The following is a 72089-nucleotide window of genomic DNA, read 5'->3' on the forward strand; positions in this document are numbered from 1 at the left end:
CCCGTCGACTACAGAGAAACGGATTTCCCCGGTAGGTATATAAATCCTATTTTCTCTGGTATCTCCGGGGGACACAGGAGACCAGTGGGGACTTAAAGCAGTCCCAACAACAGTAGGGAGGGCGAAATAGATTATGTTTGGCCTTTAGTCTTGCACTGCTGCGTGCAACACTTTGTGGCCAAAGGCTGCCTCCGAAGAAGCAAAAGAATCAATTTTATAGAATTTAGTGAAAGCGTGAACTGATGACCATGTGGCCGCCCTGCAGATCTGCTCAGCTGAGGCAGAGTCCATGCCCATGATGCCCCCCACTGCTCTTGTGGAGTGTGCTCAAACCCCGAATGGGGGTGCCTTTCCTTTAGCAATGTAGGCCCTGCAAATGCATTCTCTTATCCATCTGGCAATGGTGGTCTTGGACGCCGGTTGTCCCACTCGTGGTTCGGCTGGAATGACTAGCAGACGATATGATTTGTGCTTAGATCGTGATAGGTAGATTTTTAGTGCTCCGGACATAAGGATTATACTACTATGTCCTGGTTGAGATGGAACGATGAAACCACCTTTGGTAGGAATTTTGGGTTGGTACGAAGTACCGCCTAGTCTTTGTGAAAATTTATGAGGTGAGGATCACAGGAAAGAGCCCATTGTTCCGATACTCTGCGTGCTGATGAAACTGCTAGAAGGAGAACTAACTTCGAGGTCATCCATGATGGCTCCACTGAGTTTAGTGGATCAAGGAGTGCATCTAAAACCACATTGAGATCCCATGTGGGCGTTGGTGGTTGTCGTGGAGGGACTATATGTGCCACCCCTTGGAGGAACGTTCTCACCGAAACCTCCAGCGCCAGTTTGCATTGAAAAAGTAGGGATAATGCGGATACCTGAACCTTCAATGAACTTAATTTCAGGCCTAGTTCCATCCCTCTTTGTAGAAAGGAGAGAATATCCGGAAGGTAGCCTCTTTTAAATTGGACATCATTGTCTTGACACCATGTCCAATATGTCTTCCATGTTCTATGATAATCTTTGGAAGATACTGGTTTTCTGGCTTGTAATAACGTGGCTATCACCTCGTCTGAAAAACCTTTCTGTCTCCAGCTGGATTCCTCAACCGCCAGGCCCTCAAATTGTACAGGCTGGGATTGCAATGATTGATTGGACCCTGACGTAGTAGGTCTGGTCTGTGAGGTAGAGGGATTGCTTGTAGATCGTGAAACTGCGTTCTTCGTGGCCAAAAAGATGTTATGACGATCACGGACAGTTGAGACTGTCTGATCTTGAGTACTCTTGGAAGCATGGGAAGGGGAGGGAAGATGTATGCCAGTTTGAAATTCCAGGGCTGCGTCATTGCATTGATTCCCTCTGCCAGCGGGTATCGACAGCGTGCAAAGAACCTTGCGGTTGCATCTGGACGCCATGAGACCGATCTGTGGCCCTCCGCATACCTGTACTAGCTCCTGAAACACCTTGTGATGTAGTTCCCATTCTCCTGGGTCTAGACGATGACGGCTGAGGAAGTCTGCCTGTACATTGGACACTCCCAGAATGTGTATTGCTGACAGCTGTATCGAATTCTGTTCTGCCCACTGAATGATTAGTTGCACTTTTGTGACAGCGCCCCGGCTTCGTGTGCCGCCTTGCCGGTTGATGTATGCCACTGCTGTGGCATTTTCGCATTGGACTTTGACTGCCTGATTCCACAATGGAGTCGCCCAGTGGTACAACGTTTGATGAATTGCCCTCAGCTCTAGGACGTTTATCGCCAGCTGTGACTCTTGGGGAGTCCAAATGCCCTGTGCATTCTTGCCATTCCAGGTCGCTCCCCATCCGGATAGACTTGCGTCTGTGCTCATGACTGTCCAGTCTGTGATCGCCCAGGATTGACCCACCGATAACGTTGTCAGAACTAGCAACCACCAGAGACACACTCTGGTTTGTGTGGACAGCGGAAGTAGTGAGCCTCTCTTCCAGCTTTGAAGAATTTTTGATTGCAATGGTCTCTTCCACCCAGGAATCTGAAGAGTGGCGTAGCCACTCCTCCCGGAATAACAGAAGCCGTCCCCCTATATGCTCCTGTGACCCCAGAGGGGGTGCCCCGTCATGCTGAAGATGGTTTGTCATGGGTGACCTTGCCCTGGGGCTTGTTGGCTCGCCATGCTGAGCGAGGTTTGTCTGACCGCTTGGAGCGAAAGGTAATAACAAAATGGTGCGTTTGACATTTTCGTAGGCCTGTTGGTTTGGCCACTAAAAAAAATCTTCCCCTTCCAGGAGCAGTTGTTGCCCGTGACTTGGATTGGGGTAGAAAGGTGCTCTTACCGCCAGTTGCTTGTGAGATAATCTTCTCCAATTCCTCCCCAAATAGACGCAGTCCCTTGAAGGGTAGGATAGTCAAGGATTTCTTAGAACTGGTGTCAGCTGACCAGTTCTTTAGACATAAGGTACGGCGTGCTGCCACAGCCAACGCTGAAGTGCTAGTAGTTGAGCTGTATCAAGGACTGCTTCTCATAAGAAGGCATTGGTTTCTGTGATGCAACGTGCAGTGTCAATAAGTTCTGCTCGGGGTGTGATGAGCCTTCATCGGCATCAGATAATGGTTCTGTGGCAGTGTTGGCAACATGTGCCTGTTGCCCCTCTTCCCCTTCTGAGCATGAGCGGCGGAGAGAATTGTTTTTCCCCAGGGGAAATTTAGTATTGCATTTTGTACATGCAAAATATTTCACCTGCACCTATGTTGCAGGGGCTAGCAACTGTCCTTCCTTCTGCCATGTGTATTTTGGGTACCCAGAAGCTGATGCCCGGGTAAATTAACTTCCTGCTGAAGGAAGGAATCGGCTGCACCTCCTCTGGTCTCCTGCTGTGCTGAATGCGCCTCAGGAGCAGTGCTGGCGGTGCCTCTGATGCGTCTGCCTTAGAGAGAGAACCACACTGATTTTTGGTGCCAATGTGGGAAGCCGCTTGTAACTCTGAGTGGATCTCGATTGGTGACGTCACCACTGTGCGCTCTCTGCTGTGTGCGCTTTACAAATTGCCGACCACTGCCTTGTTGAGGAGCTATGGACATACTATGACGTCACTTCCCTGGGCCCAGTGTGCGCAAAGCTGAGTGCCAGAACAACAGGTCGGAAGGCACCGTCCTCTGGCAGCCCCCCCGGTCTGAGCCAGCCATGGGAACAAACTCTCTGCGACTGCAGTCTTCAGCAGTTCCGTACTGCTGTGCCGTGAGACAGGAGAGCCACGCTCCCACTGCATGAGGCGAGCCAGTGCGAAAGGCAGTGTGGGGAAGCCTGGTTGGTAAGTGGCAGAACAGCCATGAAAAGAAAGCTATACTCACATTATAGCCGACATCCCGGCCAGAATACCTCAGCAATTGTAGCTGGGTGGACATCTGGGTGGTCTTTCCCCCCAAGGGCAGTGTGGACCCCAGGTGTTCTTAAGTCCAGCATAGGGGGGGGGGGGGTAACATGTAGGATACAGGTACACCTGTTCCTTGTCTAGCCCCTGGTGTCAATGCTAATCACTGACCGAAGATTCCTTGAGATGGGTCTCCTAGAGACCTAAGTTCCAACCTCCTGTGGACAGGACACTTGAAAAACTGAATAGAACAGGGAAGTACTAGGGGTAAAGCTGGAACATCCAGGCACGCCCCCTTTTTGATTATTCATCAAGTGTCCTGCCTCGAGGAGGATGGAGCTTAACCCCACTGATCTCCTGTGTCCCCCGGAGACGCCAGAGAAAGTAAGAAAATGGCTAGCCTCACGTCACATTTAAAAATAAATCTTAAAAAAAAAAAAAAAAAGTACAGAATTCTGTTGGAGGAGGGCTATTAACTGATGCGTTCTGTACTGAATCCCTTTAATATTTATTTTTCGCTGATGTAGACCGTTGCCCATGATAAAAAGGTCCCTAAAAGTCTAGAATCTTATAAAACAAAGTTGCAAACGTCCTTCGAAGAGCTCTATAATTATTTTTACATGGTTATTTTTAGGGTTTACTTTTTCCTATAGGGGACCTGTCATCCTAAGAGAAATATCCAAATCCTATTTTATGAAGTTAGTCAAACAAAATAACATTTTACACAAAAATTATTTAAGGAAATGGTTTCCTTTATACTTTTGGAATCCACAATTAGAACACACATGACAGCAATGCTCCAGAATAGGGGGCTGGTGAGTAAGGAGGGAGGGGCAATGAGGAGTGTAGTGACATCTAGGAAAGTGAAAAGCATTTCCAGTTCTCTTTTGACAGCTGAGATTTTAAACACCTTTATAACCAGTATGGCTGTGTTCATAAAAAAAGAAGAAAAAAAAATTTAGGTTTCATGTTCTATTTGCAAAGGGCTTTTATTATACAGATTTTTGTGTTTGGGTGACAGGTCTCCTTTTACCTCGACTTTGGCTGCTACAAATCATTACCCTAAGGTCAGAAGCGCACACAAGTTTGATCTGTTCCCATCCAGTTTCAACAGAATAATAAAAATGACTAAAAATCCAAATTGTCACAACTTTTTGTATTGAAACAATGCAAAATAAAAATTTTTTGCAGCTTGATTGTTCTATTATACAGAATATAATTGTGTTACCGATGCCCCAATTAGATGAGGGCTTGGTTGGAAGGGTAAAAAAAATCATTTAAACCCATTAACTTTGATACTCCTGTGCCAATAGGCTGTAAATTTAACAGACACATATCCCCACTTTTTTTTTTAATGTATATGCTAAATTTTTCCACAGATTACACTCTGTAGTATAGATAAATAGATTAGTTGCTATTGACAAGAACCACCCACCATAACACAAAAATACAACAAATATCCAGTGGAAACAAGAATTTCCTAATTACCTAAATCAATATGCATCCAACTCAATCAGAAATGGACAGGAAAATGCAGAATCTGACAATTTGAATACAAACAACTCAAATGGCAACAGTACTTTGCATGTGTCCCCCAGTTAAAAAAATTACTAGAGTGAGTACTTTAATATCCTTATAAATAATACGCATGTTGTAGATGCATTATGTACAAGCCAAGCGTCCGTTTCACAGCAAAATGTACTGTGTTGGTAAACTTGGAAACAGGTCACATGACTGGGTCACCTGGTAAACTGTCAATATATCATATTTCAAAATTCAATATAAACCAATCTGTTTGCTCTTTTGAGAAATGGATTTCAGTGCAGAATTTTGCTGAAGCAGCACTATTAACTCACGCGTTTGGAAAAAATATATTTTCCCATGACAGTATCCCTATAACTTAACCACTCACCGAGATCTGCAAGTTTGGCAAGGTCACTTAATGAGTAGAATTTTGCCAGGTTTCAGCACAGTACAGTGGCAGCCAAATTGGGCAAACAACCAACCAGTCTTCTTGGTCTGTGCCTGATACAAAGTCTAAGAATTTGCTGATGCTTTTATCAGTCATGTATGGTCTCCTGTACCATTACACAGCCAGTGCATAGCTACAAAGTGCCACAAGTCTCGGATCTACATGTTGCCTTTTTAGATGAAGTCGACAACAGGTATCTACTGGTAAGATGATCATTCTCTATGGATTACTATATCTGGAGTAATCATTGTACCTATTGGTAATTCTCACCTTAGTATTTTATGTAAAGATAAATAAATGAGCAATTTTATTTTATTTTTTTTCTTTTATCAATGCTACTAGCTTATCATTCATTCTTTAAGGTAATAATAAAGAAAATTTAAACATCAGAGTGTTCATTTCAGTTTATTACATTTTTCCAGCATGGAGGGAGAACGTTAACCATTTCATTTCCAAGCTGTCCTATAGCAAGAGACAATAATTTAACTATCCCTTTTCAAATACATAATGAGTTTCTCCCATGAGATAATCCTGAGAGGAGCCGTTTTCCCTCCTTCCAGCCGTTTGACAAAAAAAAATGCACAATAATAATAATGCCCAAAACTAGGCAAAAATCAGAAGTTATTACTTTTAACAAAAGATAAAATATAACGTATCACAATTTGTGATCAGCATCTGAGCCAACATCCCACTCAAGCATGTCCTGGGTGGGGTGCAGAATACCATCCCTTATATGAAACAAGTATTGAACCAAAACATGTAGGTAGGTAGGTACCAATCTTGCATGTAGACCCAGAATGAGAAAAGCAAACAGATATGATGTTGGCTCGAGGCAGACTACAATCCAGGCTGAGAATGGAACAATAGGAAATACAGACTGGGCAGTGGTGACATAAAATGCAAGGGAAGCAGTGGAGGATTGTAAACAAGAGATTCTGCCATGTCCTGTCCTCCATAGGCTTGTCAGCTTTTAATGTAGGGCTTTCTTCTTCACTGGAGCTTACAAAAGTCTGCATCATTACCATTAAAAATACGTTTTGCCATCAAAATCGCAGGCCATCAAATCTTGCTAGTGTTTCCCGGTTTCTCTGGTTAGACCATCTTCCTTTTGTCCTGGACTTGCGTAAGGTTGCACTCATAGGAAAGGGGTTGGGGTGGGGGAAACAAAGTTTTGGGTGTTTCATCATAATATCAAGTCTTTTTTTTTTTATGAGGTAAAGAGAGAGGAGCGTGTACAGATCTGAACAGTCTCTGCACAGTAACAAATACACTTTTGAACTGATTTTGTCTTGGGTGAGTGTTTCGGAAATGTGCAAAAAAAAAATCTTTGGAGGGACGTGGGCAACTGAAATCTTCAGTTTATTTGAAAAATTGAACTAAGGCTAAAGACAAAAAAAAAAAAAGAAATTTCCTATTGCAACTATTTTCCTTGAATATCACGTCACAGACATAGAATAAAAAAAGGGGGACACAGCAATGAGATCCGTTAATTGAAGCTTCTTCTGTTGCAAATGGGGGGGGGGGGATCTGTACATATATAAATCCTCAGAGCGATTTTCTTGTCTCCAGAGTTTTGTCCTCCATGTTTGATGGAATAAAAAGTTTTGCCTTTTTATTGCATAAAACCAAACCAGGGGGAGGGGGGGAGCTGTCCCAGGAACCCTTGCACATCCAGACAAATCATCTTCCTTTATCACTGTGACCTTCCAAGCAGCAGCAGAGTTGAGAATTGTCTCTAGGAGAAGATACAGGAGGTCACACGCTCATTGTCATGCTGGGAGAGTACTGTAAGAGAAGTGTGAAACATACTATCAATCACATAACAGCGGAGTGTACCCCAATGATCCTGTAGGTGTCACTCAAGGAAAAGGTGGGAAGACCACCTAGTCTGACTGTTTACATACCCTTTACTATCTCCACTGGACATAAACTAAGGGGAAATAGGTGCTTTTTAAGTGGTTGGCACCAACATTATCAGCATGTATGTTTTGTATGCAATGCCTATACAAGGCACAAAAATATCAGAGGAGTAAAGTAGCTTATATCAGACAGTGTGACGGCACATGCTATCCAACACAAGCAGTGAGCTACCTGCAACTGATACCAATGGAGACTTACATTGTCATTTTGGAAAGAATGAAGGAAGTTCCCTCCTAACTCGCCATCATCCCTTGGTGTCCCTGGAGGGTTACTAATGCCACTTATGTTGTTTGGGGAGTTCTGTGTGGACAACAGACAATATGCTTTTAGAATTAAGTTCATATAGTTAAGCTTTTTGCACATAAAGAATGCTCAATATTCCATAAAAAAAGGAAATTTCTGGCATCAGTGTGGGAAGAAAGTGTAAGGTTGCATTAGTTTATTGCCCATTGAAGCCATATTAGAATGCAGTTGCTTAAAGACAAGTGCTTGTGTCTTCATTATTTTAGGAATGCGATCGTCTATGCAAAACTTTTTTATTTCTCTGCTTCAAAGTGAATCAGAGGCAGCAATTAGCACAGTATTTTATTTGGGCTCTGCGGTGTGACCCAAACAGCTGGGATAAGAACCAATTACCACAGCATGCAATGGACTACAAGAGAAGTGTTGCACACTGCTAGAAGGGCTATGTATTTTTGGGTATCTAAATCAGTTTCCTGAAATCAATATTTTCTTTGCAAGCCAAGCGACATGAATAACAGGAGTACAAGAATATATTAAATGTGGGTATTCTGTGAGAACATGGAAATAAAGATGTTGCTGATGGAGTGAACAAGGAAATGCTATCATCCAAAATGATCAAATCTTGATCAAAGCAAGTAATCACTTACCTTAGGAAGTCCATCCATGTCTCCTGACCCTTAAGAGAAAAAGAATCGGGCTCAATGCATTGATACTGAATTTAACTTATAAAAAGTCCTAGTGTTAAAAGGGTAGTTTAAAGGAACCGTTTAAGGTCCTATCAAATATATATTTGCACTCCCTCATTCAAACTGCTGCCTGGTTTATACAGTAAACACGAAGTTAGCAACCAGATAGCTGCTGAAATTCCAAAGTGGAATGCTGCTGAACAATTGAGAAACCACAAAAAAAAAAAAAAAATTATACATTTTCTCAGAATATCAACATCTAAATCACAGTGAATGTTCATTTCAAAGAGAGCTACCACTTAGGTATTTTAAACCTTTACCCTGTCAACTACAGAATTAACTAGACATTATTGCAGCAAAGCCTTATTTACCAGTACTTACCTAATGATCCATTCATGTGATGAGGCTCCATCCCACCCATGCCTCCCATAGGGCCATCTGAGCCAGGTCCCATTGGAAACTAAACAGAAAATATATCTGTCATAAAGGGATGTTTCTAAGCACCATCATTTCTGTCTATTAATAGAGTTTGTAAGAAATGGACAAACATTATACCTATTTTACTTTTAAAAATACATTTCTGGTCTATTTTTTTTTTATGCCAGTTAATCACGGTGTAAGTTTCTAAGCTTGCCTTATAAAAGAGTATGCCCAGTAATAGAAATGTATCAGAAGGCACCTCCATGTCAAGTGGTTAAAGAAATACATTTCTAAATGTCGGACAAGCTATCTTGAATAGACATGCTTATGGTTTACACAGATTCACAGAGACATCAAGCAGATGCGCTTTCATGCACATTCCTTGTATAGATTTGTGTATATAAATTACACATTATTAATTTTACTACTGAACTGCTATTTTGCTTGTCTCAGTTGAGGCATTCTCCAGAAAACATGGATACTTTGGCAGCTCCAACTTTTGTACAAATCAATAATGCATAGAAGTTCTATGCACACGCAAGAACATATCCTTATACATCAAGGCCAATTAAATGTCGGATCTAAAATTGGCCACAGCCAGATCGAGGCAAGGTCACCAAACCAGCAGATCTGTGCCTAATGTTTCCTCCCATGTGCATCCAGTTGGAGCATAATACATGCAGAAACTGCATGAACGTGCCGATGCAGTCCTTGCCAAACTGGATTTTTAAACAGTGGTGGAACTACCGGGGGAGCAGGGGGTGCGAGCGGGCCAGGGCCCGCACCCCCTCAGGGCCCCCCCGGCAGCCCGTGCGCCACTGAAAATGCAGACCGTAAAGAGGGGGAAGGGCCCGGCTGCGCGTCACGCACCAGGGCCCGCCCCCCTCTAGTTACGCTACTGTTTTTAAACCTGTCCCATTGCTGGCCAAACAACTGTCGGGGATGGGTCCATACATGGCCAGATAAGGTGCTGACTGCATAAAGTGGGCAAATCAGCAGTTTATATTTATATAGCTTAGCTATACTAGGAGTATACTAGGAGTATATTTCTATAAATATGTTTTTTAGATCAGGCTGTAGTGAAATTCAGTCTTACGTTTGAACGATTTCCTGATGGTGGAACAGAGTTTATCATTGTATAGATATTGTCACTTGAATTTGTGGACTCTAGAAAACAAAAACAAAAAATGATTTCCATACCATAAGAATTTCAGTTAAGTATATTTACAAGAATTTTGTATGTCATAGAAAGCTCCCCATTAATTGCACCCTGGCCTATAGACAGACACTATCCACTTAAAGCAAATTGTTAGTTATGCTTGTCAGACTCAGCAGTTTAGCTTTGAACATATTTGAGAACCATAATGTTAGACATAGAGGAAATCAAAATGTTCAAAGCACTGCCAGCTAATGACGGACATGTTTTATGTTGCTGGCTTAGTCAGTGAACTCCTGTAGGTCCAGTACCTCGCTATAGCACTGCTTAGTGGTGATAGTAACGTAACCAGAAGAACAAAATGGAAAACTGCTATCTGTAGGTTGGTCAATTATTTTGGTTACAAGGAAAACTGTACAAGTACTAATGTAATTAGTTAGGTCCTGCTTACAAATGCACTAATTATATTACATGACCCACTCTGAGGACCTGTTTATTTAAAGATCGTAACATCATATATAGAAGTCAGGGGAGGCAAGGGGAAGTTTAAAAACCCCAACATCTGGTCCATGTGCCTGCAGCAGGAACATTCTGTACTAATATTAGTTTTGCTTCTCAAAAACATATCTTATAAAACATACCTGCAGGGCTGGGCATTATAGGTGTTCCTGGAGGACCACCACTTCCAGGGGGACCCTATAAAAAAAATAAGATTCATAAAGCATCTGTTGTCTCCTTGCTACAGCATACATACAAGTCTATTATGTTCATTTGGCATACTTTATTCCAAGGCATGCAAGATAGATATAACAGACGCATCAAAACAATTCTGTCCATGCATTCAATAGACATGACACTAGGGCACTGCTGCCAAACTTTTGGCATGTAGTCAACTTACCACATATGTGCCAGGTGAGGAAGAAGAGTAGGGAATCTGTGGACATCAGGAAAAAAAAATCAGTATTTGATTGCCTATATCGGTCATCACTACATAACTATAATGTCAGACCTTCACAGCTAAAATAGATACAACAGATCCCAAATTCTGTCAGGAAGTCTGGAAATGGTGTGACCAAATTTCACACCAATATTTAGATGGCTGCTTGCTCTGTGTGTAACTAATGTGTTTTTGTCCAAAATAAATTGCTAAAAATGGAAGGCCCCTATTCTATATGTAGTGGCTTAGGTCAGAAAACCTTAGGACTCGCCAACCCGGGATCTTGTTAGGAATTGGGGCCCAATTACAGCACTTTTTTTTCACCATGCAAATCATTTAATTAAAAAGCTATATGCAACAGAATGCAACACTTTTTTGCAATTTATTTTTCTCAAATTTTAATATGCAAACTAGGGTTGGGATTCAGTCTGGTACTTAAACCTTTAAAGGAGGAGTCGGCAAAAAACAAATATTACAACTTTTGTGCATCCCTAATAACAGTGATCACCATGACTTCCTGCAGCTACATATGTCCAATTTACAGTCAATGGCTACCTCTAGAAATATGGGGCTCAGTGTGAATGCCCCTTCCACAGGCCAGGACTTTGAAGGAATTGTTCAGTGTAAAAATAAAAACTGGGTAAATAGATAGGTTGTGCAAAATTAAAAATGTTGCTAATATAGTTAGTTAGACATGAATGTAATGTATAAAATCTGGAGTGACTGGATGACTAACATAATAGCCAGAACACTACTTCCTGCTTTGCAGCTCTCTTGGTTCCCACTGGTTGGTTACCAGGCAGTAACCAATCAGTGACTTGAGGGGGGGGGGCACATGGGTCATAACTGTTTGCTTTTGAATCTGAGCTGCATGCTAAGAATCAATTGCAAACTCACTGAACAGATATGTCCCATGTGGCCCCCCTTCAAGTCACTGACAAGCTCAGAGTCAATGAGCTGAAAAGCAGGAAGTTGTGTTCTGGTTATGTTAGAAATTTAAGTCACTCCAGCCTTTTTTACATTACATTTTTGGCTAACTAACTATATTGGGCTGTGCAAAATAAAAAAAATTTCTATCAATTTACCCAGTTTTTATTTTTACACTGAACTGTTCCTTTAAATCTATTAGTAGGATGCCATGTGTGAGGAGAATCTGATTTTTTGTGAAACCTTTCTCATAAAAATGCAGAGGCTAGTCACAACATTGCAAGTAAACAGATGCAGTGCTAGGAAGAGATCCCTTAGCATACCCAGAAATCCTTAGCAACCAGTTATGTTTGCTTTCACTGCTCTGCAACAGACCAATAAAAGCTAAGGCGATAGCTTGCTATGCATTACTTGACTGGGGCAACTTGACACCACATATCTGCTTAACCCATTAATTTTAGAGCGACACTTACAGAATTGGCGCCGTTTGGGTTTGGCCATGGCCTGCCTGCTCCTGGACCCCTAAAAATGACAAGAATAAAAGAAAATTCATTAAAAGATGGTGCATAAAACCAGAGGAGTTGCTAGTTCAGCAAAAATAAATAAATTGCCCCTTACATGTTCATTCCAGGACCTAAGGAGTTGGGTGGTGGTCTCATTCCACTGCCATAATTCTGCAATGATAACCAAGGATCAGACTACGGTAACGAAGGGGAAACCCAGAAAGAAAGAAGAAAACAAGCGTGTTAGCAGATGAGAACAAGGCATATGCAAATTAAACAGAAATAAACCGAACATTTCAATAATAAAGTAATGGAGAGAAAAAAAAAGGTATATTTTTTCCCATTTAGATGTTTTAATAAGAAAATATATGTTTTAAGGGACAAGAACATGCCCTCAGTTACTGGATTCTTTATCATCTCTCTTGAAATACATGTCTACTAGTCAACTGCTCCCCTGCCTGAAAAAATTCTAAATAGAACTAAATAAAGGAAAAAAAATAAATACTGTCTCTACATTCACCTGGGCTCTTTGAGGGGAAGTAAACCCCCCCCCCCTCTTTCAACAACGTTGCACCGACTAGTGAATTTAATTAAAAATAGATATTTCCTAATTAAAAAAGGCAAAAAGTAGTGTGTGCTATTTTTTGTGCTATAGAGAAATGAATGCTACTCCGTGTTTGGTCCTTGCAAGGTAGATAACGAGACCTTATAAGAAAATCCTTTATCCAAAGATAACTGTCCCAAGGCTTTTGTTTTCATAAAAAATATTGTTTTATTAAATTAGCATTAAAATTCAGTTACAAACAACCCCACCAGGCCCACCTTACGCGTTTCACACCCTCCGGCGCTTAGTCATAGGTGTATCCTGATACACCTATGACTAAGCGCCGGATGGTGCGAAACGCGTAAGGTGGGCCTGGTGGGGTTGTTTGTAACTGAATTTTAATGCTAATTTAATAAAACAATATTTTTTATGAAAACAAAAGCCTTGGGACAGTTATCTTTGGATAAAGGATTTTCTTATATGTGATCGCCTGAGAACTGGGGTGAGTCCCTTAGGCTTAATTAAATGTAAATCAGATGTGGACTCCCAATTGATGTATAATAGATAACGAGACCTTGCCACACAATCCCCCTGCATAACAGACTATGGTTTAGCTGTGCACTGGTAACAAAAATGATCTACCTTGCAAGGATCAGAGACTGAGTAGCTTCAATTTCCCTTCCCCCACTGTATAGCTCAACAAAACCAATAGATTTTTATTTTATTTTTTTGCCACAAAATAACACAAGCCCTATTCACTGAACTAATGATAAAAAAAGGGGATATACTGCCCCTTCAAGTTTCACAAGGTTATATTCATACTGGCAACAAAAATCACATGGCACAATACGTTCACGTATGATCGATGAACACTGTCCTTACCTGAGGCCCGGGACCCATAGGGCCCATTGATCTGGGAGGGTTCATTCTTTGCATAGGGCCTCCCATGCCAGGGTGTCCTTAGGAAAATAAACAACAAGTTGTTAAAATGATAGTGGGCAAGGGAACAATTGAGTGAACAACTGTAGTGAAATAGGTTACCTTGCCGTGTTGGATCCATGGAGTTTGGTAGTAAAGGCTGAGATCCGGGCACACTTCCAGGAGGCTGGAATGATATGTGAAAAGAGTTGGCAAATTAGACTGTATATACTTATTTTAAACTACATTCCTAATTCAATTGTAGGCTGGCGCAGAAACTGGACTTCACTCCAAAAAATTATGCAAATAAAAAAAAAATGATTTATTACGCAGAAAGGAACATCTCAGAGGGTGGCCTTACGTGTTTCGTGCCTCGTGGGCTAGGGAAATTCTGTACAACCAGTGATATTTAAATAGTACACACCAATCAGAGAAAGTGTTTTGGACAGGCAATTATGAGAGTTAATACATAAATGATTAGTTTGTCCAAGAAAAACAAACATAGTACATATAGAATCAACATGTTAAAAATATAAATGGTTTACAGAAAAAAAACATATTACACCATGGGAAATACTTTTTGCGCGAAAACTAGTCTTAAAGAAGGGACAGTGACAATAGCATTAGATTATGGGGTTAAGCAGAAAATACATTTCGGAAATGGCAACAAGATGAGCAGATACATATCTCCCAACATTTGAATATTGCAAACATACAACCATTTGTGACCACACCCCCTAAATACCACATTCATTTTACTAAATTTGGCAGGTTGTGGTAGGCTAGGCCAACATATCAATATTTTGGGGCATGCCCCTTAATTGAATTTGCTGTGAGACCCCATAGCATCTAGTTCCGCCACTGTATGCAGATATTAAATTAGGCCTATTTTTCTTTGATTCCTAATCTTTTTCATAGCAGTTGATGGCAACCTACCTGATTACCCATTCGTATGTGCGGTCTTGGCCCACCGGCATATCGAGGTGACATAAAAGGCTGTAACAAAATATAAAAATCAGAAATTCAATATTATATACCATTCCACTGAGGTTCAACCATTTTAATATGGTATGTAATCTGTTGTCCTGAAACCTATCCAAAAAACTCTGAATTGCAGGAAGACTTCCATGTCCAAGTCCAAGTTTAAACAAATAATACCAATTTCCTTAAAGTATTTCTTCTCTGTAATGATAAAATCATTAACTTGTACTTCATTCTGACTAAGCTGCATGAATCCATACTGGTGACAAATATCTGGTTTAATGTTGAAATGTTCTTTAGCAGACATACTGTATGGTGATCCAAATTATAGAAAGACTCCTTATATGGAAAACCCCAAGGCCCAAGCATTTCAGATAAAATTTCCAAAACGTATTAAAAAAATACAGACATGAATATGCCAGATGAGAATACTTCTTTACAGAGGATAAATAAATGGTAAATGCATCATATATTTTAAGTATACACTTAGCTGCCATGTAAGTACCTGACTGTGAGGTCCCATCATATTGGGGTTGTGAGGAGGAGGCTGTGAATGAGGTGATGGTTGTGACCCAGGAGGACCCTGCTGAAAAGAAGACACAAAATAAAAGGCTTGTAATTGCCTTAATTAACAGATGATAATTAGCCATTCGTTAAGTACTCGTTTGCAATTTATTTTCTAAATATTTAAGACATTCAAAGCAGTATTCTCACTTATAAAGAGCAGAGACTTCAGTCATACATAATGCTCCAGGAAATGGCTGAAGGAAAAGGGGTTTCTGGGAATGGTGTCTACATTACAGGGGTCATTCACAGAATTGCCTCTTTGGCATAAACACGGGAACCCCTGCAGCAATATTTACCTGTCGTACTTGCAAATGCCCTTAGCCTTACCTGGAAGAATCCTGGTGGAATTGGCCCTCCAGGCATCCCGTCATTTGGAGGAATGTTCCCAAGAACCGGGCTTGGAGCAGCTGCTGCACTCTGGGGATGAAAGGTGATGTGGTCATTAATTCAGCAAATTAAAAAAAACAAAAACCCTTATTTAACAGAGAACAGTAGAAACAGCAAAGCCTTTCAAAACACAAGTTTGATGCCTTGTTCTATGCCAGTGGTCCCCAACCAGTGGCTTATGAGCAACATGTTGATCACCAACAACCCACAAAAAATTATGAATATCTACGTGGACTGAAAACTACATACAACAGCAAAACCAGTTAAAAGTGAGCACTGTCTGGCCATCATAAGTTTGTGTGTGTATGTGTGGGGGGAGGGTGATGACAAAGGGTGACCCTTTGGTGAATGCATGCTAATTACTTAGTGGAAAGTTCTCCTGCTCTAAAAACAAGAAAGTACATAACAAAAAGGAACGCTTCCAACCACTTCTTGCTACAGCTCATAAAGATCCAGACTAATCAGGTTTGCATTATGTAAACAAGCTGAGAACATCCAGCACTGAAAGCATTTCTTGGTCTGGAAACACAGGCTAACCAGCAGGGGGAGAACACATATCTACTCACACCATACAATTTTGCCTGACATTGGTAAACTGGTGACTCTAAAGCAGTCTAGTCAAAATCATGTACAAGATATAAAACCAGAGTAATGTTAGTCCATTTAAAATGCATTTGTATATAAAAGTGACAAGGTCACTTTGGAAAGGTTAGTATACATGTTTTGCAGCTGGGTGGGTGGCTGGTTTTGATCTTATCCAAGGAGAGCAATCACAAAGAAGCATGACAATATCAGCAAGCCCCATCATATTCTACAGAGCAGTATGAAGGCACTGAAAGTAAAACACACCTGGCCCATACCAGCTTACAATCTAAAGGTATGGATAAGGGCAAAAAGTAGTCCAATACTCCCTCAGAACAGATATTGTAAAAGTGAATATTATGACACAAAGGAATTGAATGAAAAGTATAGTGTGATTGAAATTATTATAGACACCTGATTGGCAGATAGGTGTCACTAGATCTGGGCAAGTCTACACGTAATGGTTATGTTGGATTTGTTGCAAGGTTCGGTCAGAGCAACCTAAACTGAAAGTGATAACAGCCTTGTATAAAAGATTTGTATAAAGGGCAGTAAGAAGAGGCTTCCATGCAGACCACATCAGGATTAAGAGATAGGTCAAGACTATAAGGGACTCTGCAGGCAGGTGGGTTTAATTGGACTCCAACTAAGCCTTTTATCTCATTTAAGTAATCTCATCTTCATCCATCAGTGAGAGCTATGTTACCCGCTGTTCTATGGGCAGGGAGAGTTCCTTTAGTCACCAGTAAAAGGAATGGAGAATACACACTTTATCAGTATGGTTTTTCAGACTGTCACACTAGTAGCAAAATCCCATCAAACTCTAATCCCGAGTGACTAATTCAAAATAGAGAAACACATCATTGTAGGCTGATGCCTTTAGTTCTGAAAAGTGGAAACTGCCTCCTACAGCTCCTGAACTAGAAACACAGGAACTTAAGCTGGCCACAGACGCAAAGATCTGATCATACAAATCAACGTACGCTTGGACTTTCCCATCTCCCGACCTGCCACTAACCATAAAGATCAAAGTCTTACCATTCAGAAGTAGTAAGAACAGATCAGCCGATGTTCTGCCCCTGACAGCAATCGTACGATAGTTATGTCCGACAAAGCTAGTGACAGTCTCCCTCTGAAAATCGATCGGCAATACACGCAGAGATATTACCCGAGATATTACTCAGTTCTTTACAAGTCTGTTTGTGGGATCTGTGAATGCCTGCCATCTTGTGCTTTGGTTGAATACCAGCACCTCGAGCTGAAGGTCTGGGGCTTGTGTACCTAAACCCCATTTACTACTGTTGAGACGAAAAACTTATTTGTCTTACATTGGGATTTTTCCTTTGTAAAAGTATTTTTTAACAGAAAGTTAGGTTGAGAACACAAATAAATATCAGCACTTAACGTCATATTACCTTAGCCTATGTAAAAAGTTAATTAAAGTCATCTGCATTGTTAACCACATAGAGGTGACATGGTACAAACAGGGCATAGAATATTAGACAGATCCTACCCTTTTCATAAAAAAGATCCAAACAATAGAACAGCAACCCACATACTTAAAGGTGGCCATACACACACCAATATTATTGTACAAAATCAATTTTCATATGATATCTGGTGCGTGTATGGCAGGAGACGAGCTGACGGATATCTGCAGAAGGCTTGGATATCGGTTGGTTCATCAATTAGGCCGGTTGAAGACACTAACATCAGCCACTGCTAGTGCTGGATCTTCAGATACAGGTTTTTAGATTTCTATTGTTTCTACCTGTATATTCGACAATTCAGCTCTACACGTGAATATTAAAACTAACTCTTTCCTGGAAAAAGATTTTCCAGGAAAGATCGTAATTGTTAAAATTGTTTAAAGTGAATCTCCATCGGAGTACTAAAATATTTACATTTATACATACACACAGACAAAACAGGGGTCTACACAGCCCTGCTTAAATAATAGGTGCCCAGTGTCATAAAATAAATTTTGTCAGGGCCTCTCTGAACTGGAAATCACGATAAGACACAGAATCTGTGCCCTTTTTATGACCCGGGTGGCTATTATTCCTCTACAGTATGAACGATTGATTGGAAACATTGCATATTTACAAAGACGTACAATATAGTCTTTAACGTAACCAAAATACCACTCTCAAAACAAAAGACCTTTTAGGCCAAAGTCACGAGGTGCAGCCACAGCTACTCTCAACCTCTGTCTTTACTACAGGCAGTGAAAGGACGACGTGCTCCGCTGTCATGTCTCTGCACTGATAGGGACAGTGTAGGCCTACATGCAGACACACATAGCAGAGATCGGCAACAAAGCACCACATTAGTGACTGTTCTAAGAGTAAAGAAGTCTCCGCACAAAAATATCAGAAACGTAAATGTATGCACTGTTTTTGTTTTTCATATTTAAAGTATAACCAAACCAGTGACCAAAGCCAGTAAGCCTCAAATATTATTTTACTGGTAGTTTAATAAACATTAGTAAAGTCAAAATTTTTCACATTTGTTCCTGTATTAATATAATTTATATATTAAGCTGCCTTTCTCTGCATAAATTCACTTTATTTCTAAGGGGAAAGAGCTTGAAAAAGACTCAAATTAATTTTTGCCAACAAAATGTCAATTTAACAAACACCTTTCAGCCCTATATGCACATGCAACTGCAATCCTCTGTTTTGGGTTAGACAACATGTGGAATTAGCAACGATCTTCTCCCAGTGCAGAAAATGAGAATCAACACATGTACAAAACACACAATATTCCCCCCAATCCAAAAAAGTAGACAACTGGGTTTGTAAGAGATACATCACTGGAAGCTTTGTTCAGATTTTCTTAGTGACACCCAAAATCCTGGTCTGTAAGGGCTATTCCACACGGGGAGATAGCCACGCGTTTGCGGTCGCGGCGACAAAGCGTCGCGCCAGTCGCCGCGACCGGCGCAGGCGACAGTTTTGTATGGGCGCCTATGTAAAAACGCCTGTGCTAACCACACGAGGCGATGCGCTTTTCAACAGTCGCCTGAAAATGCCTGGCGAGGCATTTTCAGGCGACTGTTGAAAAGCAGTCGCCGCATGTTTCGCCGCGACCGCAAACGCGTGGCTATCTCCCCGTGTGGACTAGCCCTTAGGCTTCACAAGCCCTCTTATAGGAATTAATCAATGAAGTTATTTGCTTTCTTTCAGAACAGTGAATGAGTAACTACTCCATCTGTGAAAAACACTGAAGAACTTTAAGTAGCTAGAAAATACAGTTTTCTGAGTTACTTACAGAACAATGGTCTCCTAGGGTAAAAATAAGATAGGAAATAAATTAGTTTATGCAGATGCATGAGTCAGCCAAGCTTGGGCACCATGACACTACTATTAGGAGTGTCTCTTAGGCCCATTTTGTCATCGAGGAGATTTATAGCTTTCCTACAAACCAGCTGAGCACCCCTGTGCAAGGGATTGACCTATTCTGCTAAATCAGTCACATTTCATGGTGCTAAATATTATGTATCAACAATCTGTTTCTTCTGATTTCCCACATCCAAGACCCATGTCCAGAAATACCGTTTAGACTGCTCCGACAATTTGCAAATGGCTTTCAATGTTTTTTCCTCTGTCTGACAGTATAGGGGACTGCACAACTTTTGGACAAGGCAATGAAATTCTGGGAGAATATAGTCTGGTCAGAGGAGACCAAAATTTAAATCTTTGAAAGTCACTGCACACACCATGTTTAGAGGGGAAATGGCACTGCACATCACCCCAAATAACCATACCAACAGTGAAGTTTGGAGGTGGGAACACCATGGTGTGGAGCTGTTTTTCAGCATATTGTACTGGCAGACTTCATATAATTGAAGGAAGGATAAATGCACCAATGTACTGGGACATTCTTAAGAATCTGCTGCCATCTACCAGGATGCTGAAGATGAAACAAGGGTGGACATTTCAGCAAGACAATAATCCCAAACAAACAGCAAAGGAAACTCTCAATAGGTTTCACATACAAAAAATAAAGTATTCAGAACAAGATGAGCGAACAAAATCAGATACGTGTAGACCTGCTGTTTCAACACACACCATCCATCATGTGATAAGCATTCAATTTGAAGATATAAGAAACAGACCAGGAACAGGCAGTACTTTAGTCTGCAAACACCCTTTATTGGTGTATTTTCACTCACGACATGTTTCGGGAGCCAGTCCCTTTTTCAAGTGTTCCTGGTCTGTTTCTTATATCTTCAAACAAAAAATAAAGCTGCTAGGATGGCCCAGTTATTCACCCAACTTGAATCCAATTGAAAATCAATGGAAAGAACTAAAGATCGGAGGTCATAGAAGAGGCCCCTAAAACCTTCAAGATTTGAATATTATGTGGAAGAATGGGCCAAAATCACACCTGAGCAATGCATACGACTAGTTTCTCCATACAGGAGGTGTCTTGAAGCCGTCATTACCAACAAAGGCTTTTCTATTAAACAGTAAATACATTTCAGCAAACGTGTTCAATACTTATTCCCTGTTTCATTCCACTTTATAACACTTAACTTAATGTATGGACTTGTTTGTTTAAAATGTGTGGATTACTTGAGTTCTTACCAACATCTGTTGTATATTTCCTCAACAGCCCATTAGAAATATATTTACGGAGAAAAATGTTGACGTGCGCAATACTTAAATTCCCGGATACATATTTAGACTTGCTTCGCTAATTGGAAGTTATTCATTTTAGATTTGTGTATCAATTAAATCTGCTTTGTTTAAATAATGGATTTAAACTCCTTAGGAACAGTTACCTTCCTAATACTGCATCGTTTCCAAACTGCATTGGGCGATTTAATTCAAAGTGTACAGAATGAATAAAAGTAACCTCAAATGAAAAATAGCCAAAACATTTGCTTGGATATGGAGAAAAGCCCTACTTGAGCAGAAACATGGAATGCCAAAAATCTAGGATTTTAGAATTGTACTTCTATGATATACCCATTATCAAGAAAAATCTAAATTTAAATTAAGTATATTATGCAAAACAGCAAGCAACCGTGGTCATTTCACTGAATATTTCTGGATTCTGAAAACAAAAGTTTTCCTTTTGGAAGGTTCTCCTTTGTCCCCTTATTTCATGGGCTGCTCAAATGGCACAATGCCAGTCACAATGGTAAACCCAAAAGAAGGATTTGTTGAAGCAGACACAGTGACGTAACTAGAGGGGGCGGGCCCTGGCGCGGGACGCACTGCCGGGCCCCCTGTCCCCCTCCGTACACCCGGAAATGGCCGGGAATCACGGCGCATTAGCTGCCGGGGGGGGGCCCTGAGGGGGTGCGGGCCCTGGCCCAATCGCACCCCCTGCTCCCCCGGTAGTTACGCACTGAGCAGACCAATATATGTGACATTGGGACATGAACTGGGTGTAACTAAATATTTTACTTCTGATTACAGCCATCTTGTTTCATTTTCCAAGAGCTCCCTTGCATTGCCCTGGGACAGAACATGCACAGTATGTAAAGCTGTAACATATGCTGTACTGTGCATGTTCTGCCCTAGGCTGGTGGAAAGATCCCTGGGAAAAATCAAACAAGGATTAGTGAATCAAAGAGCATGTATACCCTTAAAGGGGGCCCACCACCCAAAAAAAAATATTCAAAATCCTATTTTATCACATTAGTCAAGCCAAATGAACTTTAATGACACTATATAAATTATTTGAATCTTGTTTCCTTCAGTCTGTGAATTCATAATTATAGCAAACAGGCAGGAGCCATTTTGTCGACACTGTTATTAAGGCAAGCCTTGCATCATCTCAGAATCTTGTTTGTGCACCAGAATGGGGGACCCGATGTCCATCCCCATGCCCTGGTTACGCAATTAAATAGTGAAGAGAATGGGGGAATGTGGGGAGAGCAGCGACATCTAGGAACTGCTGAATGGAAAGTGAAAGTAATTGTCCGCCCCTCCTCTATGCCTAAAGGCATAGAGGAGGGGCAGACAATGTTTGATTGACAGTTGAGATTTTTAAATGAGCTTACAACAACTATGAATGCTTTAATAAAAAAATAGAAATTGGATTTCATGTTTAATTTGAAAAGGACTTATTATACAGATTTTTTGTGTCTGAGTGACAGGTTCACTTTAAAAAATAGAAGCCTGTGGCCAGCTAGCCATTGTAACAATTGTTGCATAGACAAGGCCACACAGGGGCACAGACCAAGAATAAGTTCCAACGCTGGTGTTCGCTTTCTTCTTTGCCTGCACCTGAAACGGCTACACCAGACAGGTATTCAAGCATTTCTGCTGTGTGTGCCTGCACCTGGCCCGGTGCAATAATTCCAGCCGCAGGCAAAGAAGAAAGTGAATGTCCGTGTTGGGGTTGATTCTAAGCCTGAGGAAAAGCTTGTGGCATTAACTTTTAACAAAATGCAGATCAAAGAGCCCCTTAAAAGTATATGAGGGTATTTTTCATAGCAATCCTAAATATGAGATTGATCTCATCTACATCAGCAAGTGATGTGTACTAGAGGCAAACAAACAAGGTAGGTGTGAAGTGACGACAAGAATCCGTTAACGGCCCTTCCCATCTGCCTTTGTTATGACATCCTCTATTGTGCTGGCCTGCAGGGAGAGTCCCAGAGTGAGAGGCATCTGTTCCAATCAACAGTCTCTACCCCGAGAGTCATCAGTCAGGGATGGCTGGGCACTGAACTCTGGAAGAATTTCACAAGAGAAATCTTACAATTCTTCTTGGGCCTATCCTCACTATACCTGGCCCTCTAGGATTCCAAAGAGCTGTGCAAGTTCAGTTCATGCATGAACATTTCAATTCAGCAGCAAAAATCTCTCCGAAGATGTACACAAGCTATAGGGGATTGGCTCATATTATCATCATCATACTATATCATACTAATCTCAACATAGTAAAGCAATAGTTAAAGACGAAATAACCTTAATTATAAAAGAGCCGCCAGTACCATTCATAGTTTCTTCAGCTGATGAGTACAGACCGAAAATCAGCCAATCCACTGGCCTGTGCTAGCTCCTGTGTCTGCACTGAAAGGCATTGCACTGGGCTGAGCGAAGACACAGGGAGCAAATTTTAGATCCACAGGCCGGGAATCAGCGCCCGTGTGGCTGTGCCCTTACAATTGTCTGTGCTTGTTTACATGGGTAAACAGCCGTACACAAGCCTCACATTACCATGAACTATGCAAAGATCCGTTTCAGTGGTGTGAAGGTTACTGCAATTGGCCCTGGAACAACAGAAATAGGTTCTCTGGACAGTCTGACGAGTCTTGGTTTGGCAGATGCTAAGAGTGACTTTTGAACCACAAGCTCAAAAAGAGTAGTCAGCAACTATAAGGTTAACAGACTAGTATTTTGGATGTGTGAACTCAATTTCTATGCACATCTGTATTAAGGGATAACTAAACAGAAAATTCATGTAAAATGCAAAAGTGCTCAGAGAAGCCGAGTATATTTACATGAAAGGGATTAGACCCTTTAAGCATTAATGAACAGTCTAAAAACACTGCTAATTCCTCCTGCCCAATGGAGGAACTCTATACATTTAAACAGCAAATTATATGGTGCTCCTTACATGGAATGTCCTAGATGTCAAAATAACTCCATGCCACTTTGTGACAGAAGTTGCCTAAATATCACTTCCAAGCAGGGTTGCCATCTTTTATGGAAAAATATACCAGCCTTCCTATATATTCATCCTTTTTCCCTATTAATAACATTGCGATCAACCATAATTTTTACCGGCCAGGTGGCAACCCTACTACCAAGTGTGAGTTCTTAATGATGGTACAGGTAGGTTTTCCACAGTGCTTTAAAATGAATGGCAGGGTGATCAGCCAACCGGGGATTGCAACATCATAACCTCACCCCGACATCACACACACACACACACACACACACACACATCCCCAAACCGGCACACACTCTGCCCTCTGAGGTCATCTGCCTGGCCCTAATTTCACAGGGACCTCCCCTGATGTCATACTTTATACTGACAAGTTTCTGTTTTTTATAGGAATGTGCCAGTATCGCTTTAATTTAATTTGAATGGTTAGTAGTAGGTCAGTACATTGCAAAGAATGATCATTCGTCGTAAATGAGAATCAAATATGTACATCTATGGCCAGCTTAAGCTATCCTAGCAGGAGAGAGAAGAATGCTTGGTTGAGACAATACCAATAACAAATGCAAACCTTTAATGTACCAAAATAAAATAACCCTATTTAAACTCCTGCAAAAAACTTTAAATGGAAGTATAACAAAAAAGAAAGCATTATAACAGACAGGTAATACAGAACATTTTTCTAATATGTAAATGTATTTAACATTTCTGTTTGGCGAAATCTTACAATCTAGAAGATTTTTCAATGAAATATTTTATCTCCAGTGATTTTAAATATTGTTTTGCCAAGATTAAAAAAAATAAATAAAACACACAGAGTCTTATATTGCCATGCAAATAACAGTCAAAACTACTCAAATATGTATGTACGTATACACACACACAAAGGCACAATTCCACCACCACCCACCCAGAAAACAAACTGCCGCACCTTTCAATACCAAAAGTTTTTGGCTGGTTTGCCAAGCGAGTTAATCTTGCCCTGTGTAAACATAACTATTCCATGAATTATTTTAATAGCTACCTATTGTTCCTTAAATAATCATTTATTTAAATATGTAAAGCTGGCAGAAATAGCAGAAGCAGACAAGGATCTCTTAGGGTAATTAGAAAGCAGTTAGGCATCTATGAGCAACAGTGTCCTAAGACTTTGAGCAAATCATATATATTGCTGAGTTCTATTGCTGGAGAAATTTGCTCATGTGTACCCACTCTGAATAGCACGGGGACCCAATTTGGGTCCTAGTTCAGAGCTTAAACATGGCCATAGACGTGCAGATTAGATTAGGCTATATCGAAAAACGAAAGTCCGTTCCAATGTTTCAACCTGCAACTAACTATTCAGACCAATATAAAGTATTAAATAGAACAAATCACACAATGTGCTCAGGTCATTTATTGACAGGCAGCAATTGTACGAAAGTTACGCCTGACAAACAGTAGTGACAATCTTCCATTGATATTGTCAGATAAGCAATACATACAGAGATCATTAGCCAATATAAAGCATTTACCGTATATACTCGAGTATAAGCCGTCCCGAGTATAAGCCGAGGTACCTAATTTTACCTCCAAAAACTGGGAAAGCTTATTGACTCGAGTATAAGCCGAGGATGAGAAATGCAGCAGCTTCTGGTAAGTTTCAATCAAAAAATTGAGGGTTTCTGCTCCCATTGGAGGTGCCGGCGTCTCATTTTTGAATGCCAGCGACCATTCTTGGACGTCGGCGAATATTCTTGGAGACTATTCTTGGACGCCGGCGACTATTCTTAGACATCGGCGACTATTCTTAGACGCCGTCGACCGTTTTTGCGCTTGACCCGAGTATTAGCCGAGGTACAGTTTTTCAGCATATTTTGGGGGCTGAAAAACTCGGCTTATACTCGAGTATATACGGTAACCTGTCCAAACGACAAATTGTACAAATATTCATTTCGTACATAGTATCTTTGCTTCTACGGCTAGCTTGTGAGTCCCTGACCTAAAAAGTTGACAAACCAACTGTAACTCTGCTAGTTTACAAAAAAAAAAAAAAAACAGCGGATTGCCATAAAACTTTATCATATCAAATGAATATCTCCAAGAGAGAGAGTACAGAATAAGTTTATAATATTGTAAAATTAAGAACAGCATTTTAGAAAAGAAAACATCATATTAATAAACACGTTTGTATTCTAAGTAATCATGTAACTGATACATTCCATGCATTCAACATCTCACACCAAATGAAACAATAGCTTGCAATAAAATAATAAAAGTGATTCCATTCCTAGTCAACTGTATGCATGTCTCAGTTAGGTCTAATCACCAGAAGACTTCTGCAAATATCCAGGCCCTGGGCACTAACCATCCGAGACCGAGAGTAAACCATATATGGCCAAACATATAAGGAAATACAGCTAGATCCTACACAAGGTTTGGAACAGAGATCAGTCCCGCAGGAATAGTTGGGTTGGTTATGTGTAAATACCAGCAGTTTCTCTACAATACAGAAGATATTCTGGGGGAATGAATGAAATGTTTCTGCAGCCTTTGTAACATTCATTGTGCCATCCTCAAACCCTGCCCCCCCCTTGCCCATAATCTTTCCTCTAGGCTTTAATCAGTTATGCAAATAGTGCCCTTCCCCCGCTGCATCTGCTCAGGGTCCTTCTCAGAACACAGTGGCTGCTTACCCTCTAAAACCACAGGGTGTTAACCCCTGCACTGCTACACTGGCCTAAAAATAAGCCAATCAAATCCCAGAGATCAGGACATTACAACAGACTGTACTGAGCTTTGTTGCCAAACAAAGAAACTATAGCTATTGCTGCAATATATGTATAATGGAGATGCATCTACCCCTAAATTCCAAAACTACAAAAACAGAAAGCACAAGTTTACACATCTTCTGGGCATGGGCAGCTGTATATGTATAACCAGCATACTGTCACCAATGTTCACGATTCCAGCAGCCAATCCTTTTATTATTTAAAGTTCCTAGGAACAGATTATTTTAGAAGTAGTCTGTTGAAATAAGCCTGCACAGGATGTCAGTAGCATGGGCCTAGGGCCTATCTGCTGCACTTACAATTGCTCACCTATTGCATCTACTACAAACATTGTAGCTTCTCAATAGGAAAATTACTGCCTCACACTTATGACCAAGGGCAGACAGAGCTGCCTGTATATTTTTCTCAGGCTGAGAGAAGCAGATGCACTATGTGGCTCATCTTCACTGACTTTAATAAAATCCACCTGCTTGCAGTTACACGTAGGGGAGGTTGACCTGAAAATGCTTGCTTTCTCATATTTGGGCCAACCTCCACTCCTCCAAGTGTGAAGCGATTCACTTGTATGGAGATGTGTCCAGATTCACTTGTATGGAGATGGGACATGGAGCGGATCGGCTTTGGTCAGCCTGAAAAAAATACACAGGCTGAGAGCATCATAGCCAACACTCCATTTACCTTCGGCCTAAAAGGGGAAGTATACCCCTTGTTCAGCCTGAATGCAATGACGAGGACTTGTGCTCAACATACTTTTGCCTATTGTTTTAATCATTACAAGTCTACGTGTTTTATTTCTAGAGCTAAAGAGGGTAAACACAGAAACTGAAGTTACTCTTTGTTTGGTCCTTGCGAGTAGATTACTGTATACAATCCACTCTTTTCACTCTTTGTTGCAGTAGTTTTGTTAGTAGAAGCCCAATTTGCAGGGGTATTCTCTGTGCTCTGGTGATCAAAACATCTCACAACTGCCCTTTTTAGCTCAAGAAACCAAAAAAAAATTTTTTCATGATGGAAACTATAGGGAAAAATATTTTCAGCAGGACCCTATATATTGAACTCATGCACAACAAGGTGTTATTAAACATCTTTCAAATTAATGAATAACACAAAACAGCAAACATTTGCACACTACAAGCTTTTGATTTCTGCATTGTGGATAAAATGTCTGCAAACGCTAACAATGACTTGCGTTTTAATATTCATGTTCAGTTAAGAAGCTTCAGTAGCATCTGGTTGACTTGATGATGCTTGCCAAAGTTACATTTTCCTCCAGCGTGTTTACACACATTCACTGACAGGAGGAAAGAGAAAGTGATATTATACGCAGTTACTTCCGCTAGAAGATAAGCATGGGGTTTATGTAGTGCACTTTGAAATATAAGCCCAAAGCATTACTCTGGTTTGTATATGGAAATGAAGTGTACGATTAGAAGCAGAGGTGTTTACGATGTCAATTTAGGTCAAAAATCTCATGAAGTCAAACTGAGCAGGCCCAAACACAATTAGGATCTGTATGTTTTTCTTATTAAAACAATCTTCACATAAAAGGAGATATTTTAGATAATAAAGAACATAATGAAACTACACTGAACCATAAATGGTCATTTTTGTGTTTTTTGTTCAGCAGCTCTCATTTGGAAAATCAGCTGCTATCTGGCTGCTAGGGTCCACTTTTACCTAGCAACCAAGCCGTGCTATGAATGACATACAAAAATATGAATAGGAGAGGGCCTGAATAGAAATATAAGAAAAAGCAATACCAATAAAAATGTAGCATCAAAAAGCAATAGGTCTTTGGCTGCCATGTTCAATACCCCCCACCCCAAGCTGAAAGGAAGGAAAATAATTTTAAAGCTAATTTTTTACAGGGACATGAAATTGGTAGCAGATTGCTACAAAGAGAAATAATGTTCCCTACACAAGGGACAATAATACCACTTGCTTTTATTCAGCATACATACAATTTTCCTTGTTTTGTTGTGCGAGTTTTACTTGTTTAAACATTAGGGAGATCTTTTGTTTGCACTCATCAATAAATGAAACAGGGGCAAATGGAGTTGTGTTTGGGGTGGGAGAGCAGTCCAGGTGGAGCTGCCTTTATCTGGACTGTAAAGAATTCAATGCATAATCCTGCCCTTGGGTGCTCACTTTGCTGCTTACAATATGGACTTCATGAAGACCCACCTTTGACAATTGCTACATATTTGAAAATGACTTTGGGGTGAAAAGCAAAATAAGAAACCTCATAAAAAATAAAAAAAGTAGTTGCAATGCTACTTGACTATATAATATATCTTTATGTGTTTAATATGCATTTAATTTTCCAAGCACAGTCAAGCTAATAGGCAGTTCAGATTAATACATTATGAACTATTTAAAACGATCTTGCAATGAACTAATTTTCCATCCAAGTGAAGATATAATTCTACAAGACATGTAGTGTAGTCTAGTCTATGTTGACAGAAATTAAGATGACCCTTTATTATTGCCATGGACTAGTGAGGGCAAAACCTAGTGGAGCATAGAACAGGAGGGGGTTAAGAACACAGATAAAATAAGTGTATTATTCTACATCTAGAAGTGGCAATCCTGGTTTATTTGCGTTATAGAAAATAAACCATATGTTATAACTTTTCAACTGATGTAGGTAACAAAATAAATGATGTAATTAGTAAAAGTGAGGATGACTGGTATACCAGTGTTGTATTGTTGGTACATGCATTCCTGTACTCACTCATCCTGTTGAAAGAATTCTCTTAAAACAAAATGCACAATGGGGATATATGCACACAAATGCCACTAAAACAAGGATTTCCTGAAAGCGAGGAACAAGCAATTTTAACAGTTATATTTAGGTATTGGCAAAAGCCTCTCCCTCTGCTTTCAAATAGACACAGGAAAAACAAAATGTGTATGTCAGTTTATAAATAAATTGGGTGAATCAAAAACCAAAATATCACATGGACAGTCATATTCCGAGATATAAAACAAAACTAAAAAATATTATCACAACAAAACAACTGTTAATTAGCACCTACACCCCACCCCCATGAAAGGGGCAAATAACAGGGCAAGGGGTGTTCCAGTCTGGTTTACTGATTTATTGCAGCTTGTTACCTACTATGCTAAAGAGGCTTTTTGTTCTTGAAGCAGAGAATTGCAAATGTGGCCTGTGAGCTTTGTGTTCTTTTGTTGCTGTGAACAAGGATAAGAAAGGAAATGAGGGTTATAAGCTGGGCAAGCTGGCCTGAATGGTGGGGGGGAGCTGGTTCCCGTACTGGTCTCATTTGAATGATTTGGCCAGCCATGCACTACAAGCTCTCTTGTATAGTAAAAACTAAATGCTTTTAAAAGCACTTTCATCTTATGTGAAATCTTTTTGTAATGTTCACACATTCTTTTTTACAGTTTTCATTCTGTAAATTGGGCTCTCTAAATGAAAGCCCTCACCCCTCTTAGCTGTGCCACTGCCTTCTTTCTACAACCTCAATATTATAATATTAGTCCATAGTGTTTTGTATACCAACCCAATGCAACTATTGGACGTTTCAAATATATCTATTTGCACTGCTAACAGCGACATTTGTGACTGCTGTCCTAATGTGTTGTGATGTGTACAAAATACTGGCCCAGCTTAAACTATGCTACACATTTATTTTAATGTCACAGGCTCTGCAAATTGTATAGTGCAATGGTACAGCTAAATGACTGAAGGCACAAAGGGTAATTCAAAACTGGTGAAAAGCTTGGTATAGGTACGGCAACACTTAACATCCATTGCTTTCAAACAGTAGCCTTGTAAATTCACTGTTCACATGAGTCACTAGAACAGAAGCAAACTTCAAACTCCTCCTGTTGCAAATCAAGAGTAAAGCTGGCCACAGATGCAAATATCTGATCATTCAAATCCTCAAACGATCATACTTCCCCATCTCCCGACCTGCCACTAACCATTCAGATCAAATGAAGTAGTAAAAGAACAGATCAGCTGATGTTCTGCCCCAGACAGCAATCGTACAAAAGTTATGTCCAACAAAGCTGGTGACAGTCTCCCACTGAAAACCGTACAATCGGCAATACATGCAGAGATATTATCGATAAAATCAATATATCACAAAGGCACCTGAAGTTTCCTACAGAGGAAACTTCGTGATATGTTGGTTTTACGGACAGTGACTTCATTAATTTCCAATGGACACGCATGTTTGGAAGATTTGTCGCTCACAGCCATGCATAAATAAATCTACCCATCAGCCACTGCAACAGATCTGGTGAATAACAGACTTCTACTACACTGTCTCATTAATTGACAAATACTATATAAATATCAATTATGTCTAAACCTGCTGAAACATAATTACCGGTAGAATTCATGTAATGCTTAACAATATAATCTTATACTTAAAGAAATTGCAGAGATCGGCAGAGCACAATCTTTAGAACAACTGCTTCAGCCTGGAGAAACACAGATGGCTTAATACTGGCTTAGACGTAAAAGACACATCTCTCTGCATATATGTATATTACACTGCAAGCCTAAGGCAATGTCCAGCCCATTAACTATTAATGAACCAGATGGCAGCACTGCCACCCACTCCCGAGTATGGATTACCATTTAAACCAAAGCTTTAGTTTATAGAGCAAACTCCTCTTACATATGCCAAGTGTGAAAAACTGAATGCTAATTGGGTTCTGAAGTACGTGTGGTGTTTAACCCCCCCAAGGGAAACAAAGCCAACACTTCTGTTGATTCCAACCTGGGCACTATCTGAATTTATACGTTCTATCCATGTGTGTATCCACCGGGTACTCCAGTTTTCCATTTTCTAGGAAATTCTGTATAACCCCTTCCCATATATAACAGTGTAGTCAATTTGTTGTAGCAAGCACAAATACTTAAAGGGATTCTGTCATGATTTTTATGATGTAGTTTTTAATTCTAAATTACACTGTTTACAGTACACCACTGCATATGATTCACTCTACCATATAAAATTTCATTCCTGAACCAGCAGTAAATAGTGACTGAAGTTTATTAGAGCACAAGTCACATGACTGGGGGCAGCTGGGAAACGGACAATATGCCTAGGCCCATGTCAGATTTCAAAATTAAATATAGAAAATCTGTTTGCTCTTTTGAGAAACGGTTTTCAGAGCAGAATTATGCTGGATCAGCACTATTAACCGATGCATTTTGAGAAAAACATTTTTTTCCCATGACAGTATCCCTTTAATAGGGCTAATCTAGGATCAGATCATTACAACTTCCATGATCAAAGGTATACTTGTTGACTGGGGCCTTAATATAACCATGCTCCAAGAATCACAAGTTCAGAGTAATAAACTCTCGTTGGCTCAGACATGGCCTGTCTTGATCAATCATGTCAAATAAATGTAGTCATTTGGTTTTAAAACAAGCAAATGGGTAGGCCAAGTAAGTCAATTTATGACGTGCTTTATAGTACAAGCATGCAATGTCAAAAACAGTGGTAGACATTTCTAAGAAAAATAACACATGATTTCTTTGGCCAAAAGTACAAGCATTATGAACGCTTGTTTTTTTCTGAGATGTAATGGATTAGGACAACTAGGCCAAACAGTAAATTAAGACTATACATATACATTAACAATTAATCTGCTTGCCCTTTTTGTTTATGAGGAAATGAATATATGGTCCAGAATTTGATGCAATTTTTTTATTCAGAATTTACCTAATCCTAATACAATATAATGGATTTGTTACAACTATAAGGCTTTGTGCCTTAAAAATTACAAATACCATTTGTGTGCTGTGCAATAAACAATGCAAATCAGTTATGGTAGTGGAAATTTCCACTAAGCAGTAAACCAGTGGACCACAATAGGTCAGTGCATCAACTGCTTTGTTCATTCTCAGCTTTTAAACTCACAAAAAATGCAATCTCGAAAATATTTACAAATATAATGTAGCATGTAAAGTAGCAGAGCATTTTGGAACACAAGTCCAAAGCCACAATTCTCCAACTATTATATGGTACCCTATATGAACATCAGCAAACAAAATCACTAAAGCAGCCACAGCCTGCAAATATGAGTCGATGATCAGAACAGCTAGACTACTCAAAGATTCCATATCGCTTTTTAGTAGTAGTAGTTTTTACCTACTCAGAGGTTGCTATAAAAGTAGAAAAGTATTACTCACATAATCGTGGAAAGCTTTTGCTTCACTTGAATGTTCACAGGTATCTCTCCTCTCAGGAGCAGCACAGTACAAGTCCCAGAATACACTAAGAAAAGAAAAATAAAAAGTCAACAATTCAAGTTAAGACAGCATCTGTAAAGAAATAACATGCAGAATTTCATGGATATCCAACTGAAATGTTGACCTGGGAAGAATGAGCATATGCTAAACAGTTGGCCAAACGGTGCAGATTTAACTTTTCATCACATAAAAAACAATAATTGAATCCCACAAGGGCCCATGAAGACCAATTGGGCACATTGGACAGTGAATGCAGTTCTCACCGGATGGGCCTGTATAGGACAAATATCAGTTGGTGTGTGGAAAGAGTTAATAGACTCTTATCCTTGAATTAAAGTTAATTATTTTTATCACTACTTACTAAAAAAAAAAAGAAAGTTGTAATCTTAGCAGGAATAACACAGCAACATGCAGCAGGTGTGGGACCTGCTTTTCATGCTGCCGAAACAATGACCCTACACACACGATTTTATTGATCACCATATAAAGTTTTTAAGGACCAATGTATATAATTAATTGTTCAATAAAGCTAGAGGAGGAATGACAGGAATTCATAAAGATTAATCTGAACATTAAGACAAAAGGAAGACAAATTATGAAGAAAAAAGAAGATATACAAAGAAAGTAATAGCATTATGAAATAAATCAGATAGTACATAAAGGGAGCTAGCATGTGCATACAAAAATGAACAATTTATATCAGGGCTAAGAAGCAGATTCTTAATTTGGGCTTAAAAAAAAGAAATAAAAAAAAAAAAAAAAAAACACTCACCACCACCAGGAGTGTAGGAAGCCTGGAGGTTCCCCCAAAGTGATATTCTTCTCCCATCGTATCTGTATAAAAACATGCAAGATGAAAAGCTTTAGAATTTTAGTACTCAACATAACAACAATAAAGGGATTCTGTCATGATTTTTAGGATGTTGTTTTTATTTCTTAATAACACTGTTTACACTGCAAGGATGGGCAAAAATTAACAACTGTGGCGCCCAAAGAAATATGGTTCAAAGCTAAATTAGCCCCTAAATTAATACCCAAAATTAAGGAGGATTACACGAAAAAGAAAATATATAGTGGGCATAGGACTGGACACATGGCATTACACATACAGGTGATGTGTTATTTGTCTCTGTCAGGCTAGCCATATTGGTAATGTGGGGGTATAATTATGAGAAACAAATACAGAGGGGGAAGGGGTTAAATAGACTCACATGGGAGAAAACAATGGTTTTAACACTTGCAAAAGCTTGTTGGGATTCATTGTTTCAGTTGGATACATATTAAGGCACCCACATATTGGAAAATTTATATAAAATGGATTTTTATACTATATTATTATTATTATAAAAACAGCTTTATCAAATTACCCTAAACCAAGGCTAAACAAGGCATAAGTATCATACAGTTTCACATGCATGTTTTAACTAATGCCAGCATGTACTGTGCCTTGACCCATGCACTCCCCACCATGCATAGCTGCTTTAACACCTAATTTGGCAACTGCCAAATGCAGGCCAAAACATTTGTATTCAGCATATCAGCATACAAAAGCTACAACTTTTCATTGTCAAACTGGTATATTACTGCACGCTATGCTTGACCCAGTGAAAACTACATCTCTCCTTAACTGTAAGCTTTGCTCTCACCTCAGACAGGAACGTCTGTGCAGATTTCTGGGCCCCAACATGAAGCAAGTATTCATAGACATAGAGTGCCAGCCTAAGGAATAAGAGAAAAGTTACATATTGAAAAGAAAGAGTTTAACATAAATTAGCTATCTTCTGGGTGCGCAAGGCAATTCAGATAAGACCCCTATAGTGCAAACTGTCACATTTAGGTAAACTATTTTTTTATAGGCTAACAGTAGTCACATTTTTCCGACAGCCACTGCAAGAGAGAACACATCAGCTTTGACTCATAGATGGAAAAAAAAAACTAACTTTATATTAAGATTACATCTACTTTAAGTAAAAATATTCAGTAAAACATTTAATATCATTTAGTGGGAACAGTTCGGATGGACTAAGGAAAGGTCAACTTGTGCAAAAACTAAAATAGCCATATTATCAGAAAAAAGTGCCAACTGGCTTAAAAGGAACAGTAACATCAAAAAGTGGAAGTGTTTTAAATAATAAAAATATAATGCATGGGATGGGATGACTGACGTAGTTGGCCAGCTTATATTTATTGCAATATATGGACAAACAATCCCTGTTTTGTTTAAAGGGTAAGGCATTTTTCAGTAGCAGTATGCACAAAATGTCTGTCTTAAATATATTGATAATGGGTTGAGTGCAGAGGACTGTTGTATTTGTCTAAAAATATAATGCAGTGTTGCCCTGCACTGGTAAAACTGCTGTGTTTGCTTCAGAAACCCTACTATTGTTTATATAAAAAAAGCTGCTGTGTAGCAATAGGGGCAACCATTCAAAAAAAGAGAAGGATCAGGTTACACAGCAGATAAGCTCTGTAGAACACAATGGTGTTATCTGTAACCCACAATTTAACCTGTGCCATATAGACTTTTTCCAGAGGTGCAGCTCCTTACAAAGGATGGAAAAATAGGGAGATCAGGGGCACAACTTGCTGATGTTGAAGGGGGGGCCTACAGGACCAACTACTTAGGGCATTGGAAGCCTAGAGACTGTATTCACTGGGGGTGGAATGGGAAGCATAGAGGTACAAATCCCTAAGAGGTTGGGGTGAAACCTGGGGTGCCTAATGGGGCAGCTCCCTGAAAGGGGGTAAGTTGGTAGCCAAGTAACACAGATCACCCAGAGATGTGGGGGGATTGGATGCCAACTCCCTAGGAGGTGGGGGAACCTTTGAATCACAACTCTAAATGGGGAGCGGACAGTGGACTAGAAGCACATACACAGACTACAACATTCAACTTATCAGAAAAAAAAACATACTGTGTAACTTGACCAATGCACATTTTCCATTCACCCTAGAGCAACCTCCTAGGAGTTGGACAAGGATCCTTGATGTTTCACTCCTTGTGTGTGGGGGGGGGGGGGTATGGCGATCGTAAAGGCATGGCTTCATGGAGATGGATGGGACTTAAGACTTGGACACCTCGGAGAGAGGGGGGCAAAGGCAATCGCCTCACTGGAGCAGAGGAGGGCCAGAGACAATCCCCTCACTGGAGAGGGGGGGCAAAGACAAGCCCCTCACTGGAGAGGAGGGGGCAAAGACAAGCCCCTCACTGGAGAGGAGGGGGCAAAGACAAGCCCCTCACTGGAGAGGAGGGGGCAGAGACAAGCCCCTCACTGGAGAGGAGGGGGGGCAGAGACAAGCCCCTCACTGGAGAGGAGGGGGGGCAGAGACAAGCCCCTCACTGGAGAGGAGGGGGGGCAGAGACAAGCCCCTCACTGGAGAGGAGGGGGGGCAGAGACAAGCCCCTCACTGGAGAGGAGGGGGGGCAGAGACAAGCCCCTCACTGGAGAGGAGGGGGGGCAGAGACAAGCCCCTCACTGGAGAGGAGGGGGGGGCACAGACAAGCCCCTCACTGGAGAGGAGGGGGGGCAGAGACAAGCCCCTCACTGGAGAGGAGGGGGGGCAGAGACAAGCCCCTCACTGGAGAGGAGGGGGCCAGAGACAAGCCCCTCACTGGAGAGGAAGGGGGGCCAGAGACAAGCCCCTCACTGGAGAGGAAGGGGGGCCAGAGACAAGCCCCTCACTGGAGAGGAAGGGGGGCCAGAGACAAGCCCCTCACTGGAGAGGAAGGGGGGCCAGAGACAAGCCCCTCACTGGAGAGGAAGGGGGGCCAGAGACAAGCCCCTCACTGGAGAGGAAGGGGGGGCAGAGACAAACCCCTCACTGGAGAGGAAGGGGGGGCAGAGACAAACCCCTCACTGGAGAGGAAGGGGGGGCGAGACAAGCCCCTCACTGGAGAGGAAGGGGGGTCAGAGACAAGCCCCTCACTGGAGAGGAGGAGGGGGTCAGAGACAAGCCCCTCACTGGAGAGGAGGGGGTCAGAGACAAGCCCCTCACTGGAGAGGAGGGGGTCAGAGACAAGCCCCTCACTGGAGAGGAGGGGGTCAGAGACAAGCCCCTCACTGGAGAGGAGGGGGTCAGAGACAAGCCCCTCACTGGAGAGGAGGGGGTCAGAGACAAGCCCCTCACTGGAGAGGAGGGGGTCAGAGACAAGCCCCTCACTGGAGAGGAGGGGGTCAGAGACAAGCCCCTCACTGGAGAGGAGGGGGTCAGAGACAAGCCCCTCACTGGAGAGGAGGGGGGCAGAGACAAGCCCCTCACTGGAGTGGAGGGGGGCAGAGAAAAGCCCCTCACTGGAGTGGAGGGGGGGGCAGAGACAAGCCGCTCACTGGAGTGGAGGGGGGGCAGAGACAAGCCCCTCACTGGAGTGGAGGGGGGGGGCAGAGACAAGCCCCTCACTGGAGTGGGGGGGGGGCAGAGACAAGCCCCTCACTGGAGAGGAGGGGGGGCAGAGACAAGCCCCTCACTGGAGAGGAGGGGGGGCAGAGACAAGCCCCTCACTGGAGAGGAGGGGGGACAGAGACAAGCCCCTCACTGGAGAGGAGGGGGGACAGAGACAAGCCCCTCACTGGAGAGGAGGGGGGACAGAGACAAGCCCCTCACTGGAGAGGAGGGGGGACAGAGACAAGCCCCTCACTGGAGAGGAGGGGGGACAGAGACAAGCCCCTCACTGGAGAGGAGGGGGGACAGAGACAAGCCCCTCACTGGAGAGGAGGGGGGACAGAGACAAGCCCCTCACTGGAGAGGAGGGGGGACAGAGACAAGCCCCTCACTGGAGAGGAGGGGGGGCAGAGACAAGCCCCTCACTAGAGAGGAGGGGGGCAGAGAGAAGCCCCTCACTGGAGAGCCAGAATGAAGCAAATGTTACTGGTGCTGAAAGAGAAGAGTTAAGGGGGAGGTGACAGGCCGGGAAAAGCTCAGTAGCACAGCTGACTGGGGGAGAAGAGGTGCACCTCTGCGGGGGACATGAAGCGCTCCCTGGGGGATGGGAGAGTTAAGAAGAAGCAGTGGGGCAAACTCGGGATGTAAATACAATTGTAGACCCGGGTGCCTAGAAGGTTGCATTTCCCATTATACCTTAATAAAAGCACACGACGTTATTGTAAAGGAAAGCATCGTCACAAAACGTACAATGTGTGGGGGTGGGGGGTCCCAGCACAATGGATAGAAGGCACAGTACATAGAAAGAGTAGGCTAAGCATTCCCTCTATACCCAGGCCCATCTTACTTTTCTCGGGCCTGTCCGTCTGACGGCACCGCCGAACCTTTCCCTTTAGCGAACATACTTCAGCTGATCCACACGGTCGAGAGAAGCAGAAATGGTCGCTCCGGGTGAGTCGTAGCCCAGGGAGGTGACGCTGTTAGTTCCGAGGCGGTGTCCCAGTAGCAGCCGGTACGATCAGCAGCTCAATGGAGAGTGCGGACAGATGCCACTCTCTGCTACAACACACGGTATAAAGGCACTGACTGGCGGCTACTGTGATGTCTATCTGTCTCTTCCTGTTGTCAGTCTCCCAGATACACTGTACGCCTCGCCTGGCCCCATCTCTGGCTGTGTGAAAGTCTCCCAGTGTCTCTTTCTCTAGCTCTCTCTCCCAGGCTGAGGGCTCCTTTCTCTAGCAGTGTCTGAGCGTCTGTCTGTCCCAGGCCTGGCCCATGTCTGTGCGTCCCCCCTGCATGTACTATGTGTATCCCATCAGAACGTGCACTGAGGGGGAGGAGCCCGGACCTTTCGCTGCCCCTCACCCACCTGGCCGCCTGAGAAGGAGGGGGGAGCGTGTGATACATTGTGTGGAGACAGCGCGTGTGTCGCTCTCATTGTGTGTACCACTGTGTTACCCCATGGTGAGCCCTAGGTAAACTCCTCAAGCCTGATATACTGTACTACTATACTGGCTACAAACTACCGTCTATATCATTTACTTTGGTTCGAGAGGCTGTTACACTGCCCATGAGTTACACTTGATAAATAATGCTGCGTTACGTGTACAGTTGCGTATGTAATGCTTCGGTGTAATACTGAGTATATGTACTATAAGTAAGCGCATTAATCTCTCATAGAGGAGCACGCCTCGCTACTGACATAGGCCACGGAGCAGCGTATATGTGCGTGTGCTAAACAGCACTGGCATTAGGGCTTTACAATGGCTGCATATCCCTGAACTCCTTGTTATATCTGTATACAAGTGACTCATAGCAATTCATTCTCCTGTACAGATGAACAATAATAAAGCCACGAAGCAGGTATAGAGCATTGCAGCATGTTCCTCCGCCAGTCGTTGGTGCCGTGTGTAACATATACACGAATGTGTGTCCTGCTTCCTGTTCCGGCTTTAGCAGCACATCTGATCGGAAAGGGGTTTGCCGGTGTATCGAGTGGTTACAAACGCTTCTCTCTGTTTCCATATAAAACACACGACGTGTTATTATAAAGCTTTAATACAAGCAATCATGTCTGAATGGCAAACAATGCTTTTTGTTTATTAACACAGAGACAACAGACCAGATCATTTCCTTGTGGGTCGAACCCCCTGCGTTCCCTTTCCACAAGGCATTTCCCCCTCCCCTCTCTTCTTTTCTATTTGTGCTACTGCTGGCGAGCATGAGCTTCCTGTCTCTTTAAATTGGCAGAGGCTCGGCGTGCGCTGATTGGCCATTTTCCGAGGGGAGCCTTGAAACTGCTTACCCGACCTGACTAAAAGTGCGGCTGTTCCAAGAAGAGTTGTTCTTCAACCCCCACCTCCAACCCAGTGCTGTCCAGGGAGGATGGGGGAGGGACTCATTTAAAGAGTATTGTAGTCCAAGTAGTGTATTAGTTAGTAAATCAGTCTTATCAAGCGCCACTGCCATTATAGATAATGAAATAATCCTTTATAAGAGAACCTAACCTCCCACTGATGTACAGTTCACCCACTATGTGAAAGGTCTTAAAGTGAGGGCCATTCATTAGTCAGTACAGCCTTCATTATTAGCACCCTGTGCTTTCACTGATTACTGTTGTGTTTCTAATTATGGTACATTACCAATGAAGTGGGATCATAAGACTTCTGTTTCTTTAAGGGCGCTCAAAGCTGCGCTCCGGTTTTATGCGTTCAGCCGCAGGGGAGCGCAGGAGTAGATGCACTGAATACTTTTCAATGCGGCTGTACTCACACAGACGCATGTAATGGCAGAACACAGGTAAAATGCAACATGCTGCGTCCCAACCTGCGTTCGGAGCTGACATGCATCTGTGTGAGTACACCCGCATTGAAAAGAATTCAGCGCACCTACTCCTGCGCTCCACTGTGGCTGAACACATAAAACCAGAACGCAGGGGAGTGCAGCTGCAAACACCCGTGAGTAAGGGACCTTAAGGCAAACCATAGCTAGTGTTTCATTGTTTATGTGGTCTAATTAGGGGTGCCACCTGGCCTGTAAAAATTATGGTTGATCCCAATGTTATTAATAGGGAAAAAAGATAAATATATAGGAAGGCAGGTATTTTTTTTCCAGAAAAGGTGACAACCCTAAGTGTAATCGTAGCAGTGCTGTATTACATCTAAAAATGATTGTCATAAGATATCATAAATAGATAAAGATATTTGAAAGTAGGGATGCACCAAATCCAGGATTCGGTTCGGGATTCGGCCAGGATTCGGCCTTTTTCAGCAGGATTCGGATTCGGCCGAATGCTTCTGCCCGGCCAAACCAAATCTTAATTTGGGGCGAGGAGGGAAATTACGTGACTTGTTGTCACAAAACAAGGAAGTAAAAAATGTTTTCCCCTTCCCAAATCTAATTTGCATACGCAAATTAGGATTCAGTTCGGTATTCGGCCAAATCTTTTGTGAAGGATTCGGGGTTCAGCCGAATCCAAAATAGTGGATTCAGTGCATCCCTATTTGAAAGCGAAGAAAAATTACTGCTGCAGCACCTCTGTTGCAAAAACGGAAAATTTGAATTTATTATTTTTTTTTTTTTCAGTCAAACCTTTCTAGGGGAACATGTACCTTAGGGAAAGAACTGATATTTGCCCACAGGGCTATTTTGCCTGGTTTTAGATAGGGCTGTTACACAATTAGTGTGTGTGTGTCACTAAACTTTGAATGCAATAGAAAATATGTATGGCTATTTCATATTGAAAAAAAAATATTAATAGGCTGTGCTCTTTGAAAAATGATTCGGGATGGGTGGGCCATGGGTTGGGCTGGTATTAATATGTTTACTTTGCCCTACCCCCCAACAGACAAAAGTTGCCAGCCCTTCCCTTCCCTTGCCACTTTGGGTTGCAAATTTTTTTGTTCTGCAGTGAGAAAATCTAATTGTTTATACTGATGGAGCCCCCTGGGGACATGTTGTGGATGCACCCCCTGTAGTGACACCCTTGCTTGCAAAAAAAACCTCACACACACACACAAGGCTAATGTATTAAGAATTTTTAATGAGTTATTCCCACTCCATCAAGAAGTTTAATGACAGTCTGTTTCAGATGCAGCAACCTGGAGCTTTGTAAATGACACAGTGAACATCTGTCCTAATAACATTCAGTGGAGACAACTATATTCCTGGCCACAGAGTAACTTTTGTGTCTGGTTTTTGCAGCCAAGGCCCACAGAGAAAACACATAATTCTTTATATCTCCTGTGCAGAAGGAACCAAGAACAGTGCATGCACAGTCAAGGGGGAGGGCAGGGGAGTGGGTCAGACACAAGCTAACCTAGGGGTGTTAGAAATACAAATCAGGTCTAACAAAGAGGAAAACAAAAATGTTGATCTAGGCACTGGCATTCAGGTACTTGCAACCAGTTCCTTAAATTTTACAATCTACAACAGGCAACTGGTTCAAGCAGCAATGGAAATATTGAGAATAAAAAGCAAAACAAAACAATTTGGAAAGTTGGAAACAAATTCCAACCAATCATAAATTAGGTCTGTTTGATCAGTAAAACAAATGAAAGCAAAAATGTGATTTGTTGCTATAGTTTATTACTCTAAAATATATACCTGTTTCTTGATAGCTATGAGAAGACTGTTCAAAAACATAAGACTATAACTTTATAGAAAATGGGTAAGGACCATTGTGGCATTGGTAATTTTGTACATGTATTGTCTGTATTTTAATTAATTTTCAATGCCTATTGATTGAGCAATGCATATTTTTTTAATATGTAGTAGATCAATGTGTAGTTCTTTGCTGAAACTATCCACTGCAGACAGTGCAATCTCTCTTAACATGGAGGTCCAAATGCAATAGCGTAATGTAATTTGTAATTCCATATCAGATAACAATAATATTACTCTCCTTTAGTGGGGAAATAAAACACCACAGAGATTGGATCCAATCCTGCTGGACAACTGTGCAGTAAGCAGAATGTGCTTGGTAACAGTGGAAGGTTAAGCTGATGCTGTCTGGGAGAGGATAGTTCCCAGTCAGGGCCGCAGTTGTTGCACTGGCCCGCCGGCCCCCCATTTCTGACACCTATGCTTTAACCAGATTTGCACCCTGGGTTGCTACAGTTTTTGCTCAGTCTATTTTGCAGGCTTGCTCAAGGTCTGTCAAGTTGGATGTGGATTGTTGAAAGGAATTTTGATGTTCTGCCAAATATTTTTCACTCATATGGAAATCAGAACAGAGCCAGCCAAGGGCATTTGCTTTCTCCTTCTCAGACAATCACATCTGACATTAGGTCTTAAGAACAATACAGATTTCCCTGTAAGATTTTCCTGATCTTTTGCTATACACAGTTTTAACAACATTCTTGCTGATGGGAAGCCATCATGCAACAGATAATATAGTCATAATCATGTTTTCGCAGTAGGAACCAGTTCTTTCATGGTGTAGTCTTTGGGTGTAGATTGGTGTAGGTGTAGATTCTGGCCTAATCCTGGCAACGCTTGTTCTGAGCTTAGACTTAACCAGAATTTAATACTGATCTTTAAAGGGATACTGTCATGGGAAAAACAATGTTTTTCAAAATAAATCGGTTAATAGTGCTATTCCAGCAGAATTCTGCACTGAAACCCATTTCTCAAAAGAGCAAACAGATTTTTTTATATTCAATTTTGAAATTTGACATGGGGCTAGACATATTGTCAATTTCCCAGCTGCCCAAGTCATGTGACTTGTGCTCTGATAAACTTCAATCACTCTTTACTGCTGTACTGCAAGTTGGAGTGATATCACCCCCTTCCTTTCCCCCCCAGCAGCCAAACAATGGGAAGGTAACCAGATAGCAGCTCCCTAACACAAGATAACAGCTGCCTGGTAGATCTAAGAACAGCTCTCAATAGTAAAAACCCATGTCCCACTGAGACACATTCAGTTACATTGAGAAGGAAAAACAGCAGCCTGCCAGAAAGCATTTCTCTCCTAAAGTGCAGGCACAAGTCACATGACCAGGGGCAGCTGGGAAATTGACAAAATGTCTAGCCCCATGTCAGATTTCAAAATTGAATATAAAAAAATCTGTTTGCTCTTTTGAGAAATGGATTTCAGAGCAGAATTGTGCTGGAGTAGCACTATTAACTGATTCATTTTGGAAATTTTTTTTTTTCCCATAACAGTATCCCTTTAAGTAAGGTAAACCAAGGTTCAATATTGTTATCATTTAGTTTACTGTAATATTGTAGAAAAAAATACACAATGGGTAAACCAAACATTCATATTCATGAAAACTAGTGTCTCCATGCTAAGATCATTTCTTGACAAATAAACCAGAACTTTTTCTAAACAAAAAACTGATATCTTTTCATATGATATAATGTACTTACAGATTACCATTTTTTTTCTTGAAAGAAAAAACAAAAATAAAATGACTGTAATATGAAATTAATATGAAATCTGGTAACAAAAATGGCATTTGAGGTAGAAGGAGCAGAAAAGTTATTTCGAAAATACCAAGAAAAGAGCAAATATTATTTGTAACTGAATAACTCTTAGCTGTTCACTATCTTTTAAGTATGTGATCTATAGGATATGTTATGAAAATTAAAAATTTAAATCAACCTGACACCGCTGCAGATTCTCAGTTGGATTGAGATCAGAGCTTTGACTGGGCCACTGCACAACATTCAAATTTTTGATCTGTAGCTACTGCAATATTGCTTTGCATTGTGTTTGGGATAATTCCCCTGCTGAATGAAGAACATTCTCCTAAATTACACTTTTTATCAGACTGAAACAGGTTCTTTTGCAGTATTTCCACCTGTAGCATTATGACATGGCTGCTTTTCTCAGTGGAGAATGACACATTTTAATGAGACTGCTTAGAATAATGGGCCAAAATCAGTTATAAATTGTGTGCACAGCTGGTATGTCCTTACTCCAAAGGTTTTTGATGCAAAAGGTGACTCTAAAAATATTAAGCATAATTAATATATGTTTTGAATATTTATGCAAGGGGCATGTTTCAGGGTTTGTTTGTTTTTTTAATTTTTATCTCACATAAAATAATGCCACTTTGTATTTCAAAGCATTTAAATTGTATTAATAATATCACATAGAACAAAAATTTGTGTACAGTAGAACCCCCATTTTACGTTTTTTCAGGGGACCAGAACAAAATGGTGTAAAATCCTGGAACATGTAAAATCAGGGAAATGTGTTATGTATAATATATAAGTGGGACGACAAAACAACAATGTAAACTGAGGGAAAACTTAAAATCAGGTTTCAATGTATTTGTAATTTTATAAAATAAGAGAGCTTTTATAGGGTAGTTTTGCAAAAATCTGTAACTTCCTTGACTGCAATGATCAGTCATCTCCAGATTACAGAATCAAATTTTTGATTTTCATCATCTGCATAATAAGATTGCATTTGATACTTCTGACCAAGTTTTACATATCCAGGTTCTAAATTTACTTGGTATTTAAAGTCTTTACCATTTTTTAATAAAAAGTAATATATAACACTCCAAGTTTGTAAAGCTCTGACATGTTTAACAGAGATTGTTCATTATTTGCATCAGTCTTAGCTCTAGCTGAGCTTGCAATCCATGTTTCCAATCACATTCACACAACACAAATATATAAAATCTGAATCATACTCAGCACCCCACCCCTGCAGGGCAGCAGAGTAACCACTAAAGCACCATGCTGCCATTTTTTTGTCTTTTCTAATCACTACTACTGCTGCTTTTTAGTATTACAACTCTGTAAAACCTATATTTCATTGAAAATAGTACAAAGACAATATATCAAATGTTAAAACGTAGAAGTTTTCTTTTCTGAAAAATATACGTTATTTTTTAATTTGATTCCAGAAACTCGTTTTGGAAAAGTTGGAACAGGGGCAAGTTTCCCCACTGTGTTGCATCAACGCCATGCTGTTGTAATACATGCAGAATGTGGTTTGGCATTGTCTTACTGTAATAAGCAAGGCCTTCCCTGAAAAAACTTCATTTGGTTGGCAACATATGTTGCTCTAAAATCTGTATAGCATTAATGCTGCCTCCCCAGGTGTGCACACTATCATGCCATATGCACTAATGTACCCCTTTACCATCACTCATGCTGGTACTCATCACTTTTGAACTGTAGCTTATAACAAGCTATATGAAAATGACGAAATCCCCCAGTTCTTTTACAATTTAGTAATGTTATTCTTAAATTGTTGCAACATTTGCCTACGCAGTGTTTCACAGAGTGATGTATGTCATTGGCTGATGTATTTCAGTATATGTCTCTGAAAAATATTACATGTATTCAATTAAATTGCACTTGTCATAACAAAATTGCAGAACTTCTTTGCAGTTGGTCTGATTTAAAGACCTTAAACACTCCAATGGCAATAGATCCATGGGGAAAGTATGTAAAATATTTTTTGTTATTATTATACAGCAGAAGGGAGTGACTTCACAATGACATGATCTAAAATATTCCCATTCTCTGAACGCAGCAGCATAATTATACTGAGAACACATTAAGCATTAAGGCTATCTCACCCTTTACACGTCACAATTTTCTCTGGTCAAGTTAAAATAGCTTAAACTGCTCCACTTCTGTTTTATATAATACCAGCCAAAGCTTACTTGGCAGTCAGACTGGTTTGTTTCCTATTTCATTACACAACGATATACTTGCTACTTTAGGTGTGTATGGTGTTTACGGTAAGCACAATCCGGTTTTTCAACACCACCTACTAAAACTGCTCTTCTGGATTTATTGGGTGTGTGTGAGATGTGAGGGAATCAAGTTTTATAAACCTAAAAAGAAACAAATTGAAAGTACTCGAAATCTATATACAGTATCTATGAATCCAGGATTAAATCCCTCTCCTCCATTATACTCCCTAAGGGTAAGGCCAGACGAGGAGATGGGGAAAAAACGCTAAGGCAGTTCGGGGAGATAGTCGCGCAAAAGACGTGGCGATAAGTCGCCAGGCGACAAAATCTCCCCGAATCTCCTCGTCTGGCCTTACCCTTAAGCAGAGCTCCTCTCACACCTTATATATTAAAGGAAGCAATGTTAAACATAATGCTGAGCCCATCTAAACAGTGTTCTTTATACTGATCAGCCTTAATACAAATATATCAAGTGTTAAATGTTTATATCTATTTATGTTTCATGCAATTTTTTTTCTTTGCCTACTTCTTTCAAACAAGCTGAATAAAGGGCAATTGTTTTTACCACCAGGGATTTTCTAGCAGGAGGAGTGGACTTCAATATCCAGTGGTCCAATTATGACAGCACCCTGTAAAGATTTGCACCTGACCAGCCTTGATGCATGTGTTCGGGGCTGATGCACCTGATACTTTATCAATGGCGCGAAAGGAGCAGAGTGCAGCTTCTTGACAGTGGCCCAATACAAGCACTATGTAACTTGCACATTAATTAAATAGTGTGCATTTAAAAATGCCCTTTCAAGTTTTCATTTTGGGAGTTGATTAGTCAGTGTATACTCCCTAGAGAAAATATATTTTATTTTATATAAAGTCTCTTCTTAATCCAGCTCTGTCATATATACGTATGAATTTACTGTAAATATGCAGAGAGGCCAGCGTTGTGTAACAAGCCAGGCTGGTTTACTACTGTACCTACAGTGTTGGAGAAGGGGTCCAGATTTTAAACAGATTGAGTTTGAGGATGAGATTGAGTCACAAGTCACTCCTGCTTGGTGTGGTGAAAAATATGGCACTAGGGTAGCATAAGGACATATATTCTATGCCGCATATTTCAACAACGAAACAGTGCTAAATACTTGAATACCTCCCAACGGAAAGAGGGACAAAAAGATCTGCCGCAAGTGCAGCCCGTTTTGTGGCCAAACCCCCTAAATACCATGTCCATGTTAGAAAATGTGGCAGGTTATGGAAAGTTTGAACGCATTTCTGGGAGTTTTAGGACAATGTTTTATGTGTTATAACACATTTGCCCTTTAAGCTGTGAGTCTCGGTTCTCACAAGAGATTTGCTTATCTTAAATAGTTACAATTGTAGATTTACTTAACTTTTTGTAACTTAATTGTTACAAATGTATCAAAGTACAGGTGCTGAGTGTTCTGGGCTCTCTGCCAAGAGTCTCTTATTTACTTACATTTCAGAAATTTTGTATCTTTTCCTGGCTGTTCAGCGCAGAGAAAGTCGGGCAGTTCACTAACAATCCAGGACTGCGGGGTGAAATGTCAAAACTGGGACTGGTCACGCAAAAAATGGGACAGTTTTGGAGGTATGATTGCTTGTTAAAATATGCGAGTGGGTCAGGCCTGGACTGGCAATCTGTAGATCCTGGCAAATTCCAGAGGGGCTGCTGTAAGAGCCTTAGACAGTTAATATTTACTGTGCGGGTGGATTTGTTTCAGCCTCTGTGTATTTGAAATGCAAAGGCCCATTTTGATTCTCAGCCTGGACATATAGTGGGAACCACTTTTTGTGTGGCCTAGCTGTTTTTTTATTGCTACAGGAAGCAAGTCACTTTTTGATTTGCAGGCCGCTGTCTGCCACCCCTTAAATTTGCTGCCTAAGGGCTGAACTCCACGGTGCGACTTCTTCAGATTCGATGCGCTGAGAGGAAGCAATGCGAGAAGATGGATGCGCTGAATATAATAGCAAGATCGCATCTACAAAGTGCATGCATCCGTCACGACTGTCGGATGCGAACGCCGCACGTTACATCGGATGCATACAAACTGCATGCATCCGACACGACATGACTGTCGAGTCATGTCGTGTCGGATGTATGCAGTTTGTAGGTGCAATCTTTCTATTACTTACATTATATTTGGCGCATCCGTCTTCTCACATGCACTTCCTCTCAGTGTGTTGGCTCTGAAGAAGTCATGCCGTGGAGTACAGCCCTAAAGTGAGTAATTCACTCCAGGGACACTTTTGAGATAATAGAGCTGACTCACCCCTCCTCTACCCCCACGCTTACCTTAAGCATTCAGACCCAGACAAGGGGGGACAGACCTGCTAGTACAGAAACTGCATTTGTGCTAATTAGAGCTGAATTTCTTTTCTTATCCAGCCTCATGGCAGAAACCACCCTGCACCCCTATCATCAATCAAGGTAAATAGTATTCAAAATGTGTTTCATTCATCATGGAATATATCATGCTTGATGACTTGTAAGCAGTGTAAGACAATAAATGTCTGTTTTACACTTGCAGTATTTTTTTGTGCATTGAGGAAGCTCAGTGGTCAAAAATGCATACCTCCCAGCATTTTGTAAATAGAAAAAGGGACAAAAATATATTTTTTTTTACCAAACCCTGTTTTGTGGCCACACCCTCTAATTACCATGTTCATTTTACAAAATTTGGCTGGTTATGAAAGTTTTAACACATTTTTGTGGTTTTATATGTTATTAGAGTTTTGCTAATGAATGTGAATTGCCCTTTAAGCTGCAAGTCACAGTTTCCCCTAGAGACCTGCTTATCTTAAATTGTTACAATTGCTTCTTTGCTTATCTTAAATTGTTACAAACGTAACTCTCTGCCAAAAGCCAGTTACCTTTTAGAAACTTTGTATCTTTTTTTGGCTGTTCAGTGAAGAAGATCAAAGAGAAAGTCAGGACATTTCAGTAAAAATCCAGGACTGAATGTTGAAGGACTGTCCTGTGAAAAACAGGACAGTTGGGAGGTATGAAAATGCTGTTGCTGATATTCCATCCCATTCCATTGACTTGAATGGGGGTGCTGGTACTTGTGCAGTATGCAGCTACAGCTTGGAAATGCTGACACCTTTGTTCCCTATGATATATGTCTACCATCCTTAAGTTTCTGCAAGGATCGGTATATTTTAAGTAAACAGCAACAACTCTTAACTTAAAGCAATAAAGCAACCTATTGAGGTATATGCTTCCAAGTTGTACATAAATCCAACATATTTGTTGAGAACAATGCTGTTTCCAGAAGTTCTACACACACTCAGAAAATTTAAATAATTATATACATTCCTATTAACACCACCATGTGTCACACTTTATAGTCAACAAGAAAGGAGGTCAGTATATACATACCCTCTTCATCTGTTGGCTAGAGTAGAAATGCCACCTGTCCATTTTTTAACCATATAGTACATACATGGATGGCAGTTTTCATCATATGCAGATCAATAATGCTTCCTGAGCAGATTTCTTATTTATAAAATTAATTCTAGGAATTTAAAGTAAAATTAAATATTCCATATGAATAGGATATATTTTCCCTATAAAAAAAATTATACCACATATATACAGTGCCTTGTATTGAGTCCAATTCTATTTAAATTTTGTTTTCAATATTGTTATTTCAAATATTTTCAGTTGCATCAGGGGGCCCTGACTGGGTCATTATAATGCATTCACCTTTTGGTTCTTTTTGGTCACTCCAATGACACTTTCACTAGGGTATAGGGTTGTCATAGTGAAAGATGAATTATGATGGTAATGGCACACACTTGTGTTTTGTCACCTCAGCATTGTCTCACTCTGTGGGAGAGGGTATAAAATATAGGTGAAAAAACACTAGGAATAACTCTGTAAAATGATCCGTACACAAGCAAGTACACTTTTTTAATCAAATTGATTAAAACTGATTTCCCTGTATATTGCACCATACATTGTTCTTTCATTTTTACCATAATGGCCATCCAGTACACACTGAGGAAAATCAGCCCCTACCATGTGAAAATAGGCCTGGAAATTGGGAATTTTGGCCCAAGTTCAGAGCAATATTTATTATGACCTGGAGATGGTCATTGAAATTACTATAAAGTTTCTATTTTTGCAGATGATACTAAATTGTGCAGTACTATAGGCTCCATTTTGACTAAGTTGGAAAACTGGGCAGCAAACTAGAAAATGAGGTTCAGTGTTGATAAATGCAAGTTATGCACTAAATGGCAGTGTGTTGGGAGTTTCCTTAAATGAGAAAGATCTTCGGGTTCTTGTAGATAACACATTGTCTAATTCTGGGCAGTGTCATTCTGAGGCCACTAAATCAAATAAAGTTCTGTCTTGCATAAAAAAGGGCATTAACTCAAGGGATGAAAACATAATTATGCCTCTTTATAGGTCCCTGGTAAGGTCTCACTTAGGCCTGCACTTTATGCAGTGCATTTTTGGGCTCCAGTCCTTAAGAGGGATATAAATGAGCTGGAGAGAGTGCAGAGACGTGCAACTAAGCTGGATAGAGGGATGGAAGACTTAAATTATGAGGGTAGACTGTCAAGGTTGGGGTTGTTTTCTCTGGAAAAAAGGCGCTTGCGAGGGGCCATGATTACACTTTACAAGTACATTAGAGGACATTATAGACAAATAGCAGGGGACCTTTAAACCCATAAAGAGGATCACCGTACCAGAGGCCACCCCTTTAGACTAGAAGAAAAGAACTTTCATTTGAAGTAACGTTCTTCACAGTGAGGACAGTGAGGTTGTGGAATGCACTGCCGGGTGATGTTGTGATGCCTTTAAGAATGGCTTGGATGATTTCTTTGACAGACATAATATCAAAGGCTATTGTGATACTAAACTCTATGGGGAAAATTTACTAAACGAAAATTCGCCACTCTAACGCCAGGCGAATTTTCGCTCTGGCGAATGGACATAACTACGCAGATTCACTAAGATGTGGATTTTAATGAACGTTACCTCTTGCGCAAGACTTGCCTTCACCGCCTCAGACCAGGTGAAGTGCAATAAAGTAGATAGGAGTTCCTCAAAAAAAATTTGAACATTTTTTCCCAAAAAACTCTGGCGATTTTCCAGTTTTTCAGGGTGATAGGCTGCAAAAGATCGTAAATTTATTTTAGGGTACCCGGCTTCCCCCCTATATTTCCTTACATATGGCACATGAACTATACACTGGGCACATGTGTAGGGCATTATAACAACTTTATTTTCTTTTATTAAGGTTCCCAGGGCTTGTGTAGTGTAATGTATTTGCTGCAACATATACGTCCATTGAAATCGCAACTTCGGTTCTTGCCGAATTAACGCTAGCGAAACTTCGCCATAGTTCGGTGCTCTGGACACAACTTTGCATTTTAGTGAATAAGCGTTGTCCTGGCGAATGTTCGCCTGGCGAAGCATGGCGATGTGAGCAAAGCCTTTGCTGTCGAATTTCCGCAGGTTACTGTATTTGCCCCTATAGTTCATAGAAGTATGAAGGGGTGTATGAATGGATGCTGAGTTTTTATTTGAACTTGATGGACTTTGTCTATTTTCAACACAAAGTAACTATGTAATATGTGTGAGGCAATTTAACACTACCTACAAACTATGCATCATAGTTGCATCCCATCAGCAGGCAATGGTCCTCTTAATATATAAGTAAAATGGATGATACATAGTACGAGAAAATACTGCAAGAGAACCTGATTCGGTCTATTACAAAATGAAGCTACAACAAAATGTAATCTTTCAGCAGAACAATAATCCCAAGCACAACACCAAACTAACAGGGAAGCGGGTTCAAGAAAAAGTGAATGTCCTGCAATGGTCTAGGCCAGGGCATAATCTAATCTCAATCCAATTGAGAATTTGTTGCAGCCACACAAGCAACTTCTGATTAACCTGAACAACCCATAGACAGCTTTGGGAGCAACGAGTCAGTACTTTTTTTGTTCTTACATGAAATATTACATTACTAAACTAATTACGATTGTCAATGGTTTCAGTCTTTTGTAATTCCCAATAGTGGTTTGCAATCTATCCTGTATTGAACCAGACAGACTGTATCAGTCATGGTTTTAGAGTGCAAATACCCAGAAAAAAAACTCTGCCTATAGGAGGCCTGAAATGCATCAACCCCTCCAGATACAGCATAGCCCTACCCCTAAACACAATCACACCAGCCCCCGTAAATTGTTCTGTTCTTATCTCTATTGCTGTGTTGGGTAACATGCTAACAATACTGCCTGAAATAACGCTGTAGTAGCATCTCCACTTTAGCCAAACATAAACAAGAACTGCACTCTTTTACAATCACCCCAGCCCCCGTAAATTGTTCTGTTTTTATCTCTATTAGGTGTCAATTAATGTAAACCTACATCATCTACTATGTTTGTATAATACAATTCAGAATGCTCCCTGTGTTAACATGTTCTTAATCTTTCTTCATGCAGTAGGTGATATCTATCATGGTTTACATTCCAGCACACCCAAGTCCAAAGTGCAGCCATCTAAAATGCATCTGTCACTTAGGTCTCTGTACTTTGTACTTCATTCACTCTTCTATTTCTAGTTAGGTGGCTTCTGACCAATTTAATGGTGCTTACACCAGTCTTCCCAATTAGAAACTAATTCCTTGTTAAAATGTATATAGAGCCAGCAAGTTACACAGAGCTTTACAATAAATTAGAATCAGGTGAGAATCTTGCCTCCAGTGGCAGTGAGCGGCCAGTTACAAGGGGCAGCAAAAAGCTGCCTCTTGTAAATTTAAGAGCCGAATTTTCCGGGTTTAACCCGGAAATTTGGCTCCTCTAGTGCAGAGAGTTGAGGTGTAGAGAGTTGAGAAACTAGCTGAAACGGGAAAGTCTAGCGCAGAGAGCACAATTGTGCTAGCGCCTGGACCCCTCCACCATTGTGAACCCTCCCTCAACCACCTCTGGCACAACAAGGTGAGCGCATTGGGGAGGGGGGGTGGCAGCAGCAAGTTGCCTCAGGCGGTGGCATTGCCAGATTCACCCCTGGCTATAGCTCTCATTGCACAAGCAATGCAACCCCCCTGTGACCCGCTCCAATGCAGAAGTTTTAAGCCTGGAGCTGGAGGGGGAGCTGCATCGGGGGCTCAGGCGGCAGTAGTCCCAGCATCGCCCCTGATTACAATGAAATAAACCACAGTTTTACAAAAAACAAAGGGCAACAGAATAAAACAGTTGGATTACAGCAGGAGTGCTCATACTTTACTAATGTGAGGTCTACTTTTAGTGATGTTGTCCCATTATGATCACAATCCAGCTACATGTTACATAAATGTCAATGTAGTATATTGCAGGTGTTTAAATGTATTACTAATGAGCAACTTGTAAACATAGGGCGATATTCCTAAATAAGTAATGTTAAAGTGCAAAAACGTGGTACATTTGTAATGCTGCAAAATTTTCTACACATATGTTCCCCTTTGGTAGGAATTTCCTGTGTGAAAGCTACAGTTGGATTATTTATAAAATTACATAGCCAGAGTTAAGGTAGACATACATGTAGTAAACTGATCTTTTAGCAATTTTGACAAATGAGCAGATCTTTGCCTGGCCACCCAAGGCAACTTATATTAGCACATGTATGACCAGCTTTACACTGAAATTTACATCCGACAAAGTCCAGTATTATAACAAATAAATATATGGACCCTATGGTGGGTAACATGCTAACAATAATTCCGTTAAGTAGAAATAATGCTGTGGTAGCGCCTCTACTTTATGCAAACATAAAAAAAGAACTGCACCCTTTCCTTGGTATATTTCCAGTTGCGTATTATAGAGAAAGAAATTGAAGATGAATGGAATATTCACTTGTGGAAATTGTGACACATTATTATTATTAATCCTCGTGAGGAAGCTTTTGGCAACTTTGGAAAACTAAGCGCTCTGAGTGCCATCCCGCCGGCGATTTACATTCTAGCTGGTGGGAAGGCTTTTCGATGGGCGACTTATCTCGCTGGAATCTTAGCGTGTGTCACCACCCTAAAGGGAAAGAGTGAATTTATCACTGATTACACCTACATGAAAAATGTTTATACATGTGGATAGAAAAGAGGAATGCACATAGACTGGTTTACTTACTATCTATTTTTTATGATGGATGAGGAAATGCTTGTTTTTATTTCATACTACAGATATCAAAATGTTTTTATTAACATATTTATCACTGATAGGGCTCAGCATTTATTTATATTGTTAATTTCAATGAGAGCAATCAAGGAGTTAAATAAATATATAATTCTACCTAAGTGATGGTAAGCAAATTTGCAATATACAGAAATTACAATAATCTGCAAGCCACCTCTTTTCTAATACCTAAGCATCACCTTAGAGTAACAGCATCATATCTCTAGAGTAAAAAAAGACAAAATATATGTAATAGCTTGCAATGCAGTGAATATTATGGCTACATATAATTATTCTTTTAGCACAACAAGCAGTAATGATGTTATATGATTTGGCCATGCACAAGAGTGGGCAAATTGTTTCAGAAGAAAGTGTGGACCTTAGTGGATGCACTAAACGAGAGTATGGCCCTGCCATTCCCTGGTCAGCTGATGCACCCCCTCCAGTCTGTCATACAGGGTCACATGACACTGGTTTATTGAATCTGGTTCCATGTTTTATTGACCTTTAAGGTACTATTCATAACCACATTTTCATTGTGTTATTTTCATTGTGTCATTTTCATTTAAAGGGGTTGTTCACCGTTAAACTAACTTTTAGTATGATATTATTTGTGGTTTTTGAGTTATTTTGCTTTTTTTTAATAAACAGCACTCCAGTTTTCAATTTCAGCAATCTGATAACTATGGTCCAAATTACCCCAACAGCCATGTATCGATTTGAATAAGAACTGGAATATGAATAGATGAGGGCTTGAAAAGAAAGATGAGTAATACAAAGCAGCAATAATGATACATGTGTAGCCAAGCTGGCCTTAGATGTAAAGATTTTTAAAAGATCCAATCGTTATCGTGAGACCACGATTATCTCGAAATGATCATATAAATGTACTATGTGTCCATCAACTAAAAAGACCATTTCAGGGGATATTGGCAGCAAAACTGAAGGGTAGCTGCCTGCTTGGCCCTGCCGACATATAGATTGCACTGGGACTGATAAAGATTTTTTAACCTGGCCGATCAATTTTCTGACAGATGTCGGACGAAAAATCGTAAGCTGTACAATTGTTCGAATCCCACTAACTTCACCATAATTTGACGGATTGGTCCAACTCCGCTAAAATCGGTCGTTCAGCAAAGAAAAATCTTTGCGTCTATGGGGACCTTAGCATTTACAGAGCATTTCTTTTTTAGATGGAGTCAGTGATCCCCATTTGTAAGACAATGTAATTTCTCCTACCGCACACCTGTAGTTCACCAATCCTGCAACTGGTGGTGCGTTTCCTCCGTTGACCCGGCCGGGTCCCTTAGCAACGAATGTGCACACACTGGTTAATGCAGTCGGGGAGTATCCCCATCCTGATGAAGGGTGGGTGTCCCCCCGGGTGGGTGTGTTTGGTGGCTGAATAAAAGGGGATACTCCCCAACTGCATTAACCAGTGTGTGTGCGGATCCGTTTTCTATACACATTCCCCATTTGTAAGAGTCAAAGAAAGAGTCAGAAGAAGAAGGCAAATCATTTTAAAAAACTATAAAAAATGAAGACCAATTGAAAAGCTGCATTAAATTAGCCTTTCCATAACATACTAAAAGTTAACATAAAAGTGATCCACCCCTTTAATTTCACTTTCATACATGTCTTTTAAAGCATCCAGTCAAGATTTGGTTTATTTAGGTGCATTGGCAATAATATAGCCTAAAGTGGGCAAACACTTTCTTCATACCTCATTTTTTCTCATTGTCGCCTTTCATAAAATAACTGCAAGTGGCAATTGACCTGTCCTATAAGAACAAGGGCATGTCCAGGTAGGCGCACATAAGAATGTCCAAATCACAAAGGAAGTGAAATCAGAGCATTACATGTGTTTTCCCCACGTAAAATCTGCCCAGCATACATCCACTGCTTTTATATAGTTTAGATGACATGCTGCTGCCTTAGCTGCATTGCCATTAACATAAACTAAAGTGGGCAAACTACTTTCGTTATACCTCTTTTTTCTCATTGTTGCCTTTTCATAAAATACCTGCAAGTGGCAACTGACCTGTCCTATAAGAATAAGGGAATGTCCAAATCACAAAGGAGCATTATACGTGTTTTCCCTACATTAAATCTCCCTAGCATCCATCCACTGCTTTTATATCGTTCAGATGACAGCTGCTGCCTGAGTACGTACAGACATCAGAACACAGTGTGTACTGGAATGAATACAAATATTTTAGATAGATTCTGTTTTTTCAAAAAGAATTGAAAACAATTAGAAATATTCTGTGAATTATGCAAGCCATTTCAGCTACTGTTTATAGACTTAATGGCCTGTTCAGGGGCAATATGTAATGCTAGGATTGCATTGGGTTTTATTTTTAAAGTTTTCAGAAACAAGTACCCTGTTTATTGTACAAATCTGGACAAAGGATTTTAGTCATATTGGTACAGTAAGCAGGGCACTTGTCTCCAAATCCTGCCCTAGCAGTGTATCCAAGAAGATTAGTACTACTACTGGTTGAGAGAATGGGCATTAACACTCAGGGGTTTGTCAGTAATAAGTTATTACATACACTGCTCACTGGCACGTACTACGTACTACGTAGTAGTACGTAGTATGTGCCAAATTACTTCCACTGTCGGAGTAATTGCGAATTGTGGATTTGCAAATGCTATATTACCGTATATTGCAAAAGCTTTATTAAATTCATGCAAAGCAAAATTTGTTTGCACAAAGGTATATATTTTCACATTAGAATTTTTTTCCTGTTACAGACTTTTATTATACTCACTGATAGCATAGCTAAAAACCACAACAATCTTGTAGACAATAATGAATACTATATGGTGCTGGTTTTACTTTTACAGGTTTCATGTGAGGGGTAGGCGTGTTCCAGACACAAAAACAAAGATAGGCTTCAGTTCCCTATCACGTCAGCCCAGCTGCTGATTGGTTCCAATCCTATAATGCAGGGTGCTTAATGCCTCTGGCTCCCCTGCACAGCCTGGGAAAGGAGGCAGCAAGTAGTGGAACAGATCGGCGGGATAATAGGGTTTTTGCAGATATTTTCAATAAATCAGCCAGAAACACTATATTATAAAGAGTATAATGCAGTGCCACATTTTTTGTTTTTTGCACAATATGTCTCCTTCAAGTACTTCCTGGCTGTCAAAAAAGTTTTATTGAATACTTCAGGGTTATGCTGTTTAAAATTTGACAAATATGGCCCTAAAATCATGAAAATGTCTCAAAATTTAAAATACCTTATATTAACAGTTATTTGCAATAAACAATGTACATTTCTTAATAATTTCCATACTAACCAGTTTTAAGTTACACGTAGGCACACAATTACACTAGAGTGCTGCATTTAAAGTGTTTTACATCGTTCTGGGTAGGAAGGTATCTGTGGGCGTTTTAGCATGAGTGTTCTGAGCCATGAGATATCCAAAAGATTTTGGAAGATATTTATACAAATAGAAAAACTGCAGCCAAAAAGAGGAACAGTAGCTGCAAATTCAAATTTACTGCTAGGGATAGCACACACAAAAATTGTATGTTTTAAGTTTGAGAAATCTAAAATGTATGGCAGGGTTACTTAGGCTTCCCTGAGCGATGGAAGTAACTGATATGAAATAATGAATCCTCTTTTACACTTTTTTTCCTATGTCTAGATGGCTTTATATTTGAGGAAAACAAACTGTAATAAAGCTGCATAAGATCCTAAATAAGCTGCATGAATCCATATTGGTGGCAAAACAATCCTAGTGGGTTTATTTCATGATGAAATGGTTATTTAGAAGATTTACAGTATGGTGATCCAAATTACAAAAAGATTCCTTATCCATAAAACTCCACATCTTAGGGTGGCCATAGACGTGTAGATCCGCTTGTTTGGCGATGTCGCCAAAGGGGCGGATCTCTCCCCGATATGCCCACATTGAAGTGGGCGATATCGGGCTGATACGATCGTGGGCCCTAGGGCCCAACGTTCTTATCAGAATTGAGGCCAAACGGGTGGTTGGATCGCGGGACCGCTTCAACATAAAGATGCGGCCACGATCCAATGGGATTCTCTAACCTGCCCGATCAGCATCTGACCTACTTTTGACCAGATATCGATGGGGAAAGCCTATTGGGGGCTCTACACACGGGCCGATAAGCTGCCGGCAGCTTTTATCAGCCCGTGTATGGAGGCCTTAATGCACTCTGCATAATAGATTCTATATCTGGATAGATAGATAGATATAACAATTAGATATTCACAGACATTTAAATTACAAATAGATCACTTTGAGAAAATCATAGTGACAGTGACTAGCTTTCTCTCAGTGATAGATTTCACTTGCTTGTACACTGAGATAGAGATGCATTTGTTGCTTTCATCATGTACAGTCACCTTCACAGTTTAGAAGTTCAGATAATATTTATGCAACCTTTCTACATAACCTCAACTGAACAAGCTCATGTCAAAAGATTCTGTTCATTTGCTTACTGACAAGTAAGTGAAGGATGACTCATCTGCCCACATGACTGACATCAATGCCTGGTGTTTTCTTGGCAAAATGCATTCTTATGTGTAATAAGGGGTTTATGAACTGCAACCTTACATGTGAAATGTTTGGAGAACTGTACTAATATTCTGAGATGGTATAGCAGAGATTGCTGTGATATAGTATTTGCAGTTGATTCAGAGTTGTTTGTTTGTTTTGGGTGTAGTTTATTTTTTTCTCCAAAGTTTTATTGTAAATTTCAACATGAGAATACAGAATATGCCAACTGCAATCATCAAATATCATACAGAATATGTATCCATAGCTTAAATAGCAATAACATAATAAAAATTAAAGGCGCTGATGTCACCAACCCAGAAAATTGTTGATGGAGCGTGCAAGTTCCCTAGCAATCAGCATTAAGAAGTTGACAGCTCTAGTTTCTGGCTTGGAGGCAACTTTTGGAACCATAAGGACCGTGTGCTGTGCCATCAAGTCTTCTAAATCACCTGTAGTCTGTTTGTCCACATAAGGGCTGCCAAATAACCAATTACAGCCCTTATTGGGCACCCCTAGAAACTGCTTTCATGCCTGTGTTGCTCCCCAACCTCATACATGTACAAATCCCTAATTGCTTAGGTTGTGTTACTGTCAGAGGGGTCTTGCACATGCCCCCCCATAGTGTAACATTAATGCCTAACCCTTGTCATTTAAATTGTTAAAATGTAAACAGGGGTTCTTTTATGCTAGTTTGCATGTCTTAAAAAAACCTGGGGGCATTTGGACTGCAACAGATGGAAACCTGCAAAGTGACAACTTAAAACTGGTGGTTACAATGGTTCCACTATTGTGGTCTGTTTATAAATAACCTTACTATTTCATATCTGCAAAGGCAGATTTCCTTACAGCCTGTGCTTGAAGCTACAAAGGCATCACTCATGTAAAACGTCTCAACAAAATTACAATAAGGGCATTGGGTGTCTTCAAAACATTACCAGTATGTGTACAAAATAAAGTGTACTAGCATAAGTCTTGGGTAATGCCATACACTGAAGGTTATTTATTAACAGTCCACAATAGCAGAACCCTTGTAACCACCCGTTTTAAGCTGTCACTTCATTTGCAGGGGTCCAGCTGTTGCAGTCCAAATGCCCCCCCCCCCAAAAAAAAAATCTTTGTGATCAGTATCATAAACACACAATTTACAGTTCCTGAAAGGGAGTTTACCCCTGCCGATTTATCAGTTGTTGTTAAGAATAGTTACCGCTCAGTAAAACTTTGCTGACACTTTTAAATTTAGCTATTTATTCTCTATGCTGGAATGATTCCCGAAATGCTGTAGACAAGTTTGCACACTGCTTCTAAAAGAAACATTTTGTATGCACTGCTGATAAAAAAGGAGGTTGTATCATGTGCAAAACGAAGACAAATGGTGCTGACTTTTTCACTGTGACCGGGCATGCATGTATCATTATTAAGAAAAGAGAAATATGTCCATATAATATACCTTACTACTTTGCTTGTGTTTCCTACCCCTCCTCTGATCTTCCACAATGAGACAGGGCATTGGCAGACACTGCAAAAACTCACATGCTTTTTCCACTGACAAGCACAATAACCTCCCTGCAGAGCAGCACACAACACTCAGTAAGCGTTGACCCCAAGGTGGCCAATTTCACACTGCCAAGTTGTGGTGTTTGTCTTTTCCACTTGTTAAAAATAACAAAATTTATCCCAAGTTGTCTGTTCCTGGAATGACAGCTTTCTGAATATTCTACATTCAGATTTGTCCCCTGTGTGATAAAAATGGTGGTAATAATTCACTGGCACTCTGGGCAGTTACAAGCAGGGACAAGCCCTTGCGAAGTTTATTATGGAACTGCAACTTTTCAGGGTAAGTCCCATTTGTCAAGTCCCTGCTTGTTACTGCCTTGAGTGCCAATGAATTTTTCTTACCAATTTGTATTGGGAAGTTGCAGAATCCTCCATCACATGGCACCGGCCATTCAGTCAATGGAGAACCAAGGTGTGCAAGTGTGGTAATACCAATGATAAAAATGGTGGACAGGCAAACAGACATGACTTTTCATCACATGGTCACTGGCAAACTCATTTTATAAACTGAGATGCCATTATATGTGAGTTAATATAATAACTAACTCAATGGACCTGGCATAAACTTATATGTATGACTGCAACTTGCAGCCTGGATGCTGCTATTAGACTCAGTTCTCAGTGAGTGTTGGACTGGCATACCCAGGGCCCACCAGATCAAGGGCCCCTCTAAGTATAACTTGCCAACTGCTCACTGACATGCCAGCGCAGTGAAGCTCATTAGTTCTTGTTCCTGAATCACAGCTAATGTGTTGCACATTCTTTATCACAGTGCAATGATGAGACTTGGTTAATGTAATAAAATGTCTAACGTTTGCCCTCATCTAGTAACCAACAGTAACATATCAGACGTGTAACAAATCAGCTGACCAGTATATGCTACCTTCTGACTGGTTGCTATGAGCTATTTAACCACACATGCAGATTATGTAATGACATTTCACATTATTGAAAGGCACAGCCAAGTTATTACTAGGATCACAGAATAGCCACATTTGGCAGTCCCACTAGGAGAGGTGAGGGAGGCACATATGTATTTACTTATTTATTCCCGTTGGTTCAATTTTTTTCCCTGCCTGACATATTTTTATTTCTGGAGGAATACTGATATACTGATATACATTGCATGTGGTTGAAGTGAAGAAAGTGTTGGGGTAAGCCATTACCCATCTAGCAGCAACTAGAATTTGAGAAGAGTTTTTTGTTGATGGGTCATGCTTCTACATAGGAGGAATAATTATGCAAATTCAGGATCTGGAAGGTCAGTTTTGCTAAGAATCAAAAAGGCTTTTTTATATACTAGGTCCCAATCATTTTTAACAAAAAGGTATGTTGACAGTTCACCTGGCTTTAAAATCTTTATAACATTAGGTGATATTTTCTGTATGTACAGGCGGATGGATGGCATGCCACCAGGCCCGGACTGGCAATCTGTGGGTTCAGCAAATGCCTAAGGGGCTGCCATAAGATGCAATAGAAAGTTACTATTTAGTGAGCTGGTGGGGAACTGATTGGGCCTCTCTGTTATTGGAATGCCAGGGCCTTTTACATTACAAAAGAGAATTCCTGTAATTACTTGGCATCAAATTTCCAAATGGTAAAAATTGACTGTAGGGTTAGAACATTTTTACTCTGGTCTGATGGAGTAGCTTATGGGCACAGAAACCTGCCTCAGGTCTTTGTACCTATAGACTCACAATGCAGTTTATGTAAGCTGCACTCATTCTCATAAGCACTTGAGATCATTGCCTGTAAAAATTATTTCAGGCCATAAAGGATTGATTGTTTCTGGGGCTGATCTATTAAAATAATTAATAAATTGAATCAATTCATTAGTACACTGAAAAAAATAACAATAATAGACATACATACATACAGTATTGTGGATTCACCAACTGGTAAGGTATGTTAAACTTAACATTCTGGGTAACCTTACTGAAGACACAAGAGGAGTTGCTAATTAATTTAAATGGATATTTGCAAGCCACATACATTACAATGGAAAAGTGAGGTCAGCTTTGGGTCAGAACACATCATCCTCTGGTATTTACAACAACAATAATACCATCACTTGCTTTCACGTGTGAGTGTGACAATATACCCCTTAATCAATAGCATGAAATACTATAACTTGGTCAAATATAACGACTGGGGAATACTGCAAGTTTTTTTATGAATTGATCCGGCAAAACCATCAATACAGTTGACCAGTTTGAGTGATTTGTTAAACATCCAAGATTTTGTAAATTATCTCACACCTGCCTACACACCAATGCTCCCTTCATGCTGATGGGTCATGGTTAAAAAAAATCAAATACCAAAAAGGTTTGTAGAAAAAAATTGTAATTAAAAAAATTAAGATCAATTAAAAATTACCATGAAAAATGCAGATCTGCATCTCTTATAAAATGTACAAGGTAATTTAAGGATAGCTTATAGAAATGGAGCCCATCAAAAGGTGTTTCTGGTCCCTAGCCAGTTCAGAGGCTTCACATACTTCATTTCATTATTTTATTGAACAATGAGAGGTTTTATGCCACATTCCAATACGGAGTGAACATATCCACTCATACCAAGATAGCTCCCAATTTCTCCTAAACAAATATCCAATTTCATATTTGTCATGTTCCCTTTTTAGCCTTTGAACGGGGGCTGTCCCAGCAAAATGGGTACAAATGAGAAGTAATTTATTTGTATGAATCTTTAATTGTAATATTTTTGCCACAGACCACAATTTGTGACCTAGGCCTAGTGGAGTAGCAGATTAAAGGGGTGGTTTAGGGGGAAATGTACTTAAATTCTGAAAGTGCAAAACTTTGTGAATAAAAATTTGCATGTCACAATGTAATAATGTAATGCGAATCTTAATTGCGAATTGCGAACCTTTAACACCTACTCTGGAGTTTTGTTAAATATTATGTCGCAAAAAAGGTTTACGATTGCGGAATTTTATTACATACACTGTGCATTATGGCAAACTATATAATTCAATCTGACTTTTTCAGGGTTTTTGGGCATAAACTTGAAAAAATCATTTGATTCAGGAAAAAGCCCAAAAAATTGGTATGATTCAAATTTTCTCTCAAGTTTTGTCACAATCCATTTTTTTCAATTACGTTTTTTATCAATAAATATGCTAAAATCGAGCATGGGAGTTTAGTCAAGCTTTTTTTTTTATTAATATTATGAGATAAATTGGATTTTAGCAAAATACCCCCTTAAATTTGTCTTTATTATTTATTTTTCATGGTTTTGGAATTATTTGCCTTCTTCTTCTGACTCTTTCCATCTTTCAAATTGGGGTCACTGACACCATCTAAAAACAAATACTCTGTAAGGCTACAGCAGGCATGTTCAAAGTGTGGTCCGGGGCCAATTGCGGCCTTTTTTCGAATTTACACCGGACCTCAGCCTCCATCACTCTATCATGAAATTAATAATAATGAGGTCCCCCAGCACAGTGCTATCAGGAATCCCATAGCAGTAATATTAAGGCACATTAGTGAAATGATCTGCCACTTGGTCTATACTGCTGCCTGTGTGCTGAAGGTGTTAGCAATAGACAAGTACTGGCATGTAGTGATGCACCACTCTCACATACTTCTTTAGGGCTGAAGGTGTCAATAGACGTACTGACGTGCCAGTACAGTAAACTAAAGAAGTATGGCGTCACTCCGTGCCGTTACGTGTCTATTGCTAACACCTTCAGCACACAGGCAGCAGTATAGACAAGTGGCAGATCATTTCACTAATGTGCCCAAATATTACTGCTACGATTACTCGATTCCTGTAATTTAATGTTAATGGTTAAAAGAATGTCAGGCTGATGGTCGGCCCCCACACATTTTCACCTCACCAAATCTGGCCCTCGTTGCAAAAGGTTTGGGCACCCCTGGGCTACACAATTAGGGTTTATTTACTAAAATCTGAAATAATCTCATGTTTTTATTACACCAAACTCCCATCCATGATTTTGTCTTATTTATCATTAAAATAACTCGAATAAATTGGATTGTGTAAAAACTCGATAAAATCGAGTGAAACCTCGAATCGTTCGATTTTTTCAGAATTTTTTTCCGAACCACTCGATTTTTTCAGGTTATTGCCCAAAACCCCCCAATTTTTCAGATTACTGGGCTAAACCCAGCTCAGAAAACAATATCTTCATATTGGGATAGGGACATCTGCCACTGACGTATACAGGACCTTGACAGATTTCAGATGCCGTATTTTTGGATACAGCCTTTTTGCAGCATTGGGGTATAATAAATCTTGAAAAAATGTGAGGTTTTTTTTACAATGAAAAAGTTTCTGCCCCCAAAAGCCAGACCAGAAAAATTTGACTTTTAGTAAATCACCGCCTAATTGTTACTGGTACGTTTTATAACTAATATTTCTATTCAGACCCTCTCCTATTTATATTCCAGTCTCTTATCCAAATCAATGCATGTTTGCTAGGGTAATTTGGACCCTAGCACCCAGATTGCTGAAATTGCTGACAGGCACCATATCAACAAACCAATGCGACTGACAGGATATTTAAACCTGCACGATTGATATCTGCTCATTTTTTAACTTGCTCTCTCCGAACCTGTTTAAATTTTCTAAACATTTTAGAAACCCACCCCCTCTGGTAATGCCAGAGATGGGCAGAGACATGGTGTATACACAGGGCCATATATATATATATATATATATATATATATATATATATATATATATATATATATATATATATATATATATACCCCCTCTGGTAATGCCAGAGATGGGCAGAGACATGGTATATACACAGGGCCATATATATATATATATATATATATATATATATATATACACAGGCGCTAAGGTTCTGGTCACGGCTTACGCTTCTGCCTATAACAGCCGCCCTTCACTTTGGAAAGCAGCCCTCCACTACTTGGATGCCGCCAATGAGAGAACCAAGGCAAGAGTTCTGGGCAGACAATGGAATCGTAATGCTCAACAGGAGAGATGGGGTTAGGGCAAAATGTAGTAGTAGAAGATGGTGCAGTACGGAATCAGGAACCAGAAGCGTAGTTAAGGACATAGGTAGGGTTGCCACCTGCCCGGGATTTTACCGGCTTGGCCGGTAAAAATGAAACTAGATCCCAACGTTATTAATGGTTGAAATGCGTAAAAATATATGAAGGCCGGTATTTTTTTCAAGAAAAGGTGGCAACCCTAGACACAGGCTGGGGTCAAATCAATCAGTAAACGCAGTACAAAGTCAGGCTCCGGAAGAATAGTCAGTAAAAAGCTAAGATCAGTACAGGTAGTGAATCAGCAGAGGTCAGGGACAGACAAGTGCACTGAAGAATTATCTCACAATAGACCTTCATTGGGTGATGTTAATTGGAATGTGGTGCCATTAAATGTTTGAAATTCACGCCAAGCACAATGACATCGAAAAGACGCATGCACATCGACTCCAATGTCAAACCCGGAAGTGGCACGCACCTGAAGGAGCCGTGTGCAGGGGAGGAGGTGGAGGGCGTCCCCTGCCTACCAGGTATTGTCACATAAAGACTCTCTGCTTTCCATAGTGGGCAGATTCCCTGGAAAGCAGAGGGACATCATGTGATCTAAAGGTTTGTGGAGAACAGGGATAGACTATCAAGGTTTCCTTTCAGCATGTGGAATCATGTATGTCTGTGTATAATAATACATTCATATTGATTGCTTTATGAGACAAAGTAATTTTACTAAAGGTTTAAAGTCTTCACTAGTACAAATCTCTGCTATATTGATAAAAGCTGACAATGTGCAATAGAATTCCTTATTGCTGTGCCTGCTCAGCAACTACTATGTAACGTGACACACTCAGGATACCAGCTGCAATAAAACATGTACAGTGCAATAAGGAGGTAGGCTAACCTAAGAGCCACAGGGTTTGCCATTGTGGGGGTGTGACCAGTCTCAAACAGATAGCAGCCCAGACTGGCAATATGTGGATTCTGGCAAATTACAGTGGGGCTGTTGTGAGATGCCATAGTCACTTTTGCTGGGGGGGGGGGGGTGTAGCTGAAACGCCATGGCCAATTTTAAATCCCAATTCTGGTAACAATGCAATCAGTTCTACAGTAGGGATAGTCCTATTAAATGGCTACTCATAAAAAGGGTGGGGGTATACTTCCCCTTTAAAAAACTAGATAGTGCCACAGTAACATAACCTATGTATTTATATATTTACTACTAGTGAATCTATTGCAATATGATAAAGATGCAGAACTCAATTCATTTGCTACGTGATGTAGTCATTACATACTTTACTATTGCCAGCTGACATAAATAAAACTTGCACTTTTCTAATTCCATGAGCCCTCTATATTCTCACAGTGAAGTAGAACTCAATGTAAGGGAGCTGTGGGCTGGGACACTACCCACTGTCTGTTTTGTACAGCTGCCTGCGTCACCCAGCAGCACCCAAGCTACATAGAAGCCCCAAAGCTTGTGGACTTTCACTGTGACGCCAGCTGCTACTTTATCATCAGGTCTCAGCGACTCCCCAGCTCCAGCCTACAGAGGGGAACTTGAAACTGCTGGAGCTCCGTGCCTATTGGTGGAGGGGTCTGAGTGACGCTCTAAGCTCCCCCATTATCAGGAAGGAGACACATAGATCAGGCTCCCAGGAGGGGAGGACTCCCCCCCTGCTGCTTGTAACATTATATTACTTGTATGTCTCTCCCGCCTACTCCCCCTCACCTCTTGTGTGTACTCCACGTGTAATGCTACTAACACTTCCTGCCATGAACAGCCTCTATTGTGTGCACGCAATGTATTTTCCTTGGGTTCGTTCAGAGGCTAATAATGCCATTGAAGTCATTTATTTTATAGCTGTTCGTTAGTGCTACACCTACTTAGGGTCTAACCACACAAGCAGATTAGGGGAGATTAGTCGCCCCAGCGACAAATCTCTTCTTCGGGGTTACCATCTCCCCGAATTGCCTTCCCACCGCCCTCACGAGGAAACTTCAGTTGACTTCGGAAAATGAAGTGCCGCATGTGCATTGCCGCAGGTGATTTTCATTTTATCCGGCGTAGGGCAGGGGGAAGGCAGTTCGGGGAGATTGACGCTCCGAAGAAGAGAAGATTTGTCGCTAGGGCGACTAATCTTCCACCGAATCTGCTCGTGTGACCAGACCCTAAAGCGCAAGAGCTCAGTCACTGAAACTCATTCACTGAGAAGCATGCAAATAAACAACTGATGTAACAATGAGTATTCAAGGCTTTGCACTCATGAAGTAAAGCTCAACTGAGTCAAGAAAAGTATTAGCCACTTGCACTAATTGGTGATACTGTTTATTATCTATGTAAATAAAACAAGCTTTTTAGATTTAAATATCTCAACATTAGTCTATACAGGCATATTTACTTTTCAATTGCAAACCTTGATTTTTTTTTCTCTCATTAACATACATTTAAAAAATAATATATATATATATATATATATATATATATATATATATATATATATATATATATATATATATATATTATTTTTTGCCAAGGAAAGCATTCACTCTCATTTTTTGGTGGCAGAGAAAGTAGAATCCACTGAAGCGAATGACTACAGAGCAGCTGCATGCCTAAATTTCAATAGGCCAGTTTGGTTTTAGCCAGTTAATCCCAGTTCTCTAAATGTGACTTCTGAATTCTTGGGTACTGAAACCAATCCAGTGACAGAAGGCACGAGCAAGTGAAGACTGCCTGCCTATGGGTGTTTCAGTTTTCATTTTCTGCGTGGTGCTATTTTTGGAGTGTTCCTGTGCCTGGCAATGAAAGTGTTAATTGATCTCATTATGTCTGTGTGGAGACTGTACCTACAGAAGCAAAGACAAAAGCTAAATACATAAAAACTGGTCTTGATCCATCTTTTTCCGGATTTATCCTTTGTTTAAGTGTCTGCAAGTGTGTAGACCCACAAAGCTGAGGGAGATCAATTAACACTTTTGTTGCCATGCTGAGAAAAACACATAAAAATGTGGAGCGGGGCAAATGCAAGTTATAACAGGCCTGAGTGTCTCGCAGTGTTAAAGTGTCCATACAAAGATTTTGTTTATTACAGGCTAATCAGTTATTTGGAAGATCTGTCTGGTTTGATCACTTCTCTTAGATTGAATGAACAATGAAATCCTGCTCCTCTGTTGCATTTTTTGTGCTCACTGGTGATGTCACACAGGGTGGCCCTTCAGCAGGGGAGTTACTATAGACAAAGCAAATCCAGTGACTGCTGGGGGGAGCAGAAGGTATAGGAGGCCCAGTGGGGCATAGACAAGATTCAAGAAAATAGACATTTATAAGGGAGGCTCAGCCTCCCCAAGCAGACATTTAAGCATACAGTTATGTCTATTTGTAAACATCCTAATCACAAATCTTACGGGGGGGGGGGGGTTAAAATTATTTTCACGTGGACCCATGTATCTTTTAGTAACATCAATGCCCTTCAGTTTGGCCCATTCGCATAAATAGGTATCTGAAGCACAAGTTTAAAAATAGTGCGCCTCCTATACTAATTATCTGTACTAAACTGGGACCCTCTGGGAAAGGTGACATCCATAGCTGAAAGGGGAAATTACCAGGCTGCTCTGTTTAAGAGTTCATTGTCCTGCTTATTACCCCTTATGAGATTTCATTTTAGAGAACAAGATTGATATGCACTGCTATCATGGGTAGGAACCTGGAGATTGATGTACAGAGAAACAATATTAAACTCAATATAAAGGGTTTTATGTTACCTTGCTGTAGGAGTATAGACAGCAATGATGTGTTAATAACTAGTAGTTTCTGTCCTTTTTTTATAAGACTTGTCTGCTAGCTTATAAGGTTAAAATCCATAAGTCCAAATCTGGGACAAATGCCAGACAAGAGCTAAACCTTCAGGGAGACAAAACCATTCAAATCAGGGCATACCGCACGTAGCGGCTAGAAGCTAACGCAAGGAATGCAGTCCCTGTCATTTTGTTATTGTTTCCAGAAATTTGTTATATTCATTTTTTTCTGATCTGTATATCTAAAAACTCAAACAGTATTTATAGAAATTTACCAAAGGAAATATAATGTAAAAAATTAGGGCATAATGACTCAGAAGAACCCTTCAGAGACCATGCAACCAGAATAAAAGGGGGGTTTCCTTCTCCCTTAAAACCTGTAATAGGCTCATTGGCTGGGCTAGAAATGCCTCTGATCACAGACTTCCATGTTTCACTGATCATAACATCAATGATGTCATGTCACTGGACCATCATGGCATGCTGCTCCTGGTCTTTGGTAATAGGACTATGGGACATAGACTGCATGCTAAACAATGGCTGCTTATGTAAGACTTAAGATGGCCATAGATGCAAAGATCCGATCGCAGGAATCCTCGATTCGTACGATTTTCTGACCGTGTGTGGAGAGTCTCAACAATTTTCGTCCCATGGAGATCGGTCGTTTGATCGATCGGACAGGTTAAAAGATTTCTGTCGGCTGTCGATAATATCTCTGCATGTATTGCCGATCGGACGATTTTCAGTGGGAGACTGTCACCAGCTTTGTCGGACATAACTTTTCGCTGTCAGGGGCAGAACATCGGCTGATCTGTTCTTTTACTACTTTATTTGATCTGAAAGGTCAGGAGATGGGGAAGTCCGATTGTTCGAGGATTCAAAGGATCGGATCTTTGCATCTATGTCCAGCTTAAAACTACAAAATTCATCATGTGTGTTTTTCCCCATGCATCATCTCCATGGTCAGCCTTGACCAGCATAAGCACAAATATTACAAATTACCTTGCATTGCACTGAGATGCCCTATACTGTACTTTTCATTTTCATAAACACTTACTGGGATACTCCTCTAGAGTGTAAGCTCTTCTAAGGAGTGTATTCTTCTCCATTTATCAGATGGTATTGGTTTGTTAATGTTCATCATATCCCCTCCTGCTATTGTGCTGTAAATAATTGGAAATACTTTATGAATCTCACATGTAAGTGACAACAATGCTTATTTGTAGTCTAATTGTATCTGCACTCACCTAAATACAATGGAATGTCTAAAGAATAAAATGACTTGTAGAAAAGGGGAATGCATGTATGGAAAAAATTTCCATTCATTCTTTCATAAATCTCCTGGTTTAGCCCAGCAGGTCAAGCTGAAGCTGTTAGCTCTGACCTAGGGGGGGAGGGGGGTCTGGTTAATGGAGACAATGAGGAGGATTAGCCTGTAGAACATCTCTATAGCGTAAATCACATGTACAAACACTTGGATATGCACAATAATACACTGCCTGCAAACCACTCACCAGCCAAGATTCAGCTTTTGGGTTCTGAGGTAAAAGCCCTCTCAGGGGTCATTTCTCTTTTTTTTTAAAACTTTAAACTGCATTCATTTATTTGTACCTCCTTGGTATGGAGAAAAAATGAATCAATTCCCTAGGCTTTTGGCTTATATTGATAAGATAAGCTGTGCTGCACTGATGCACCCAAGCATGGGTGAAACCTGTGTGTTGCTGGGATCTGATCAGCACGTACCTTAAGGTGGCCATACACTATTAGATCCACTTGTTTGGCTCCATATGCCCACTAACGGCTGGGTGATATTGGGTGAATACGAACATTCGGCCCTCTGATTACAATGCTGCGAATGGGCGCCAATGGGTTGCAGAACCGCATCAACTAGCGAATACGCTCCTGGATCGCAGAAAAAAAACCAAACTTGCCCAATCGATATCTGGCTGATTTTTGGCCCGTTGGGAGCCCCACACACGGGCAGATAAGCTTCCAAATCGGTCTAACAGGTACACTTAACATAAGCAGAGCATGGTCACATGTGTTTTAGATATTGTTTGCTGTTGTGCTAACAATTATATTTCATTAGAAGACGGCTGATTTAGTTAACATACTAAATGAAAAATATTCAGTTTGTGCCAAGCATTAGGAGGCGCATTTATCAAATGTCCAATTTCGAAAGCCTGTGTGCCTTGGAGAATTTTTACCTGACTATTTTTGTGAGGTGGCCGAGCCTCTACCATAGAGCATCAGACATCGCTTATTTTATTTAGGGTGTGCGAGAACAAGCTGTATTATCTATACTAGTTTTCTAAAACTCCCATAAAATTGGCCAATCGACATTTATTAATACAATCGAAATTTCTCCGCTCGGACAAATTTAATCAACCTGAAAACTCGAATGGAATTCAATTCAAATTAGAAAAACTCGAACTGAATTAAAAAAAACTCGATTCATTATCAAATGTCAGGAAGGCTGCAAACATCACCAAATTGATCCCAGGACCTCTCCCATTGACTTATACAGCAATTCAGCAAGTTTGAGGTGGTGAATTGTTGAATTTCGAGTTCTAAAAGGGCCAGAGTATGATAAATCTCAAAATTCGAATTAAAACTCGAAACGAGTTTGGATAATTCACAATTCGAATTTGAGAGGTCATTTCCACACTTAATAAATCTGCCCGAGAGCATTAATTTTGCAGTAGCACAGCTATGTACAGCATAACTAGGAAACATTTTCATATAAATAAGTCAACTGGACTTGCTGTATTTTTTCTTGAAGATGTTTAACCAGTCATCCAACTGGCTTTCTCAATTCATATATATATCTGTGACTTATTTCTACAGATATACAATGACCTGGATAAATGAGAATCTTCACAAACATTTTAATATAAATAACCCCAAAGTAAAACAGAAAATCAAAGCTCTTAACTGCCACCTACAGTGAAATTTGATCATAGCATGAGACAGGCCAGAGGAATTTTGTATTATATGATTCTTTTACATTGTGCACTTGCACCCCTTGGAGCCAATACACTTAGCGCTTGCACCCCAGCCTATGCTTTCTAAACACTTCTTGCTTTACGTGAGTGCCTACCTCATCTGTTTTTGGTTATATTGTAAGAGATAACATTAAAAATTATGGAAAAATAAAAAGGAAGTATGTAGGTCCCCATTTTCCCTAATAATTTTGCCATTATTAAAACACAAATATGTAGAAAAATATGTCACTGTGTGGAGAA

The 72089-nt window shown here is 40.4% G+C and overlaps 1 protein-coding gene across 4 annotated transcripts; it reads right to left on the reverse strand.

Moving 5' to 3' along the window:
• Positions 1–5709: 5709 nt before the first annotated feature.
• Positions 5710–39207, reverse strand: ssbp3.L (single stranded DNA binding protein 3 L homeolog). Of its 4 annotated transcripts, none has more exons than XM_041589148.1 (18): positions 37963–39207; positions 34382–34454; positions 33508–33569; positions 32676–32760; positions 15450–15539; positions 15061–15138; positions 14511–14570; positions 13698–13761; positions 13539–13615; positions 12228–12307; positions 12083–12131; positions 10644–10679; positions 10387–10441; positions 9686–9756; positions 8551–8629; positions 8131–8159; positions 7439–7540; positions 5710–7055 (listed from the first exon to the last, which is right to left on the reverse strand). In XM_041589148.1, the coding sequence occupies exons 1-18, from the start codon at positions 38016–38018 to the stop codon at positions 7014–7016; spliced, it is 1188 nt and encodes a 395-aa protein (XP_041445082.1). In that variant the 5' UTR covers positions 38019–39207; the 3' UTR covers positions 5710–7013.
• Between the last annotated feature and the right edge of the window lie 32882 nt (positions 39208–72089).

Source organism: Xenopus laevis, chromosome 4L (genome assembly GCF_017654675.1).
Source record: "Xenopus laevis strain J_2021 chromosome 4L, Xenopus_laevis_v10.1, whole genome shotgun sequence".
NCBI lineage: Eukaryota > Metazoa > Chordata > Amphibia > Anura > Pipidae > Xenopus > Xenopus laevis.

Bases quoted from the DNA above. Each gene is read 5' to 3' on its own strand.
- ssbp3.L (XM_041589147.1), bottom strand. From the start codon at position 38,018: ATGTTCGCTAAAGGGAAAGGTTCGGCGGTGCCGTCAGACGGACAGGCC. The intron at 10,442-10,643 runs GTAAGTTGACTA...TTTTTTTTATAG, and splicing joins CCTCACCTGGCACATATGTG to GGTCCCCCTGGAAGTGGTGG. The intron at 9,757-10,386 runs GTATGTTTTATA...TTTGTTTTCTAG, and splicing joins TATAATGCCCAGCCCTGCAG to AGTCCACAAATTCAAGTGAC.